The 66,292-nt window shown below is 45.6% G+C and overlaps 3 protein-coding genes and 1 pseudogene across 6 annotated transcripts; 2 read left to right on the top strand and 2 right to left on the bottom strand.

Annotated features, from left to right (window-relative positions):
* Nucleotides 1–7,595: 7,595 nt before the first annotated feature.
* Nucleotides 7,596–7,696, bottom strand: LOC118972892 (U6 spliceosomal RNA; annotated as a pseudogene).
* A 1,844-nt stretch (nucleotides 7,697–9,540) lies between these two features.
* PHF10 (PHD finger protein 10) lies at nucleotides 9,541–26,111 on the top strand. 4 transcript variants are annotated; one of them, XM_037020838.2, is made up of 12 exons: nucleotides 9,542–9,709; nucleotides 11,393–11,499; nucleotides 13,547–13,677; nucleotides 14,315–14,392; nucleotides 15,326–15,459; nucleotides 15,554–15,703; nucleotides 16,259–16,368; nucleotides 17,841–17,994; nucleotides 19,724–19,879; nucleotides 24,272–24,380; nucleotides 24,661–24,849; nucleotides 25,911–26,111. In XM_037020838.2, the coding sequence occupies exons 1-12, from the start codon at nucleotides 9,623–9,625 to the stop codon at nucleotides 25,994–25,996; spliced, it is 1,491 nt and encodes a 496-aa protein (XP_036876733.1). In that variant the 5' UTR covers nucleotides 9,542–9,622; the 3' UTR covers nucleotides 25,997–26,111. The 4 variants fall into 4 exon arrangements, with proteins under 4 accessions (XP_036876735.1, XP_036876733.1, XP_036876732.1 ...); XM_037020837.2 differs by having other exon boundaries at nucleotides 14,309–14,392; XM_037020840.2 differs by lacking the exon at nucleotides 19,724–19,879 and having other exon boundaries at nucleotides 9,541–9,709; nucleotides 14,309–14,392.
* Nucleotides 26,112–26,766: 655 nt separating this feature from the next.
* Nucleotides 26,767–27,689, bottom strand: C13H6orf120 (chromosome 13 C6orf120 homolog). Its single transcript, XM_017643587.3, has one exon. The coding sequence runs from the start codon at nucleotides 27,538–27,540 to the stop codon at nucleotides 27,007–27,009; it is 534 nt and encodes a 177-aa protein (XP_017499076.3). The 5' UTR covers nucleotides 27,541–27,689; the 3' UTR covers nucleotides 26,767–27,006.
* A 67-nt stretch (nucleotides 27,690–27,756) lies between these two features.
* On the top strand, nucleotides 27,757–63,266 carry WDR27 (WD repeat domain 27). The gene is given in 16 exon segments (XM_073219463.1): nucleotides 27,757–28,128; nucleotides 28,206–28,562; nucleotides 29,527–29,958; nucleotides 30,700–30,759; nucleotides 30,762–30,816; nucleotides 31,349–31,452; nucleotides 33,260–33,264; nucleotides 33,266–33,408; nucleotides 33,799–33,881; nucleotides 44,461–44,545; nucleotides 47,932–48,054; nucleotides 49,034–49,171; nucleotides 52,828–52,957; nucleotides 61,672–61,769; nucleotides 62,813–62,880; nucleotides 62,883–63,266. Coding segments are annotated over 14 exon segments (1,452 nt in total). The 5' UTR covers nucleotides 27,757–28,128; nucleotides 28,206–28,562; nucleotides 29,527–29,819; the 3' UTR covers nucleotides 63,104–63,266.
* The last annotated feature ends 3,026 nt before the right edge of the window (nucleotides 63,267–66,292 follow it).

The raw sequence follows: 66,292 nt of genomic DNA, 5'->3' as shown, positions 1-66,292 counted from the left end.
CTATTACTTGGCCTGTTTTTGGGTCCAAGAATCAAAAGCTTAACACAATTGTCTAAAAAAAAGGGAAATGTTATTGCCCAGGCATTTGATCAAGGATCCAGGTTTTTTCTGTCTTCTCGGCAGACATCTATGTATGTTTGCTTAACTTGATAGAATTTAATCACATTCCAGTGACTGGGCTGGTCCTCACTCACTCCTGGGACTGGGGCCAGAGCCCACTTCCCTGAAGTGCATGGCCAGGAGATAGAGACGGAAACTGCAAACCGGAGCTCCTCTGGTGAGCAGAGCGGGCTTTGGGGGGGCCACCGATGATGTCTGTGGTGATCCATCCCATGTTCAGTCACAAGCAGAACAGGAAAAACCATGTCACATTCAATGGACAGTGAAAGTCCCTGTCAGTTGAATGATCTGTAAACTGGAAGATAGAGGACTTGTCACAGGACACACTTTTCTTCCCTTATGTGTTACGATTGGGCAGTCCAGATGGGGCTTCACAGTACCCAGTTGTAACTCCTTGCAATTTTTCCCACACCAGCACAGACACCAGAGTTGTGCAAAGAACAGGGTCATCAGTGGCTAACCGTGGCCACAGAAAATATTAGGGATACAAACTTATAACATAGTTAAGAGCTGTGTCTTCCTGATGGGAGAAATTAGTTGTGAGACATATTGCCTAGTATGTGAGAGACTGCCTTGTAGATTCATTGTTTGTAAAAATGAGAGTTCCGCTTTCCTCCTAAGGTCACTCTGGGAAATAAGTTAGGGGATATATAACTGTCTTGCCAATGGGTTTCAGCCCCCCGGTAAGTTCGCTATGGACTTAGTGTAACCAAGGCAATGACAGTAGAACGTTTCTTTGGGGTGAAGGGATTTGTTACCCGCTTGTTCTCCGGCGGTAGGTGGGGAACTAGCGTCCCTGCCTCCGCCCAGAGCACTGGGCGAGCTCTCTCTACAGAGCAGTAACAGCTTATCGCCTAGGGGTGTGGAAGCGGCAGCCCAGCAACAGGCCAGTTACAGCGTCAGATGGTTTAAGTTCAGTGAGGATCCTGGACATGGGAACCCCAACTTCTCCACAATAACCAAGCACGTGGGCCCTGCCCTGGAGCACACCCAGCCTGGGTGGGATGTCACCTCCTGCTACTCGGCGGGGCCTCCAGGCGTGCCGGCAGCTCTGCTTTCTCTGGCTCTCCTGCCGCGCCCTGTCCACCCCTATTTTCTGCAGATTTTTGCGGTGACTGGGTTGTGCTGCCCCGCTTCGCCCTGCCGACCGGCTCGGACCCCCACGCGCGCTCGGCAGCCCCTCTCCTCCTCCGTCGGGTCCCTGCTTTGCCGCGCGCGCGTCGAGGCCGCCTCGGGGCACGCTGCGCGGAGGTGCGGGGCGCGGGGTGGCGGCGCAGGGGCTGCCCGCCGGCTGGCTTGCGCCGGGCCGGGTGCCGGGGCTGCAGGCCGCGGGGCTCCCGACCCTGGCGGCCCTCCCCGCGCCGCCGCCCTCCTCGCCCTGTAGCGCCCTCCCGCCTGGCTCCGCGGTACCTGCTCTGCAGCCCCGGGAACGCGAAGGCCCGCAGGCCCCATCCCCGCCGACCTGAGGACCCAGGGGTCCGCCACGCCAAACGACAGGGTCACCGCAGACACCAGCCGCCCCCTCCCCGGGCCCGTCCCCGGGCCCTGGCTGCCCGCCTCCCCTCCAGACGCGCCCCAGGGCTCTCCCAGGCTTTCCCTGGCGGAGTCTCACCGCGGCCCCCCCGGAGGCGGCCTCTTTGCTCAGTCCCTTTGCTGCGGAGCCCGCAGGCAGGTCGCCGCCCTCACCGCAGGAAACTGCAGCCCCTGAAAATGGTTGCTCTGTGGGCTGCGCCCCTCACTGTGTCCTCTGCCCGGTCCCCTGGCTCGCACCCTCATTACTTGCAGACCGAGCTGGGTCCACCTCCACAGCCACAGCCCTCCAGGGCGTGCACAGATGTCAGGGCCGGGCCCCAGCGTGGTCCCAACTCAGCGCCATGGCTGCGTGTGCGCGAGCTCCGCACCCCGCCACAGGCCGTGTGGGCCGCAGGTGCTCATGATGCCCGCCGGGTCCCCCAGCTAGCAGGCACCGCACGCAGCACCCAGCTCCTCAGTGCACCGCACAGACAGCGAAGCAAGCACTTGTGCTGCCTCATCTCCCAGTGACAAACCCACATGCTGCGTCGCAAAACGTGCCATCAAAAGAGGGAACTGGCCAAAAAAGGTGAAAGTGCATCCAAGAAATTAGGAGTGATAATTCTGGGAGTGAAATCAGGTGAGATTAGGAAACTGGGATCGCCACAGCAAAGCGAAGACAAGACGAGACCTTCCGCTTGCGGGTCCTGCAGGGGCCACAGTGGGGAAGCACGGGAAGTGGAGAAAACCAGGTCAGGCTGCTTGAACATCTTCCCGTTTGAATTGTCCTATGAACAGAAAGCCCCTTAAGGTTGAGAAACACGTTCCTTTACTTTGGGTAGAAGACTATTTAAAAGAAAAATTGTGGTTGGCCAGCATTCAGGCCAAAATATTGAAGTCAGTTGCCACATTGAAAGAAAACTTATTACAGAGACACTGAAAAACCACCCTTTACTCCCTGTAAAATCTGGTTCCATCGCTTTAGACTTTCACAGGAACTGATGAATACTGAGCTGCGTGCAGCCAGATCTCACAGATTAGTTGCAACAAGTGGTCATGGCTAAGGGCTGACAACGCTCAGAGGGAGTGGCACTGATAAAAAACTTCCCGTTAAAGAAACTCTTGGAGTATTTTACAAACATCAAAAGTGCAAAAGATAAAATGTTGAAATACATTTTATTAGAAAGGATTATATCAATTTATCAAGGCACAGAACAGGTAAGTTAGGGGATAAAGCAAGCACTGTTCAAACTACTCTTGGTGGTTCTCACAAAGAAATAAAACACATTCTCAAAGTTTCATGTTTTAAGTTACAGTATACTAAATGTTAATTTCATAGTTTAAAAATTCTGTATACATTTACAATTGATGGTAAAGGAGTTAACATTTTAACGATGATTCTTTAAAGTCAGAACAATTGTAATTTTTCTCCTTAAGATTGCTTTGCACAATTCCACTTCTGTGGCCTTATCCGAAGTCCTGTCCTATCACGCAGAGCCCACCCTGTCTGTACCCTGGCTTCTCAGTTCTACCGCCAGCCTTCTCTAGCCCACCTCATCACCTCCTCCCGGGGCACGCTGCAGGCCTGTTGTCAGGGGTGCGATCTGACCTCTGAAATCTCCATTCTAGGCAGGCTCTTCTCATCCAATCATTTCCCGTCCTTCAGGTCACCACCCTGGAAACACCCAACTCTTCAATATTACAGCAATCTCCAATTCCCCCATCTTTTCCACTGTTTGGTTACCCTCTTTTTTTCTTCCTTGTTCATCTTAGATTTCGTGATCCATCTTTACAACGAATCCCTCACAAACACACTCCAGTTCCCTTGGCGCCCTTCCTTATCCGGGAAACCCTTTCCTGCCCTGTGCAAACTCATTATCCATTTTGTCCTAGCCCAAATAAGCTAAACAAATAGCAAAACTTGACTGAGAGCATGGCAAAACCTGTCTGATTGGTTTCACTTTAAAGCATCTGGCATCCTAGCAACATTGCTTCCCTACTATCCACACCGCTGCTCTCCGCTGCCCCCTTGCGGCCGACTGCCTTACCTTGTACTTGGTTAAGGAAACAAGGATCAGAGGAAAATCCTTCAAGTTTTCCACTGTGAGTTGCTGACTACCATACTAGGGACCAAGATAATATTTGTAAGGCCTAAGTATTGAAGGATTCATGAACTCATGGAATCTCAAAACGGCCACCCATGAAAACTTAAATGTTCTAACTCTGTAATACCATCTGTTAATTAACAGCTGAACCATTAGTGGGCATCCGGATTCCTGCTAAAAGATAATAGGAATGTTTGCCCTTAATTCCCTCCACACCAGGATGTATGCAGCCCCCTTCCTACTCTTTTCTTTGCAGGCATATCTTTTTTTATTTTGGTATCATTAATCTACAATTACATGAAGGACATTATGCTTACTAGGCTCCCCCCTTCACCAAGTCCCCCCCACATCCCCATTCACAGTCACTGTCCATCAACATAGTAAGATGCTGTAAAATCCCTACTTGTCTTCTCTGTGTTGCTCATCCCTCCTCGTGCCCCCCCAACACTATACATGCTAATCGTAATGCCCCCTTTCTTTTCTTCCTGCCCTTATCCCTCCCTTCCCACCCGTTCTCCCCAGTCCCTTTCCCTTTGGTAACTATTAGTCCATTCTTGGGTTCTGTGCTTCTGCTGCTGTTTTGTTCCTTCAGTTTTCTTTTGTTCTTACACTCCACATATGAGTGAAATCATTTGGTACTTGTCTTTCTCAGCCTGGCTTATTTCACTGAGCATAATACCCTCTAGCTCCATCCATGTTGTTGCGAATGGTAGGATTTGTTTTTTTCTTATGGCTGAGTAATATTCCATTGTGTATATGTACCACATCTTCTTTATCCATTCATCTACTGATGGACATTTAGGTTGCTTCCATATCTTGGCTATTGTAAATAGTGCAGTTGCAGGCATATCTTACGTAAATGAAATGCAGCCCTTTGAAGTTCGGTCTTTCAGGCCTGTCTCCTTGAGGATAGGAAAACCATCATATGGTCTGAGACCTTTGGAACACTTCTTTAACAGCAGAACTGTGTTTCTGGGGCTTACGTCCTTAGGAGCAAATAAAGCTGTCTTTATTTCAGTGTGATTTTAATGAACTTTGTCACTGAATTCGTGTACCTCCCCAAATCTGTAAACCTGCTTGCACCTGCAGCCACATTGTTTTCCATCCTGTTTCAGCAGGTGGACTGTCTTCTGCTGAAGCCATGTTCTCAAGGGCTGCCTCCCAGCAGCCAGGTCATCTCCTGCCTCAGCATTTGTAAGCATGTAACCCTGTGCTTGCAGCGCCTACCTGACAACAGCCACAACCTGCCTCTCTGGCTACCTCTTTCTCACTCTTTACAATCAATCTTCTCTCCACACTTGGGCTCCAATTCCTGGCCTCTCATTCCTTCCTTAATTGACTTCAATCTGGTTTCTGAAATTGCCACTCCATTGAAGCAGTTTGAAACAATTAAGACTGCTTATGATCCCTAGATTGCTGCATAAAATGGGCATTTCCTTCCTCATCTGACTCAGTTTCTGTGAGTTGACCAGCCCTTTTTTTGAAGCACTCAGACAGTTGCTTTTCTTCCTTCTTCTGTGGGTAAAATTGAAACATTTCCAGAATATCTTGCCTGGCTTTAGTACATCTGCATATCAATAGGCATTCAGAGGTGGGAAGAAGTGTGGCTTTAGTGCATTTGTATCTTTCCTCAGGGGTGGAGAAGTTCATCTCCATGTCAGTGTGTGATTAGCTGGGCCAGGAGGGCTTATCTGTACCTGAGAGGTGAGGGGGAGGACGGTGCTGTGGATGCTGGAGCAGGAGAGAGAGTTGGGTCCGACTGCAGTTTGTGAGCAATAAACGGGTTTTAAACTTCATTTCTCCCTTTGACTGATTTTGGTTTTTAGAGGTATTTTGCCCCAGGATTTCCTTTCCCTGGACTTAACACCTTTTCTACCTATTTCCACTGTATCTCTGGGCTTCTTGGTCTTGGGTCTTTTTCTCCCTGATTTCTACATACTCTAAGTGATCTCGTACAGCTTTATAGCTTTTTCTCTTCACCACTGTATTGCCAGTGTCTAATTCTGGCGTGTGGATAAAATGAAGGTTCCTGTGGCCAGGATTCTCACCTGGCCCTGGTTGGCTAGCTCACTACACACATGTGGGCAATACATTGCTGTTGACTCTGTATAAAAAGCCCTGCCCAGTACTCTGTGCGACACAGTGGCACAGCTGCAAGGTTGCAGGAGAGCAGAGCAGAGGCTGGAGTGGTGGCAGCGCCGAGGACAGAGGCCCAGAGGCAGAGACCAGCTTGCTGCATGCAGACTCAACTGAGTGGATGGGATTTTAGTGACTGACCTGCCACCATGGAAATAAAGTTGGGTATAACCCTTTCACCCCAAGAACGTTTTACTGTAATTTCTTTGGTCACATTGAATCTATAGTGAACTTGCCCTGGGCTGAAACTCATTGGCAAGACATGGCCCTAGCTTAATAAGTGGTAAACAATATTTGATGAGTGAATGAATGTATGAGTCCTTATACTTTTCAATGAAAAATGTATTAAAATCACCTTGAAAATCAAGACAAGAGTTTTGTTTGAGCCAAATTTAGGACCTATAAGCCCAGGAGGATAGAACTCCTGTGGGTGGGTGTGAGACATGCTCTGAAGGGTCCAAGTCATACAAGGCTTTTATCCTTGAGACAGCCAAGGAAAGACAGCACTTCAATGGAGCACATTTCACTTACGTAAGATATGCCTGCAGAGAAAAGGGTGTGTCTGTGTGTATGTGTTTGGGGGTGTGGGGAGGGGGTTGCTACATACATCCTTGTGCTGAAGGAAATTAAAGGGAAGGGCAAACATTCTTGCTTGTCTTTTAGCGGGAACATGGGTGCTGGTTGTTTAGCTTTTAACTTAACAATATGGTGTCATAGAATTAATTTAAATTTTCATGGTGGCTGTTTTGAGACTCCCAGAGTCAATGAAAACCTCCATAGTCAGTCTTCAGAAGCCTTGTCTGTGGTCCTAGTACAGTGGTTACCTTCTCCTTGGTTCACAAGTTCTATCACCTGACAGTTCTCAGTTCATGGTCTCCATGAAATATTTGTGAAATAATTGAATAGATATTGTTAGGAGGAAATGGAGGGTCAGACAGAGTAAATAATTTACCCATGATCACACAGCTGAGAGGCACAGCTGGTAGTCAAACCAAAGTCTTAACTCCAAATCTTTGTTCTCACCATTACATCATCCTGCTTGTGTACTTGATCCCTAATTCCTAGAATCTGCCTTTATTTACCCTATGCTCAAGCCAGACTGGAATGATTTATGTACTTGAATATGGCTATTTTCCCACCTCAGCCTTGTGGGCTTAAAACCCAATTTCCACATGCAGTTATATTTGTTTACCTGTACTTGTACTACCAGTTTCTTAAGATAGCTTTCAAGTTGTGTCACCCTTAAATAGTCTTAATTTTGCTAACTGAAGTATATTTTCTCCCACCTAAACCTAAACTGCTTCTAAGTACAATTGTATAGTTGTATCATGTTGTTTCAGCATCGAAACTGCCTACTGGCGGGAAATGTGACACACACTGCGCCACCTCCGTGTTCTGCCTCGCCTTGTGCTGAAAGGGGGAACATGTATTTGTTGACTTGGAATAGTTTTAGATTTGTATTTGATCTAGAGACAGAATATCCAAGTGAGAAGAATAAAACCAAATAACTGACTCTTTTTTTTCAAGAGGAGAAAAACCAAAGTTCAATCATGTTAGTCCGGGAAAGCCATGGACCTGGCTCCCAGACAGTCAGGGAGAGTGAGGCATGTGTCATCCAGGAAGGGGGTAGGGGCTTGAGAGTTCAAAGGAAAAGGGAAGTAATTTCCAAGAATATGAAAATAGTAAATGTTTGATAAACAAAATCCTTGATGGGCCACAGAGAAAAATATGGAACGCTTCCCAAGTTTTCATGTCATCCTTGCACAGGGGCTATGCTTAATCTCTGTACAGTTCTAATTTTGGTTATTATGTGCTGACCAAGTGAGGCCCATTTATACTGGGACTTTTTTCTATAAATATATTGGAAACATTTTTGGAGATTTGCTACAACTTGAAAAAATATTTTTTCTCTAGCTCATTTTATTGTAAGAATACCATATATAATAAATATACAAAATATGTGTTAATAGGCTGTTGTTGCTAAGGTATTAGTTAAGTTTTCGGAGACTCAAAAGTTATACATGGATGTTCGATTCCATTGGGGTTGGTGCCCCAGCCGCATGCTGTTCGAGGGTCAACTGTATGTTTTTTGTGTGAAACTGTATCTGACTGAGGGCCCTGATCAGTTAAGAGAATTTGGAGAAAGAGAATTCGTGGCAGATTGGGACTGGTCGTTTTCTTCAGTGGGTTCATTGGTAAGGATACTGATTGCTAATTGTGAGAGAAATCAGTGTAAATTAGGAGCAGTTTGTGAGTCTCAAGTTGCTGGTGATGAGTCTATGATCTGATTAAGGGCCTAAGTGAGGAATAGGAGGATTGGTTCAAAGAAGGCCGTTTGAATTAATGTGATAGGCTAGAATACACACTTTATCTTTCCAAACTTCTCTCCACTGAAAGTCAGCAAATATACGGAATGAAAGGGAATCCATATTGTACTGTAAACCCAGAACAGTCTGTCTGGCCTCTGGCCCTCAAACAAGTCGTCTGTACTCTCACATAATAACGTGTCTGCAGAGAGGTCAGCGTTAGCAGATTTCTGGCATCCTTGCCATCTTATCATAGCTGTCTGCCATGTGTGAAGGTTCAGGGCCTAACTTTAAACATTTTTTTTTTGGGGGGGGGGTAAATCCTAGAAAGGACCAGGTGAAGCCAGGAACTAGGATTAATAAATTCGGTTCAAATAAAACGGCTCCCATTTTCTTGGTGCCTTTGATGGGCTTACCACTGTACCACCGTGTCCTTTCCAGGAATCCCTCAGATTCGGGATTCCTCCTGCTCTGCATATAATAAGAGGTTCAATGGTTTGCCGAGGCTGTGCAGCCGGTATGAGCGCGCCCAGGATAAAGCAGCAGGGGCGGCGAGGTCCCCGGAGCCCAGGGGCGGCCAGGCAGGGAAGTCGCCCTGCCGCCTCCTCCCCGCAGCCTGCCAGGCCGCCCGTGGCCCACGGAGGACGCCGCGGGGACGCGCGCTCGGGAGGACTTTGGGCTGCGCTCACTCTTCCCACTCGGAGGCGCGGAGGTTGGCGCAAACTTTTCCGAGAAAAGCAGCGGGGACGCCCCGGGCCGGAGCGCATCCCAGGCAGGTGGCTCCCGGCCCCCGCGCCGCTCGCGGAGAACAAAGGCGGGCAGGGGGCGGTGGCCGAGGGCGGAGCGAGGCCGTGGGCCAGCCTCCAGTCCACGCGCGGGACCCGGGAGGCGGAGGAGGACGGGAGGGGGGACCCCGGAGGGGACGGGAGGGGGGACCCCGGAGGAGGGAGGGCGGGCGGGGAGGGCCGGGGGCCCGCGGAGGCGCGGCCGCGGTGGGAGGGGAGGCTGACGTGTGCGGGGGCCGGGCCGGGGGTGGCGGGGAAGGGGCGGCAGCCTGCGCACCGGCGGCCGGGGCGGGGACGGGGGCCGAGGGCTGCGGGAGGGGCGGCGGCGGCGGCGGCGGCCCGGGTGGCGGCTGCGGCGGCGGAGCGAGGGGCGCCGAGGGCGGAAGCGGGCCGCGGGGCGGCGGGCGGAAGCGGGCGGCGGCCGAGGGTCGTCGGCGAGGGCGGCGCGCTGGCGGCGGCCATGGCGGTGGCGGCGGCGCTGGCGGGCCGCGGGCCGCGCGGAGGCAGGGGCCGGCCCCCGGGCGGCGGGCGGGCGGAGGGGGCGGGGCCCGGGCGGCGGGCGGCCCGCGCGGCGGCGGCGGCGGCGGCGGCGGCGGCGGCAACGGCCGGGACGAAGCGGCGGCGGCGGCGGCGGCGGCGGCGCGGGGCGCTCGGGCTGATGGCGGCGGTGGCCGGCCCCGGGACGGCGCAGTCCCCGCGGCCGTGCGACAGCGACCCGGCCACCCCCGGAGCGCCGTCCCCGAAGGTGAGCAGGCGCCTGGCGGCGGCCTCGGCGGGCCGGGCCTGCGGGCGGGAGGGCGGCGGGCGGGCCCCGGGACGCCAGCGGTCGCCGCTGTGGCTGCGGAAGTTGGCGGTGCCCGGGTCCCGCGGAAACTTGAACTCGGGGCACCCTGCACCGGCTCGCGCGGGGGGCGGCCGCTCGCGGCGCTCGGGGAGGTCGCGGGCCGAGCGGTGGGGAAGGCGGGCGGCGGGCAGGTGTCCGCGGATTCGGAGCGCGGCCCCCCCTCCCCCGTTGGCCCCAGCTCTTTTGAGGGCTTTGTTTTTATTTAGACTTTGTGTCTTTTTGAGTGACTCGATTTTTCAGCCGAGGGAAATGTACTTAACTGACGTAAGAATACTTAAAATACCCGGAAGCAAATAGAAAAAGTGGTATCTGAATGCTTAAAAGCTGTTATGCCTGAATTATCGAATATGAAGTGTTTCAGTTGTGATACTTAACTCTTAAATGCAAATTTTGGAGGACGAGATTTAGACTATTCTCAATCTACCTGGTCGCCGAACAGGAATATACAGAGCCCTTTAATAGAATGCTTATTTATAAGACCTGAAAAGAATATTCTGTGTATTTTACTACTTGGGGAGGAGTGAGTAAATGTCAACAGTTGGAGTCTTGAGACTGTGATCATCCTCCGAATCACCTTGACTGACTGGGCGCTGTGCTCCCCAGTATTAACTAATGACATCCTTGCCTTAGCCAAGCATGTCACAGTCTCAGTTTTGCAGGTAAGGAGCCGCTCAGACGGGATGGCTGCTCAGCTAGGGACCGGCCAGTGCACAGTAAAGCCCCGGCGGTCCAGCTTCCGCTTGTCTGGCCGGTAGACCTCACAGCTCAGTGTGCTGCAGCACTGGTTTCCTTTTGATACTATAGCAAGAGCACCATGGTAGTTTAAAGAATTGTGATCTTAGCCTACATTACGTTGATTTTTAAAAATCTCTTTTAAGCCTTATGTTCATTAAGACTTACCTAACGTGAATAAATTAATTTCCCAACATTTGATACTTCCTTCATTTCCTTAATGGAATGGCCCAACTTGACAGCCTTGATATTATTGTCACTTAATGGATAATGTCACTTAAAATATTTTAGGTCTCTCCTTTTTTGGGGGGGTGGGAAGTGTGTGTTGCTGTGTAGATTGCTGCCTCTTATAAGGTATATTATTACTACGTTTTTTCATTTAAGAAAAACAGTTAGGATTGGCAGCCTGTTTTTGTTCTTGTGTGCCCTTTTTTTCTCGGGGATATACGTACCTAAAATAGTTGGTAAATTGAGTGAAATAGTATGGCATCCATAGTGTTTCTTCCAAACTGGGGTAGGAGGAGGGTTTGCTTTGATTTTAAGTGTTCCTGCAATTTTATCATTTAAAGCAGAAAGCATTTAACCTTGGTAGGAAAGCAAACGTAGATTTTGATTTACAGGTGAATTGAAGATTTTCTTACTTTGATTGTATTGAAGGTCAGTTTGCAGTTTTTTCCAGGTCTTGACCATGCCAAATTCTTGGCCCCTTTTAGTTATATAGAAAGTTTAACATTTGTATAACCAGTTGTCTTTCAAAAGCCTTTGAATGGAGCCTTTTTGGAAGGACATAATCATTCTTCTCTTACTTACTAATCTTCCTCTTACTGTTTTCTGAATCTTTTAAATGTATAGGATGATCATGAGGAGAATTCAAACGATGGGACCCAGCCATGCAAGAGGAGACGCATGGGCTCAGGAGACAGTTCCCGCAGCTGCGAGGCTTCGAGTCAGGACCTCGGGTACCGCCTGCCCCTTCCTTCTGCTTTGCGCGTGCGAGTCCGGCCTCCCTGCCCCCCGGCCCTCGCAAAGGCAGTTACCAAGAATTGTAGAACGATTTTCTCATGTTTTATGATGTGATGTCAAAGTTGCTTTTGCTATGTCGTGCAAGTTAAACATTTTTTGTGTGTGTGGTAAATATACATGAAATTCGTTCTGACGTGCACAGTTGAGCAGCATTTAGCACATTCACTGTGCTGTGCAGCCGTTGCCACCATCCAAAACTTTTTCACTACGGCAATTAGAAACTTAATAAACATCAAGCAATAAACGTTTCCATTTCCCCAGCCCCTGGCAGCCGCCATTCTGCTTTCTGTCGTCATGAATTGGCTTGTTCTAGGCACTTCACAGAGGAGCAATGGGAGGATGTTTGTCCTTTGTATCTGGCTTTTTTCAATTATCATAATTTCTTCAAAGTTTGTCCACATTGTAGCTGTGTTAGAATTTCCTTCCTCTTAAGGTTGAATTATACTTAGTTGTATGGATACCCCAGGTTTTGTTTATCCGTTCATCTGTTGACATGGCCTCTCCGGTTGTTTCCATGTTTGGGCTACTGTGAATAATGGTGCTGTGGACATTGTTGTGTAAATGTCTGTTCAGAGTCCCTGTTCCCAGTTCCTTTAGATGCACCCCTAGGAGCAGAATAGGGTGAGGCTGTGTTTAGCCTGTTGAGGAACTGCCGCACTGTCTTCCGCAGTGGACACACCATTTTATAGTCTCACCAGCAAGGTACAAAGCTTCCAGTTTATTCACGTCCTTCCTGGTCTGTTTTCAGTTGTTTTGGATAATAGCCATTCTAAAAGGTGTAAAGTGGCATCGCATTGTGATTTTAATTTGAATATTCATAGTGACTAATGATCACTATCTTTTCATGTGCTTATAGGCCATTTGTATATCTTATTTGGAGAAAAGTCTAAGTTATTTGCCCATTTTAAAATTGGGTAATTTGTTTTTTCTTGAGATGTAGGGGTTCTTTATATATTCTGGATATTATTCCCTATCAGATATGTGATTTGCAGTCTGTGGGTAGTCTTTTCACTCGATAGTGTCCTTTGATGCACAGATTTTAAAATATTGCTGAAGTCCAAGTTACCTAATTTTTCTTTTCTAGCTCCTACTTAGGTGTCATTCTGGAGTCCATTGCCAAATCAGATGATTTACTCATGTGTTTCTTTCTAAAAGTTTTCTAGTTTAAGTTATTATATTTAGCTTGTTGATCCATTAAAAAAGTTTTTGCATGTGATTAAGAGTGAGATAAGAGTGCAATTTGCATTTGGATATCCAGTTTCCCAGCACTATTTTTGAGAAAACTATCTTTTTGTCTGTTACTTTTAATTGGTTAAATGTATAAAGTAGTGTCACATTCCTGCCTCTGTTATCCATTGATGAATCTGAGAGGTTGAATTGGCCTAGGTCCAGAAATCTAGTCTTTGCTCTTCAGGATTGAGATTGATCTGCGTTACTCTTTGCTTTAGGGTTTGTGGAGTCTGAGAATAAATAATTACGGTTTATAGTTCAGTTTGCTGAGAAGTCGGTTTTTAGAGTTCTGCTTTCTCAGCTGTTTGGGACTCGTTGCACAGCAGATGGGGACTGGAGCTGAAGGCTTTATACCTTGGGTGGATGAAATCATGGCTGTGGGTATTCAGCCCAAGAAAGAATTCAAAACTGCTGTCACCACCTGTTGAGGCCTTACAGAGCTCTAAAGCTAGAAAACGCCTTTGTAACAGTTGAGTCTTGGCTCCTTGTGGTTTATAGAAGTGTTATTTCCATTGTACCTTTTTATTTGGTATTCCAGATGGTTCTCTTCCCTCTGCTGGTCTCCTTCTGTTTGCTACACAGGAAATTGTGGGGACTTCTTTTTATTGCCAAGTTGTGGAAGACTGATTGAGAATTTAAATAGTTTTTCAAAATCTTTATCCTAAAAAAAATATTAAAAATAAATATACTTAAAAAATGGTTAAAATTTAATAAAAGTCACATTTAAGGCATAATATATATTTCTGTGCTTAGCTTTAGCTACTATCCAGCAGAAAATTTGATAGAATACAAATGGCCACCTGATGAAACAGGAGAATACTATATGCTTCAAGAACAAGTCAGTGAATATTTGGGTGTGACCTCCTTTAAACGGAAATATCCAGGTATTAAGTCTTAGTTGGTATATAAAGATGAAATCTAACTTTTAGCTAATAGTTATTCTTTTTGATGGGTTGTCAACTTCTGAATATTTGATTATGGATTATTTTCAATTTATATTCTTCTGCTGGCTGATTTTCATTTACTGCGATCATCCAGCATCTCTCTGTACTATCAGTTTGTTCTTATGCCTTATAATCTGATTTAAAAGCAAAATGAAGATGATAAATTTCCTGAGGAAAATGTTAGAAAAAATCATTTTATAGCCATATGGACCAAACATTTTGATTCTTTATCATTGCTCCTTGACCTTAGTTAGCAATGGAGGCAGCTATGTAAGCTGTACCTGAATTCGAGAAAGGCTGTACTTCATCAGCTATTTTGATACTGTTATTTGTATTGACCTTCTTGCTTTGGATTCTATTTTCAATTTTATTTTAACTTATTTCTTGAATTTGTAAGATTTTTTTGTGTAGTCTTTAATATTTGGAGTATATAACATGAAGTGCTTTTTTAAATCCTTGAATATTTTTACTTCAAAAATTTTTAAGTTTTTTAAACTTAAAAAGTTTTACTAATGCGTAGTTACAAATGCAAAAGACTATTTCTAATAGTCTTTTGTTCTTTTTTTTGGAGATTTAGAGCGACGAGATTTGTCTCATAAGGAGAAACTCTACCTGAGAGAGCTAAATGTCATTACAGAAACTCAGTGCACTCTAGGTAATAAAAGCTTTTCATGTAAATTTTGAAAATTGACCACTTATGAGGTGATTTTAGATAGGTTTTTATCTCCTTTCCTAAAACTTTGCAGAGTTAATAAAATAGATTGAATTATATAAGTGCTAAATTGTTTACGTAATTTTTGAAGTAAAACTTTGTTAAAATACAAAGGAGAATAGTGTATTTTATAACAATATAATTTTCTAATAATTTTCACAGAAGTGTTAAAGTGTATTTTTTGTGCAAAATTTGTACAGTACTTTTGAAAAGTATTGGTCCTGATCTCTGGAAAGGCAAATTTTGCACAATTTTTAGTTCTATATAGTTATCTCCATACTTTATTGTGATTTTCCTTTCATTAACATTATAATGCAACATGGCTACTTTTTAATATGAAACGAGTTCATCTCGGCATTTGGTAAAATCCGATGCTGCGAGTTTTGAAAATTGCCTGTGTGACTCACGTGTGTGTGTGTGAGCTGATGCTTTCAGTGAAGTTTGAATTGACTCTATAATAAATTTAGTGTTTTGAATTTGAAGTCCAAGAATTGCAATATATTGAAAAATTCTTGTTTTTCTCATTTAATAGCTTATGTTAATTGCCAGTTGCTAGTGTGTATCATTAGTTAACAGTTGTTTCTAATGAAGGGATATGTTTGTGGTACATGAAAGCTTTAAAAAAAGATTTAGTAGAAAAATTAATTTTTTGCCTTTGCAACTTTGGTAATCAGTTTCTTTTCGTTGTTTTACTTCACATTATGAATATTATTTTTTATTATGTTCAAATGTATTAAAACATTTTGCTTTGACCTTTCGGAAGATCTTTTAAATGTAGACAGTTTGAAGGAAAAGCAAATTTTGAAAAGTGGTTTTGTTCGCTTAGTTTTAAAAGAGCTTCTTTACCTTTATTGTGTATGTGTGTGTCTAAAATAGGTTTAACAGCATTGCGCAGTGATGAAGTGATTGATTTAATGATAAAAGAATATCCAGCCAAACATGCTGAGTATTCTGTTATTCTACAAGAGAAAGAACGCCAGCGAATTACAGATCATTATAAAGAGTATTCTGTAAGTACTGAGGTGATTAGCATCTTTTATTTGGTATGGAGAGGACATTTTGTAAAGTTTTGTGTGACTTCCAACTGTAATATTTTTATTTCAGCAAATGCACCAACAGAGTACTCAGAAAGTTGAAGCCAGCAGAGTGCCTGAGTACATCAAGAAAGCTGCCAAAAAAGCAGCTGAATTTAACAGCAACTTAAACCGGGAACGTATGGAAGAAAGGAGAGCTTACTTTGACCTACAGACACATGTAAGATTGCTTTGGTTCATTAGTCCTGAACCTCCCTTTCTGCTTGTTTGTGTGGAGTGCACAGTACCTCCTTTATTACTGTTACTTTTTGTACCAGCGATTTGTTCTTTTTTCCCCAGAAGTTACAATACAGTTTTTAATGGCGTGCCTGATAATACTCAGTTCACTTGTGTGCATGTGAGAGAGAAATGTCTTTTGCTTTGTGGTTGACATTGTACCGAGTTAAGACTAACAGCTCCGTGTCTTACTTGTTGTGTGTCCTGAGGGTTGTAAGAGAGTCTGTGTGAATTCATTTAATTCTCACCACATGAGGGCGAAGCCAGTGCTGCCCCACCGACAGGTGAGGAAGTTGAGCTGCAGGCTTTTGAGTCACCCCGGTCATCCCGGCTCTCCCCAAAAATGACGTGGGGCGGAGCCGGGTGAGGCTCACCGGGAATTAGAGACCCCACTGACTTTCTCCTCAGGTCGTCGTTCCTAGTACTTCTTCCTTCTAGCTCTTAGGGGGAGGAGTACAGTGGAGAACAGGAATCAGTTTGTCTTTCTCTGTGTCGCCAGGTCGTCCAGGTGCCTCAAGGGAAGCACACGGTGCTGGCGACCGAGCGCACCAAGGCCAGCCCCTATCCTGTGGCCCTCATCCCTGGACAGTTCCAGGAGTATTACAAAAGGTACAGGGGTCATCCCTTTAGGACTGGCTGCTGGGGGGAGGCTGCAGAGCCTTCTGCACTTGTTCCCTGATCATCCGAGCTCTGCGAGTGTCACTGCACATGCCGTGAGGTTCGAGTGAATGTTTTCCGTCTGTGGCTCTGTGGTAAGAGCACCCCTCAGTGTTTGAACGTCTGCTGACAGAGCCCCGCGGCCCGGCTCCCTGCCCGCCGTTTGTGTTTGTGTGGACAGGTGCTCTGGCATCTCACTCCACGAGGGGTGGCCCAGGGCTCTGCATCACTGGTGTCCCTGGAAGCTCGAACTCTCAGGCCCTCCCGGCCCTGCTGGCTTGGGTCAGCACATCCCCAGATGCCCACATGATGCACGTGCAAATGAACATTTGAGAAGCACCAGCATGGTGTGCGGAGCAATGCAGGAAGCAATGAGTGTCTGCCAGGGCGGCCTGGCCACCTGGTTGCACCAGCCACCTCACTCACTGGCCTGACTCCTGCTTCCCACCATGTTCTTTCTTACCCAAACTGGGCGTAACTGAAACAGGGCCAACAGAATAGTTTTGTTTCCGAATCTCAGCTTTTACTTTAGCTTTGAACCTTGTTCTTAGGATACAGCATATTCTTTAGAGAGTAATATTTGAAATAAGACTATAGGATCATACTATTTGAGAGTCAAATTTAAATCATGGGTCAGCACATTATGAAAAAGGATAATGTCAGTATACCAGCCTTTTTGCTGTTCGGTTTGGCGTCTTCATGGAAGGAGATGCTGATCCAGTGCTCACTCCTGAGCAAAGGCTACACAGTGCTGACGGGCCGTGAGGTGGCAGAGGGCACGCCTGTGTGTGCGCATGTCAGCTGGGCTCTGAGCTGTTTGACCTGGAGAAACAATCTCTGGTTTCAGATAAAGTAGATGAATAAGTTCGTTAGAATACATGCTTCATGAGTTGGTTTAAAATAATACTACTGAAAATTTTGTTTCTTAAATAATATCATATGCCATGCCCTGGGGTGATTCACATGCATTAATTTATTTAATCCTCATTTCTATTTTGTGAGATAGATGCTGTTCTCATGTGCACTTCTCACATGCACTTCACATGTGAGGCAGTGACAGCATGTGTGCAGTGATGAACTTAGGAAGGGCAGGCAGAGGCGGCCAGGCAGCCTGAATCATGTGCAGGATTCTGTGATGCTTTCACCCTTGTCTGCTGATGTTTTTTCTTTTTTGGGTTGAGGGTAAAGGAGAGACATTATTCTTTTGATAGTAAGAATCAAATGTGTATTCTACACTCGGTCTGGTGAAAGATGACTAGGCTTTCTATTATTTGTCCCTACTTGATTACCAAAATGAAAAATTATTTATAACCTCTGAAATCACTTTCCAGAAATATTTGGGGTTAATTCAGAAGATGAAGGTTATCTTTATAGCTGAAAGTCCATTCATACTTAATAAAACTGAAGGTATCTCTGAACATTAGGTACTCACCAGATGAACTGCGGTACTTGCCATTAAACACAGCACTTTATGAGCCGCCCCTGGACCCTGAACTCCCCGCCCTGGACAGTGATGGTGATTCAGATGATGCCGAGGATGGTGCCGGTGACGAGAAACGGAAGAATAAAGGTGCCTCGGTGAGAGTGTGGGTCCTTAGTGTCTCCATTCCCTTTGTGTCTTTGCCTGATTGCTTGCCTGGTATGTTTTAAATTGAATTTGTATCACCATCCTCATTTTGTAAAAGGACAGTTGCATATCATTTCCAGAATGCTTTCATCAAGAAAAATTATTTCTTGTGTATGTGATATAGGTGCACTGTGCCATGCATGGCCTTCAGTAAATGTCATATTTAAAGTTGCCCCTCCTTAGTCATCAGGAGCAGGAGGGTTGACCAGACATTAGTACCAAGCAGTCTTATATTTAACTATCTTGGTTTGGGGGAGCACATTAACTTGTGTTCCTCTTGCTTAAGTAATAACCTTAGGCTTCCTGTAGGAAAATGTTAAGGCTACTATGTTGTACTATTAGTTTTTTTTGTAGCAAAATGCAACAGTAAGTTAGGAAATTGCAGTGCTTTGTGGAAGTGAGGGAAGGGAGAACAAGAAACAGATGGCCATAGGCTTTGGATTTTACTTAGCACTGCATGTTAAGTGACTTGACTATTTTTACACTTTGCACTATAACTGACCTGAACCTGAGGATAAGCCACTGTTAAAAGGGCGGTACACTTCCTTGTCACCAACAGCTTCAGAAACTACTTGATGATACATGTTGCATAAAATAAGGTGGTGCTCAAGTACCACTGTCCTCCTGTCCTGCCGGTAGAAGGGGCTGTGGGGCGCTGCTCACGTGACTTTCTCCTGCGCTCCTAATCAGATGCTGATAAAATTAGAGAAAAGATGTCCATTAGAGTGTTAGTAATATTTGTTATGGTGGAAATTAGAAATTAATGTCCACCATGGGTGATATGTTACATTTACATGATAGAAATGCAGAATATATAATGATGTGATGAAATGTACATAACAGTTACAAAATATTAAAACTCACATGCGTATACATACACACAGTGTCATCCAGTTTTGTGTTTTAAAAAATGAGGGCAAAAGCTTCATTGGGAGTGAGTCCAGCGTCCTGTGTGTGCAAGCACAAGCGGGAGACGGGAAGGGGGTCCAGTTGTGCCGGCATTAGACGTTTCAGAATGTTGATCAGGGTGGTTATGGATAACCTGGTATTTCCATTTATGATTTTGTAATATATGAACATAACATTTTTATTCTATTTAGAAAATCTTAAAGAATTAAGAATTAAGTGATCTAATACTGAACTCCTAAACTTTGTGCATCTAGAGTGTCACCTACTTGAGGAATACTCAGTGATATTGGTCCCAACATAGTTTAATGTTGTGAAAACACAAGGGTGTGCTTGAAGCATTTAATGACCTTTATTACTCAATGAAAATATGCATACTTATTTAAAACGTTTTATTTTCTGAACAGTATTTTTGTATGAAACAAGTTCCCTTGTTGCATGCAGAATGATGTTGAAGCTGTATGGTGTGATGGTAGCTGAAGTATTAATTCTGTTCTGTTTGACTTAAGTCAGAAAACCAAGTTGATTAAGGTACTTGCTGATGAAAACAGAATTAGTTTTGTGTTATAATGTACTTTTACGACAGATAAGAGACTTTTACCATGACTTAATTTAGTCCATTGGGACACACTTTCTTATATTTAGCAATATCTATTTGATTTTGAAATTGATGGAACTTAAAGCTATTTTTGAATATTCTCTGTAGTTTTCAAAATTCAGACTTCAAATCTGCCTGTATTCCAAGGAATCACTGTTTGTGCCTTTGACCTTCAGGATAGCTCGTCTGGTAACGTGTCTGAGGGGGAAGGCCCTCCCGACAGCCAGGAGGAGCCTGTCCAGGGAAGACAGAGATGCAGGGACAAAGCTGCTACTCCCAGAAAAGATGCTTCCAAACGCTCTGTACTGTCCAAGTCAGCTCCTGGGTACAAGGTAGAAGAAAAAAGCCCCTGACCAGCCTCCTTCCTGACGTTTTAGCTTTGAATTCAGAGTTGTGGAGCTCCTGCTGTGCCCGCGAGCTGTTCTGGGGGGTGCCCTCTGTCAGCTTCTGCTTCCTGCTTCATTTTCCTGGTGGCTTTCTTCTCCCTCTGGCTGTGGTGTAGCTCTGTTTTCTGCATATGTACAGTTTACAAGACAATCTTTTTTTGTCTTTTAAATGATAACCAGGCAAGTATGGGCTTTAAAAAATTATTTCATAGACAGAACTTTATAGTTTGCTTTCTTGGAGTAAAGATCATAATTGTCTGATGTTTTAAATGTGCTAGTATTTAGTAGAGCTGCACATGTGAGCTGTGAAGTGTAGGCGGGCACCCTAATAGACCAAACCACTGTGGTGCCTTTCTTCAGGAGAGAGGGGAGTTCAATCTGAGCGCTGTTTGATCCATGTGCCAAATTCAGCTAACTCTGATAGAAAATTGTGAAACCTGTTACTTACATTGTTGTGATTTTTAGCCTAAGCTTGGCAAATAATCTATATAATTCTGTGACAAGGATTTAGACGTTTAGTGAGGTGCGTTGGCTTGGATACACTGCTAGCTTTTTGACCTGGTTGTTCTCAGTAAGGCAGCTGTGACCAGCAATGCTGTTGTGTTTATTGCTTCCTCCTCCTCCTGGCCCCTTCCCCTTGAGGGCTGGGTGAGAGTCGAGTAGCCTTATTTGCATATGGGGATTTAGGAATATCATAAAAGGAGTGGAATTAACTGCATAGTTTTATGTTGCTGATGGTTATAGTAAAACAGTTCTTTGATCTAGAATGTATCAGAATATGCCTTTTACTGTTGTTATGAAGGTGGTTTGAAGGGATATGATAGAGTCAGGTGGTCAGAAAGTTTTGCTGAGGGATTTATTGAATACCTTGTTGCTTATCAGGATTGGATTGTGGCAGATAATCCAGCAGAACAGGTTCCAGTGAGCTGCCAGTCTGCGCCCCTGCAGCGTAACCAGCACCCTTCTAGCAGTAGCTTACCTTTGTTTTAGTGAGGTAAAAAAGGTGACTTAGTAAATTAGTGTACTCCATAGGTAATTAGAAAATGCTTTCAACTTGAATATACATGCGTTTTCAGCTTGTGGCAAGTAAACCTGACACTTTGTTCAGCAAGGGTTGGCTTCCGAGGATGGCATCAAGGCCGCAGCTATGTGATTTTTTTTTTTACTTGTGTTTGCATAAATCAGTTGTCTAATTTTTCAACTGAGGATTTAAATTAAGGCTTAAATGTCAAAAGCAAATGAACTCCAAAGATGGAATTTTGGCCAGTTAGCCTGGTGTGTGCTACATATGTTCTGGTCTGATGAGAGCCTCGTATGGGGATGGTGGCTTGAAGCACATGTCGGTCGGTGTTGAGGAGACCTTTCAGACGTCAGCCCGGGTTCATCGGGTTCATAGGAGAGCATGCTGAAATAGAGATTTTTTAATCAAGGCTGAAAATAAAGAACTATTCAGTGCTATCATTGATTTAATGTGGAATAAATCAAGGGAGTCTAATATGCAAAATACACATTTTATAATCTGTGAACATTTTTGGTACCTAAAAATGTTTCAGGTTTTCAGAGTTTGAAACAACCAGTATCTAGACTTGGTACATTAATGTGAATATATTTATTCAAAGTTAACCTCTATGAAAAGTATTAATAAGCCAAGATGTGCCTAAATATTAGGGTACTTCAAGCAGAAGGTCATATATAAAAACATGTTTTAAAATATGAGAGCTAAGAAAAGTGGTAATGTATCTGATGTCTAGTTACTAAGATTCATTAGTGCTCGCCCTTAATTTGTAGAACAGTGTTGTTTGGTTACATTAACCTGAAATTAAGGCATAATTGTTAGGATTCAGGCCTATGTTACAAGTATATATTAAAATCTATACTATATTAGTGCTACCACAAATGTCTCACTTATCTTTGGTCATTTTTCAAGCAGGAAAATAGATGTATTGTGAGCCTTTTATTTGAGATGCTAGAAGTATTAGGATGAGTATTTTTAATTTTCTTGTCCGTAGTGAAACTTTGATGTTGTTGCGGTCATTACAAGTAGAGCTGTCTGCATCAGAAACAGGGTTCTGTCCCATGGATCTCCAGGGGAGTCCCGCACACATGCTCCCTTGCTCCTGCTGCAGCTTCGCAGGGCACTGAGATACTAGCTTCCCGACCAGCGGTGGGCACCTGCGTGTGAAGCCCCAGATGCGAGCAGTGTGGCTTAGGGAGCCCAGAGTGCTTGCATGAACAGGGATTTTTTTATATTGAGCTGCGGCAGCATCATAGAAATGCCACAGAGCTTGCTGTCTCTCTCTCTTTCCCCTCCTCCTCGCTGTTCATCCCCCCTCCCCACCCTTCTCTCCCTCTTTTCATCAAGAAGAAGACTATTGGGTAAGAAAATTTTTAAGTGGCTTAACAAAACATTATGATTTTGCACTTAACAATAAACCTAGAATTTTCTTGGTGTACTTTTTATCATAGGTTTTTAAGGTATTTTAATTATTGTAGAACTTGAATTACTCTAGAATGTGAATGACTAGCTTTGTGTTTCATTCCTTTTGATTTCTGTAAAGGATCTCCCATGAGGAGTTCTCTTTTTACAGCTTAATATTTTGCAGTTGCTTTGACATTAGTGAAAGATGTTAGTGTTCTTACTACGCCAGTATCTAATGTAGACCATGAGTATCACGCATCCTTTATCTTAGGACAGTACCAAGACCAAAAGACACTTGTTTTGGTGGCTGGAGAGGTGGCTGTCTGCTGTATATTATGGCAATTATGGATTTGATTGTAAAGTGAACCAGAATTTGGGTCATAGAAGTGCACTTTCTAGCCATTTTTTATTTAGGTTTAGGAAAACACAATGAGAACCTTATGCTTAGAATGTAGCAGTAACAACTGAGGGTAACTTCACTGCAAGACATAAAGTTGTGAGCATGGACACTATCCTTCTGTTGCGGGAACAGGGTACACAGATACAGAGGAAATGCAGACTGGGCAACAGTAACATTTTATATGTATGTTTTAACTTCCATGATATTTATTATTTTGTAGACACATTTGTGATTGTTTAGTTATTGTTTTTATTATATTTATGTATAAGGTTGACTTTTTTAAAATAAATAAGTCAAAAATTATTTTTGAATGCCTCTGTCATCTTTTGCAAAGAAAGATAATTCAAAAAATAAAAATTTAAAGAATTAACTAAGTATTTAGACCTAACAGGTTTTCAAGGTGGCAGTGAGACATTTCAAAGCTGGAATATTTTATACATAGTTGTAGTTTTCTGTAGGCTCCTCTTTGTTACAGTAACTTAAGACAGGGAAATAAAAGATTCATTTGGCTATGTTGGAATAAAACAGAAATATTGTAATTCTATATAATATTTCTTCCAGTTCATATGTGTGTGTACATAAGTATATGCCCCAGCCCCCATTTCACACTTGCCCCATGCTTGCTCTTTTTCTGTCACCTTTACTTGTGTGTTCACATCGCACGAACCTTGTTTTATTGTGGTCCAGGCTGGTGTTCAGATGTTGTCCCTCCCCTGGTAATTTTAGATGCAGCGAACCTTTTCTTCTGTCCTCCTTTTCCATGTGTTGCCCAGTGCTTCTTAAAGCTCACATACCTTCCTTGGGTTGAGCATACTTTTAATCTGAACAATGAGTGGTACTCAAAAATGTAGGGGTGTTTCTTATTTAACAATTTTTTTGCTTATCTGAAAACCTCTTTCATGTTTTGTATCTCTTACTGAATGCTTCTTTCCGAAGTGTAGGCTCTTTTTATCAATTTGTTAGACAGGCAAACAGAATGATCACAACTTTACAGAACATATTTGCATGTGATGATGGTACATGAGACACCTTTCAGTTAAAAATGTGAAAACAATAATTTTGTAACTTAGACTTTCTAGAGCTCTGGAAAATACCAATTTTTAAACAAAGTCACTATATAGGCTGCTAAAACTGAGTCTTCTCTTTTATAATAAGCCTAACTTAAATGCAACGGCTATTTGGTACCTGGATTTTCTCTTCCAGTTAGTAATGCAATGTGACATTGTATTTAGCCTTCCCTTCTGTTCATCATACAGACCTTACTGTGCATGTAGGGAGTGTGGAATACTACATTTAGTCCTAACATGAAATCAAACCATCGACAAAATTTTACAGTGATACCTAAGGCTTTAGTCGGTAGGCTCTTGTACGTGGAAAGCAGACTCATGTCAAGTTACGTCTTTCAAAAAGGTCCTTAGCAAGTTACTAAAGTAAAGATAAGCAGTCCAGTAACAGATTCCTTTTGAACCCATAGTAAGTTCTTCTGGCATGAATTTATAGCCCTCTTCTACCCTTCCAGCCTAAGGTCATTCCAAATGCTCTATGTGGGATCTGTCTGAAGGGTAAGGAGCGCAACAAGGAAGGGAAGGCCGAGCCACTTATACACTGCTCCCAGTGTGACAACAGCGGTAAGTATGCACACACCTTCTGGGTGTTTCGGCCATATTCTGTTGCTTCCAAGATAGGAGGTTTGGTGTCAGTGAGGCTTGAACCAAAGAATCATCAAGTACATAGGGTACCCTGTAAGGCATAGACAAGGCCTGTGTATTTTCTTCTACATTGTATTTTCATTTTTCTTTGGAGATTAAACATTGTAGCTATTTTTTGAGGAATCCCAAAGCAAACTAATTTGATTATGCCTCAAGTTAAACATTTTTGTGTGAAATTCTAATACTGGTTTTGGTTTAGGCCATCCTTCTTGCCTGGATATGACCTTGGAGCTTGTTTCTATGATTAAGACCTACCCATGGCAATGTATGGAATGTAAAACTTGCATTATATGTGGACAACCCCACCATGAAGAAGAAATGATGTTCTGTGATGTGTGTGACAGAGGTTATCATACTTTTTGTGTGGGCCTTGGTGCTATTCCATCAGGTAAAGATTTACAAAAGAGAATGTTATCAGAGTGAAGGGACTCTGCCAACTTTCTAAGCTTGCATAAAAACCGTGACATGAAGGGCCTGCAGACCCTTCTGTTCACAGAAAGTGACCAAAACTGATCCACCCAGATCACATCCACCTGCTTTCATCCCTAGACAACCCAACTAAGGACAAACGAGATGTCAGACTGCGTAGTCTTTGAAGCTGGGCTCCATGTAGAGAAGGAGCCAGTGTCTTTCTATTGAAATAGCTGAAAGCAACAGCATCAATTTTTCAAAGCCTTAATTTTATCATGTCATCTAGTCAGAGATTTAACAAAATGACTGCTATGCCTTTATGCATATGAAACTGGATTTCTACTAAGCGAGGCAGCATTTTGTAATTCCAGATAACGATGAACACAGAATCCAAGAATACATCAGTGACTGGACTAAACATTACACAGCTAACTGTGTAACTAGAGAACTTAATTGCATAGTTAACACTAATACTTCATAACATTTTATGTCCAGACTTGAGTTTCCTGGGAATCATTAAGAAGCAAGCAACTTAAAGTCCTGTATTAATTCAGATCAGCTAATGCAGTACAGTTTATCACTGTGCTGTTAAATACTTGGTAGACTTTGAAGTGCTGTGTCCAGCACACCCTGACTTGAGAGGCTGCTATTGTTAGCCACACAGCTGCCAGTGAGCAGCACAAAAAAGGATGAAAACAAGCCAATGCAGCAACAGGTTTTATATTGAGGTTTGTGTGATACTGTTTGAATTTTAAAAGAAAGGATTATGATAATTTCTTAAGGTCTATTTCATTACCTAGCAGTGCACCCCTCACCCTACTCCACCCCAGCTTCACTGAACTCACATGCACTGATTACCCTATCTTAGAGGAACTTTCTGTTTTTCTCCTTAAATTAAGGAGCTCATTAGTGCCCCTTCCACCAGGAATACAGAGGCATATTATTACTGAGAGCTAAGGAAGGAGAGCTAAATGGGTTTAAAATTAAGTCCTAAAAAACTACATTTCATTCTCTATTAATTAACAATTTTTCTCCTAGGTCGCTGGATATGTGACTGTTGTCAGCGAGCACCCCCAACACCCAGGAAAGTGGGCAGAAGGGGGAAAAACAGCAAGGAGGGATAAAATAGTTTTTTGACCCCAACGATGTAATATGCATTTGAGTGAAATATTTGGTGCCAATTTATTTACAACATTATTTTTATGCCAATAAAATATTTTTATTTTGAAATTAACTGTGCTTAAAATCTGCAAGTTTAGTTATTTGTTATAAGCTACTCTTACCTTTGAAACCAGTTTCAGGTACTGAAACAGTTCATCTTCCAAAAAGTTTAATAGCTTGACCCTTCTGTTTAACTATTCCTCCATTAGCCTGAAAGTTACTATGATTTTCATGAAATTTTCCTTATCTCTTGTTTCTGGCCAACCATGGGTAGCATAACATTCTTGTTACTTAATAGCAAGAATTTTTATTCGGTAGCCCAAGATGACAAAATTACGAAGGACCTGATGAGATTCGGTTCAGCTGGGTTTAGAACTACAGTATCTGCCTTGCCAGGAGGTCCTGCAGGGTAGAAGTACCATCCCTACTTGGGGTGTAGTCATGGGGCTTTAGTCCATGCTCAGGCAGCCATGAAGAAACCATTACATTTCAGACTTGCTTATAGCTAACTCTTGAAAACCTTACACACTGTAATGTAGTACAGTTTATCACTGTGCTGTTAAATACTTGGTAGGCTTTGAAGTGCTGTGTCTAGAGATTTAGAATCTCGAGTAAAATCCCAGTTACCAACCTTTGTTAATTTGATTGGTGTAGCTGCATGAAAAGTGGTTCTGTTTTGCTTTTATATAAACCTAAGCATAGGGATCTTAGTCACCTGACAAACTAACCAAAGTGGAGTTTAAACATTTTATTGTGCAAAATTTACAGGAATTTTGATCTTTCAAAGAAAATAGGTCGTGCTTGCTGCTACTCCTGCTTTCGGGGTAATTGAGGTAAAAAAGTGAATGGCTTTGTTTTCCACCCCCCAGCTAAAAAGGCCGCCAGCATTTCAACCAGGTCAGAGTAGGTAGGTTCGGAGGACGGCCCGCAACCTCCAGGATGGAGCGCCTCCCACCGCAGGGCTGCCAACCGGTCAGAAGAGAATTTCAAGGACCAGTTTCAGAACGCTGATCAGTATGGTCCAGAGGACAGACTCCTCTTCGTGGGTGACGTCCTCGGGGGCGTGGGCGCGCCTGCTGCCGCCGTCCCCGCCATCCGCATCCGCGAATGGCTGCGGCTCCGCCGAGTGGACCAGGTACACGCGCATCTCGAACTCGCTCTCGCGGTGCGAAGGATGCCCGTAGACGCCAATGCCCACGGGCCGCTGGAAGTGTGCGGGCACGAGCACCACGTCCAGCCCGCAGGTGGCGGCCTGCAGCGCGTAGTCGTCGAAGCTGGGGTGCAGGGTGCTGTCAGACACGTACAGGTCGGCGTCCCCGCGCATGCTGCGCACGCGCAGCGCGACCCTGCCCTCGTGGTTCAGCCGCAGGTAGCTGTAGTTGCCGGCGCCCACCTGGCCCTGGACGACGTGCAGCAGGGCCCACTCGTCCGGGACGCCGTCATCCTCCGGCGCCGCGGCCGCCGCGAGCACGAGCAGTAGCAGGGCGCGCCCCCACGGGGCCGCCATGACGGGGCCGCGCAGCCGCAGCGGGGGCACCGTCAGCCCCGGGGGCAGAGGCACCGCCTAGGGCGGGAGGGGCCGGCGAGCTTCCGCCCGGACTCACCACCGCTCGTTTCAGATCGCCGCGCAGGAGCATCGGGGCCGCGCCGGAGGAGCCGGAAGTGAGGCGACTGAGCGGAAGTAAGGCGACCGTGGGAGCCAGAGGTGAGGCGATGACCCGGAAGTTGTGATGCGGTCCCAGAGCCGGACGTGAGGCAGCTTCCCGGAAGTGGGGCGACAGTCCGGAGGGGCCGTCGGCGAGGCGACGGTCTGGAGTAGCCGGAAGTGAGATGGTCGCCCCAAATCCAAGCTGAGCGGAAGTGACGTACCTCAGCGCTCTGGCCAAACAGCGGAGGGTGTCAGGGGAGAGCTGCAGAAGCACGCGCCAGGCGTCTGGGGGAAGACTGGGTTCCCTGTCTGTCCCGGCCTAGCAGCCTGTAACCCGCCCGCCTGCGCCATTCCCACTGGGCACCTTGCTGTTTCCCCACTCATGGTTTCCACTTCCTGGTGAAGAAATGATTTTGGAATAATTCAAACTTGAAAGAAACATTACAAGTAAATAAAGCTCTGGTAGTTGTGGGGTACACTGTGCCAGGCCTTTAGAAGCTGATGGTCTGTGGTTTGTTCAACAGCTGTTCGCTGCTAAATCTGCTCATAGGTGACGGGAGCCGGCGGCCCGGCGCTGGGGGTGCTGACGGCCGGTCAAAGGCTTCAGCACTCAGCCCGCTGGCCAGCGTCGCGGCCGTGAACGTGTTCAGCGAGGTCTTCGCTTCTGTTTGCTTTGTTCTCTGTGATTTGAAGAAACCAGGCGACCTCAGCTGCTAAGAAGCTGGGTCTTCTGGAGGCCTCGGTGTCCCCGTGGGGCAGGCGCCAGCAGGGGCGCTGTGCCCCGGCCTGTGGAGGAGCCGGTCCGCCCCGATGTCCTGGAGGCCCGCGTGGAGAGCCACCCCTAACTACAAGCATTCGTGTGAGCTTCATGAACTTTGAAGGTTTGGAGATATTCTTTCAAAACTTAGTTTTTTTGGTGAGCAATTTAGATTTACTTCACAAAGCATGTATACTATTCTCTTTTATAAAAGTTGCTGTTGATATATTTTAGGGAGGATGTTGTGTTAGGAAGTAACCCAGTTCCTTCTGTGGGTGTCCTGCCCTGCTCACACCCCACCCTTCCCTCCGACACGCCTCATCCCCAGATGCGGGAGTGCCCCCTGACCAAGCAGTTCTCTGCAGCACCGGCTAGGTGTGCTACCATTTAACTCAGTTCTGAAATTCTGACGCCGTCCCCCTGGAGACCCCACAGGCTAAGGGCTTAGTCCTATGAGACCACCCTTCGCCACCAGGCACCAGTTGTAAGAAGTGGGCCCTAGCTACCCATGACTTCTGTCAGACTTGATAGAAATTGGAGGTTCCTGTGACCCCTCCTCAGGTTTGATTAATTTGCTAGAGTGACTCACACATGTTTTACCAGTTCATTAAGAGATGTGATAAAGGGCAGATGAACCCAGGTGAAGAGATACAGGGGTGAGGCCAGGGAACGTCCGTCTCCCTGGAGTTGGGGACTGTCACCCTCCTGGTGGACTGTTCACCAACCTGGCAGGCCACCAACCCCATACCACAGGACTTCACGGAGACTTCATTGCAAAGCTCTGCTTGATTAACTCCTTGGCCACTGGGGATTGAACTCACCCTTCAGCCCCTCCCCTTCCTGGAGGTCAGGGGTGGACTGAAAGTTCCCATTTCAACCGAGACCGTCACTAGGTCGGCTCATCAGCAAAAGAAAAGATGCCTGTGTGGCTCTTACCACAGGAGATTGCGGGAGTTTGGAGCCGGGATCAGGATCTCAGACCACAGAGATACTTGTTATAAATCATAGTGTTAGACACATTTTGGAAACTAAGATCATATTTTTCTTTTAATAAAGTTGAGTGCTGTTACCTGTGTGTTGTTCCCCAGCGAGATGTCAGTGTGTTCGTGGCTGTGTGCAGAGAGCTGGGCGTGGACGCTAGGAGAAACTGGTCCTGTAGCGGCTGGAAGCCCTCTAAAACTTGACCTCTGTACTCCAGCAACGTGCCAACGTGAAAAAGCACTCCGAGACGTTGGGTATGTGAGGGGAGCAGGCGAGCTAAGAATGGGCCTCGGAGACCATAGAAGGGTCCGGGGCGTCTCGGGGGCTCTGTAGACTTGCTTTCCTGTCTGCTCCCCCATTTTCTCATTTGGCTGTTTGCTTGGTGCCCTTTGTGAGAGTTATGTGTCTGCACGTGTTTGCTTTCCAGCTTTGTATCTTCAGTTTGGTTGAAGGTCATCATTATCGTTGTGTGACACGTGTTGACCTAAGGAAGAAGAGAGAGATTTTCTTTACCAGGAGGGGTGAGTCCAGTCCATGTGGCTGCTGGGTGATGTCCCTCAGGCCTCCCACGGCCACACTCCCAGCACCCACAGCAGCAGCCAGGGCCCTGTGCTGGGCAGGTGGGGGAGGGCAGGCCCATCCCCTGTCTTCCCTTTGCCCGGGGCTGTCTGCTCATCCACATCTCCATCATGCCCTTTGCTCTGACATTTGGTATCTGCCAAACTGTCACAGAAGCAGCAGGTGGGATTTCACAGTCCAGTCTGCTTAGCCACCCTCTCAAGGCTGACACGGTCCCCTGAGTTTCCTATCACAGCAAAGGCATCTTTCATGTTTGTATCATTACACATTTCTTTGCTTGTGCTTCCTTTCCTGGTTTGTGTATACCTCTTTTTAAAGTAGGTCTAAAGTTACCATTATCCAGCGTATCTATTTTTTCCTGATGCTGTGCATCTTGGCTTTCCTCATGTCTCCCGGAAGTGCCCGTCTTGTGGTCACCTGTGCTAGGAGCAGTGTTACACCATAGGCTGACCACCTCCCTCCCCGTTTCATGCTTCTATGCTTGAATCTCCATCTTTTTCCCTTAACAGACTTCATGATATGGGGTCTCATTTGCATTTCTAACCTTGTTCTTTACCACACATAAGCCTGAGTGTTTTTCTTGACTCATGATCTGAGTTATTGGAGCAACATAATTTCCTACAACATCTTACTGTGTCAGCTGCTTTCTTGATGGATCATTTTAATTTCACATCTCAGATTGTCAGTAATTCTCCTCCTAGAAGAGAGTCGGCTCCCCTCGGCAGGTGACCTGGGGAAAGGGGAGAAGGTTGACGTGACACTTCAATCTTGAGACTGGCATGCTGTGATCTCTCCCTCCTAAGTTCCCCGTGTGGATTGTGAGTATGATGGTTGTTTATAATGCCATACAAAGAAAACCTTTAAAATTAGGTTCTTTTTCTTAGAATGATTCAAATAAAACCAAGTTATTTTTGTCTAATAATAACTGTGTTTTTAGGATTGTATATTTTAAGCCTTAAAGTTGGTAAGCTTGGTCAATCATTTTTAAGTCTATTTAATAAAAGAAATGAGATTATTTCTGCTGGAGGACTCAGCACTCCCCTCTTTGTGACTGCAGAAGTGAACCCCCACATACCAGAGTGGAGGTGGCCTTGGGTGTGGCTGTTTGACTTGGTCATCTTCACTGGAAGTGGATCCAGGAAATGGGGAGCGCCTCTGACCCAGCCCGGCCGGTGTCGTCACGCCCACCTGTTATGGGAGCCGACGGGCAGGTGCAGGTCACAGGCATAGGCCTCAGTGATCCCCTCGGTTTTGCGTCTGGGAAAATTAACACTTGGCCCAGGGGTGTGCTGTGGAACATATTAAGGAATATGATCAGGACCATTTTTTCTCCTTTTCTTTTAAAATTAGTCTTTCTTCTGCAAATACCAAATGCTTGTGGATTGGAAGCTCAGCTGGCTTATTCATATTTAACTTGGTGAACTTTGAATTGGAAGCGGTTCTACATTACAAGGGTAAGATCAAGTTCAGATAACCTTTGATGTGTGTTTCATGTAACTTTAACATTTTTCTCTGTCTGATTTATGGGGCAGTGGGAGTCTTAGTGTAGAAACCAACTCAGCGGAATCTGAGGATGCAATGTGTCAGCTGCCAGGTGTAGGTGGCTCTCACCAGGGTTGCGCTGCTGAACCAGTGTTTGGCTCTGCCCTGACCTCGGTGCATCCCAGCTGTTCCCTTTCCCTGCCTGTAGCTCCAGGAGGAGGGGGTTCACGGCCTGGGGCAAGTTCGCTGTGTATTAGTTGAAAGATAAGGACGAGGAGTTAGGGGTTTAGAGGTGGTTTATTCTCCTGGCAATAGGTCTCAGTCTCTCGTTTCTCCGGCTTCCCTCTGCCAGCCCCCATGCTCTCCTCTGTCTCCCGCCAGGCCTCCCTCCAAGCTCTCCAAGCTCCCTGCTTCCGTGCTCTGGCCTAATGCACCGGGAGCACTGGGGCTCCCTGGCCTTCTCCCTGTTCTCCCAGCAGCCTCCTACTTCTCAGCCCCAGCACCGGGAGGAGCTCTGTGGGCAGGTCCCTGGCAACTGGCCAATGCCTGACCAATTATGTACCAGGAAGCGAGGGGAGGAAGAGTGGGTGTTTCCTTTCCATCCCTCCACAGGGCCGGTACTCCTGTGACTGACCAGCTGCTCTCTCTCCGGTAAACATCCCATAGGTGTGCACACAGGCTTTCATATAGATACACAGTGGGTGCTGTTAAGGCCAGGCAGGAATCCTGGTCAGAAATCTCCATTTTCCCCGCACTGCCCTCTCTGTCTCTGTGGGGGCTCCGAGGGACGTGCCTTCCTTCAGTGCCCCTGGTCTTCCCAGTGCCCCTGGTAGGGACTCCCAAGTCAGCTCTGTCAGTTTTTCCCTCTCAAGGCAGGACACCCGTGCCCAGACAGCCTCACAGTCACTTTGGGCTCAGTGTCTGTGTTACTCTCGTCCAGTCGTGGCTCTGTCCTCCCATTCCTCACCACTGCCCTTGGGACTCACTCCTGCCAGCAGGTGGGGCAGCCACTGACACTCCCTGCTTCCCTGACTCACCAGTCCCAGGCCCGCGTCTGGGGGGTGGTGCCCTCCTGCAGAGGCCCCGCTGCTCCCTGTGTACCTGGCAGCCAGCGGGCAGCCAGTGTCTTAGATGCAGCCGTCCTCTGTCCTCGAGGGCTCCTGGCGCCCTGCTTTGGGGAGGGGCTGGGCCCGTGCAGCACCGCAGGCTGAGGCGCTCCTGGAGCTCCCAGACCTGCCTCTGTCACGCTCACCTGCTGCTCCCTCAGCGGCCTGCTGCTGCCGTCCCCTCAGTCAGCCGCGTGTCGGAGACCTGTCCTGTGCTCTGGGAGGCTCTGCCTGCTCTCCCAGCACTGACTGGAGTCCATGGGACTTGAGCTGGGCTGCAGCCTGGTGCTGCACGTGTCCACAGGCAGTCAGCTCTCTGCACTTACTCTAAACATCGCTTGTTCTTTCTCTTTGCTGGAAATTCAGATTTTTGGAGCCTCAGTATTCAAGTTGCTGGATCGTGTGCTATGATGAGCAATGCCAGTGATCATAAGCTCAGTCACACAACACCAGCTGCACTTAGTGCCTGCAGAGCGCTGTCCGCCCCGTAGGACAGCTGCTCTGTGCTCACCGTCTTCCACACTATGATAAACTGGCTTACTGGTGAGCTTTTGTAAGTGAAAGTTCTACGAATCACACAGCACTATGCTACTACTGTTACCGCTGCTAGGTAACTGTAGCAGATTTGATTCTTAGAAGCTGTGTTTACAGCTCCAGCTTGTTGTTCCCGTAGGCGGGGTGCCTGCTTACGTCCTTGTTTGGAAGTAAGGTCGCTGTGTTGGAAATCAACCTGCTGGCTCTTCTGAGGTCTCAGACGCACCTGCACCCGAGGGGAGGACCCCTCTGCTGTCTGGTATGGGCTCCTCGGGACAGACGCCTGAGGCATGTTGGTTTGTAGGGTTTCAGATTCCTTTTATCTTGAGAGGTAAAGGAAGTTTAGTGAATGCCAGACTGCTGGTCCAGTTAGAAGGAAATTACTGCTCACACCATCCCTTTATCTTGCTGAAAATGAAATGGTTCACAGTTTAATGCAAAACACCTTTTTTTTTTCAAGATAGAATATAAATTATAAAAGCACTTTTATTAAAAATACCAAAACTTCCTGTCTTAGAAGGAAAAGAATAAGCCCGATTGTTTTCCTGACTTCCACGTACCACTCATGCATTTCTGCATGGGTGACTCACTCGTAACTGTCGTACTTAAGATGTATGTGTCCTTGAACAACCGCCCTGTGCAGTCTGCACACCGTATGGATTTCTGACTTCATTTTAGCTCTTACGTCTTACCAACTTCTCCGCTGTATTTCATAATTGTTGAGGAAGAAAGTACTAAGCCAGCTAGTCAAAAACAATCTGGTGAGTATGGTGTGCTCTGAAATATAAAAAATGCAAAAGCTGTCCACTCTCATTCCCTGACAGCCCCATCGTCCCCCTGTCCTGGATGCACGAGGGCCGAGGCGAACTGTGGCCCTTCCTTCCCTGCCCCTTCCCCCCTGCCTCTCACGCCTTGTACGTGCCATTTGGCGTTTTCCTGAGTTGGGTATGATTCATAGGAGTTCAAAACCATTTAAAAATCCTGATGGTTCTGTTGGCGGAGCATCGTGTGTTTTCCTCCGTCCTTGTCCCTGCCTCAACAAAGAACTGAAGGGCAGAGTGAGTTTTATTTAAAGTTACTGAAAGAGAGAAAAAGTACCGCCACTTCACAGGAGAGGTGCCCTGAATGATTGGGGAAAGAAAGTTTAAAATTAAAAGGTTACACACTTAAAAAGTGTGGGTGACCTCAGAGCGAGGAGCACCCCAAAAGGTTGGAGGTTCCCCCTTTTAAAGATTCTTCAGGAATGTGACTAAGGGCTGGGGGTTCAGACTGCTTGTTAAGTGGTCTTTGAATACTTAGAATTAACTTAGCACAAGCAACTTCCTGCTCTGATTTCTCTGGAGTCTTAGTCCCAAGCATATCAAACAATGCTGCCTGCCCAGTCCCCAAGTAGGCTGAGTTATTGTCTTGTTTGCTAGAGAGTAAGTTAAGAATCTTACATTTTTAACTTCCTGGGTATTAAAATACAGTCTTTAAGATGGACTCCTTCCTACCTTTTATTATGTTGTTTACGGCTGGGCCTGCAAGCTAAATTAGTTGCCTAGGTTACAAACTACTTGATTAGGGCTGGAAGGAGAAAAAATAACATATACATAAAGTTAAAAAATAAGCTGGGCCTGTATGATTAACACAATAAAGACATGGGGTTTGCTGAGGTACCCTCCTTTATCTGGGGAATATTCAAACATTCCAGGCCAAGTTGCTCCTGGCTTTTTGAGCTGTAATTGATTAAGTCTGGGTCTTTTCAGTGGTTTTCCTGGCCTTGTTCTCTTTCCACCCCACTGGTATCTATTTTCCTGCCTAACAGTTCTAGTGGCAGGAGCAGTGATGGTTCATGTGGACACTCAATAATTATTTATCATGAGAACAATCTTTCTTTGCTGAAAAAGTTTAAAACAAATCCCAAACATCCTTCTGTCTCACCCCTGCATACTACAAGAAATATATACTTTTTTCTAGAAATCTGCCCATGTGCAGTTACATTAAAATGGACATTAATTCTTTGGTAGCTTGTATTATCCAGGCATATACATTATGCCTGACGGTCTCAAAAATATTTTCTCATTGCTTTACTGTAAGCAGCATGCAAACACATCCATATGTTGCTTTTTACAAAGAAATAATTTTAAAATTGGTTTCTGTTCTAAGATGGTGGACCTCGTTACATTCCATTGACTTCCACTGTAGGATCTTTGTTAGGGACCCACTCACAGGTGCCTCAGGTTGACTAATTAACAAACAATAAAGGTGTTTAGTCGCTTTGATCTTCTGCCTTATTTACCTAACCTCCTAGTCCTAAGGAGGCCCCCCCCCCCTACTGTGGGAGGCCCTGTGCATCTGGATGGGCTTGCTGCAGGCCCCTGGGACCTCTGGACTCTTGCTGCGTGGGCCATTCTGCCTGGTGGCCAGCCTCTCACCACACCTGCCTAGCCCTCCGTCCCTTCTCGCTAAACCTTCTGAAGTTATGTCCTCATGTCTGCCTGTTTTCCAGGCCTGGCCACTCTTCGCAGGGTTGCTCCCGCCCCTGCACGTAGCCAGAGCCCATCTGGGGAAAGCGGTGCCAACCCTTGCTCAGCATCCCTCTTGCTGCACCCACTGGATTGTCTCTGTTGGCCAGGCCCCCCGGGAGCAGCTCTCTCCCTGGTTCTGAGCTGTTTGGTGTCTCCTTCTTTCTGTCTCTGTCTCCCCGTCTCCCAGCCTCCCAGGTGCAGCCTGATCCATCCAGGTCAGATGACCTGGCTCGGCTCGGGCAGCCGCATGGCACTCCTGCATGGCTGGTGTCAAATGCCCACAGCCCTTGAGGACAGGCCTCTCTCCTGAGCAGCGCTCGGAGCCATGGTTTGTCCTTGGTCGTGCGCTTGCCGGGACAGGGGGTGAGCTGCCCCTGCCCCATCTCTCTCCCGTCCTCCAGCCTCTTGCCTTTACCCCGCCTTGCCCACCCTGCTGGGCAGCCTAGGGCTCTTCCTTCCTGCTCTGCCCATGCCCTTGCCCTGACCCGGCCGGTCACCAGGCCTGCAGACTTGCTTCATTCATGCCTGTCTCACACGCTGAACATCCTCACTAGGTGTATGTCTTCATCCTGTGCTTTATCCATATGGTTAAAAGTCTGTTTTTCATATTCTTTTTAAAAACGTATTCTGTTCATTTATTTCTTGTTTCTTATGTGTACTTGTTTCCTTATTTTAGTGTGTTAAAATACAACACAAAATTTGCCATTTTAACTGTTTGCTGTTCATTGGCTTCAAGTACCTTTGAGACAGGGACCATGGGTGTAGTCAGAGTAGGGTGGGGGCCTCTAGAAAAAGACCCCTACCAAAACTCCCTATTAAACAATTAAGCAAGGTCAGTCACATTAATTCTCTTAAGTAAAATATCAACCTAGGAATATAAGCGTTCTTCAGTGAAGATCAGTTAAAACTAAAAAGGAATAACTTGGCCTGGAATATTTGAACATCCCCCAGATAAGAAAGTACTTCAGCACAGCCCATGTCTTCATTGTGTCAATTAAATGAGGCTGTTGTAAAATTTACTTTAGCCTGCTAAAAGGCCCAGCTTATCTTCTTTAACTTTGTGCAGATGCTGCTTTTCCTCCTCCTGCCCCTAATCAAGTCATAATATATAACCTGGGCAATTAATATGGCCGGCAGGCCCAGCGGTAAACAACATAGTGAAGGGTAGGAAGGATTCCACCTTAAAGATGAGATTGCAATTTAACACCCAAGAAGTTACAAAGTGAGGTTCTTATTATTTAACAAACAGACAATAACTCAGCCCACCTTGAGAGCAGGACAGGCAGCCTTGATTGATAGGCTCCCAAACCAAGAAACTGCTATTCTGGGAAAGAACTAAGTAGTAAATTTCTTATGTTAACTCTGCAAAATAGTCTGGAAACCTGATAAGAAACTTAGTGTCTCTTTAAAGATAAACATTTAGAGACCATCTGGTGGGTCTGCATCCCTAGCTCTTTGTCTCTCAATCACCTATCACCCTGGGCTCTCCTGTGTCCACCTGGCTAGGGCCAGGAGCTAGCTCTGTCCTCTCACTGTCTCTCTCAATAAAAGTCTCCCTGGCTCTCCTACCTTGACTGTTTGCTAAGTTCATTCTTCGACTCCGCAAACAAGAACCCCCGCATCTCCTTCATATTCTTGGGCAATGTAAAAACTCTTTTGAATAGTGGCCTTAATTAATACCCCAAACAATTTTATGTTATATAAATATATATATATTCCTATTAAAGTATTTTTGAAAAACTGGTGAAAAATATAAATTAAAATTGCTAATAGTTGAAATAATACCAAGTTGTTTAGATAATAGTCCAAAACTATGAATATATTTTTACTCAAAATTCCTTGCAGGATGAGCTCTGTATGCCTCACAACTAATGATACTTAGATTTTACAACAAAGCCCTTAGTAAGAACAGCTGTATAAACACAAGGTTAACACAGAGATTAAATTTCTCTTTATCCAGAGAGTGTTGAAGTTTCCAAGTGTTGGCATTTTATCACCCTTTTATGCGTTGTTTGGAAAATATTCACATGGAAAATTCATGAAGATGACTGATTCATAGTAATGCCATAATAAAAAAATCAGCACACCTGTACTTAGAAAAGCAAATAGAAATAATGAAAAAAGCATATATGAGAAAGTTATATTTTATTGCTTAAAGCATTTATTAAAATAATATGCAGTTATGTATTATGAACTTCATTCTAGAAATTCAAAGGTGTTCTCATAATCAAGGACACTGGGTCTGTAGCTTTTTCATCTTACTTTGAGAATATTTTCCTGTTGGCTCAGTTTTTGTTGGAGGACGCTTTCCTCCCTCCCTGGCGCTGAGGCGGGAAAGGTGTCCTGGCTCCGTTCGGTGCTGGCCTGGGCCCGACCCTAGGCAGCCTCCCGGCCAGGCGGAGCTCTGCCTCCTGTGAGCCACTGAGTCGGGAACCCTCTGTGGCTCTTGATCACATGAATTCATATGGATGTTCTGCTCGTTTGGCTCACTTGCTGTTTGATGGAAATATGGTTCAAGTTACCAGGTTTGGAGTAGTGCCAGAAACAAGCGAATTTCTTTGTTAAGAGAAGAGAGCTATTTTTAGAATTACTCAATATTCTATTTTTCTAAAGCCATTTTATTTACAGAATATCCATAGTGAATACCAAGCATTAAATGCATGTAAAAATAACTAATTCTGGCAGAATTTTCTTTTGTCTGAAAGCATTTTTGAGATTTGTAAGTATTTGTGGTAAGTTCATGCACTGTCAGGGCTGTCAGTGAGCAGTGCTGCAGAAAACTTACATTACAAATAGGTTGAGAAGTAACTTGCAATTAAAATGTGCTGATGTAATTATTTTTAGTGACTTACTTTTCTTATTAGTCATCATATAATAAGGAGAATCATAGAAGAGAAATCTGAATTTATTTAAGATGATTGCTGTTCTTGTTTGTAGAAAGGTTGTTATTGATAAAATGAGAGTTCCCGTGGCCAGGGTTCTCACCTGGCCCTGGTTGACTAGCTCACTGCACACCTGTGGGCAATACATGGCTGTTGACTCTATATAAAGAGCTCTGCCCCGTGCTCTGGGCGTGACATGGTGGCAGGGCTGTAAGGCTGCTGGAGAGCAGAGTAGAGGCTGGAGTGGTGGCAGGGCTGAGGACAGAGGCCCAGAGGATGGCTGTGCAGGATGGCTGTGCAGGCAGAGACCCCCAGAGGACGGCTGTGCAGAGAGGGGGGCCCAGAGGTAGAGACCGGCTTGCTGCATGCAGACTCGCTCTGAGTGAATGGATTCTAGTGACTGACCTGTCACCTGGAAATAAAGTTGGGTATAACCCTTTCACCCCAGGAACATTTTGCTGTCAATTTCTTTGGTCACATTGAATCCGTAAAGAACTTGCCCGGGTCTGAAACCCATTGGCAAGACAGTTGAGTTGTATTTGACACCCACGTGTAGAGGGGATTGCCCCCTGCTGGCTGGTTTTTAGGGTCCCATGGAAAGACTTCCACATAGACCGAGCTTTGCATGTGGCCCAGGCCACTGCAGTGTAGTGTCCTCCAGATGTCCCTCTGTCATTTTAATCCTTAAATATTTGAAGTGTATGAAACATTGCAATTCCGGATTATGTAAGGAATGGGAAAAACATTTTTCTGTTGTTTTCTTATGCTTTAATGCCCTCATTTAGCCTTTGCTTGTACTGGTCAGTTGGCAGCAGGTGTGAAACCTTACATTTACAAGTCAAATTCATTCTATTTATGTGAGTCTGTTTAAGGAGCTATGTTTTGTCATGTCCATAATGAATGTGCAGTGGTCAGTAATTTGCTGCTGCTTTATGCTCATTTTGCACAGCTGTATGGAGTGTCCCAAAGGACCAGCACTGGTTTTCCACAGCTGGTCAGGTCGTCTGGGAACGCTTCTGTACCATGGAGAGTAAATTAGTTCACCAGCCACTTACGTCGGAGCAGAAACAGAAATGCGCCACCTCATAGAGGCTGTGTCGTAAAAGGATGGAAACGTGTCCCCGAGGGCCGTGTAGGGGTGGGCACACATAAAGGGCAGTTAGAATGTGGCAGTCAGCCCACAGAATGTCCTGATCACAGCATTCACTGAGTGCTTACTGTGCACCAGGCCTCAGATTATCTTTGTCCTGGACTGGCCACAGTGATGACCATAGGGGATGGGTGAGGGGAGGCGAGGGTGGCCTTTCTCTGCTGCTCTGTATAAGATCACTGCCTCTGCCACCTCTCCCTTGTGGCCTTTTCCTGCTTCTCTCTCTTTGGCACCACCACTGGCGAGCATGGCTGTGTTTTACTCATTATCTGTTCTACAAAACCCTGGGCCTGGGACAGTGCCAGGCACCTCAGACCCTCTCACAAAGCACTTACCGTTGGGTGGATGGATGGGTGGGTAGATGGATGGATGCAGGGTGTGGATAGAGGGATGGAGGATGGAGAGTGGATTGATGGGTGGCTCGGTGGGTGGGTGGACACGGATCAATATATGAATGGATTGTGGATGCATGGATGGATGAACTCTGGATTCATGCCTCAGTGAAATCACACAGCAGCCCATGCCCCAAGCCTGTGGATGGCTCAGCCGCTGTGTTAGGTGTGGACTCCTAGAGTCCACTGTGAAGGCATGTCTTGAGTATGGGGCTATGTGTGGAAGCCCAAAGGGTCGGGGTCCAGACCATGGATGGCCCTGGGAACCAACCCAGATGTGTGAACTATAGGAAAAGTACAGGGTGGTGGTGGGATTTTAAATGGGGTCACCTGGTCAGGACATGTAGCATGGGCACCTGGGGCAGCATGAGGGCAGATGGAAGAGAAGCTGGCCTTGACGTGCCCTTCTCCCTTTCTGGCCTGTCTCCTCTGCTCATTTCTGGCTGGTCCTCCTCAGCAGGGTTGGAGCCCTTCCTCCTGTTCTTAGGGGCTTGGGCCCCTCCTCCAGGCCCCAGCCCCGCATCAGCACCTGGGGGCTTGAGGATCCTGCAGCCAGCTTGGAGGCTCTGGGTGCTGCCTGCTGAGTGCTGGGAAGACAGGTGGGGAGTGGCTGTCCTCGGGCCATGCAGGGGCTCAGCTCCAGGCCAGGACTCAGCATGGTCTTCTCAGTGTCTCTGGTGTAAGACCATTGTTTAATTACCACCAGTATTTAACAATCTTGTTTATTAAGGGGAGAATTCACTGTGACTTCCCAGTACCTTTCATTTAATATTTCTGAGTAGAGTTGTAAAATAGTGTCCATAAATTAACTTTGACTTCTGTTACGATTATATAAATGTGCTCCAAAAAGAAACAATCTCATAAGAATCATATTTTGTACTCAAGGAGCATTCTTACTTAGTGACTTTTATGATTTATAAATCACACAAATCTCACAAAATATGATCAATCAGTAATTTACAATGCGATCTTTACAAAATGACTATCTTGATTTTTTTCTAGTCATCTACAATTTGTAAGTAAATAGCATAATATTTTCCAGAATTTCTACCCAAATACACTTTATTTTTCAGTAGTGAAATAACCAATGTAAATTTATAATTGGAAAAATGCTGTTAAAGTACTTAAATATTCAGTTTATTACTAATGGGACACTGAAAACATCTGTGTCTTTATATCTTCACTGCAAAATACAGGTGTTTTAAGAAGCTTAGAACTTTTAATCTTGGAGAGTGACAGTTATTTTTCCACAGTGTAACTATGTTTTCACCAAAGACAAATACCAAAATGTTGGTAAAAGATCTTCAAAATGCAAGAACAGTTACAAATGGTATGTAACTTGGTTTGTGCACTTGAAATCAATTTGAAATAATTTTGAAGAGACCTTTAAATACTTTGATTTTTTTCCCATTACAAGACCTTATAAGTGTGTATGTGTATACGTAGATGCACAAGTATGTGTATATATGTATATCTTTGAGTCCAATTTAATTCTTTCATATTAATCATTTTTCAAACTTGCTTCTACCCACCTTTACAACTTAGGAATATTTAATTTTTGTTAAAATTTCATTTAGAAAGTATTGTAGCTAATGATTACTATTGATAAGGTTCTTACTCTTAAGCACCTAAGCTTCATAAAATCTGAGCAGGTACAGTGCTCGGTGTGAATGCCGAGTGCCCAGGGCCAGCTCACAGGTCTGGAAATGCGTCCTTTTATCTGGCAGCCCTGTGACCTGGGGCTGGCCTTATGGCGCTGGCCCTACACCATCCGCATGACTGTGGACGAGGCCTCAAATTCCTTGGGCCCCACTGACCTGTACAAGAAGGTGTTTGGGGGAACCTCCAGGGCCCTCCCAGGCCACACTTTAAGGTTACATCATCCAAACGGAGACTAGGGCCCCAGAACACATCTGGTCTGTACTTGCACAGCCCTCGGGTCGAAACGCGCTTGCCCGTGCTGGCTTTGCCTGGTGCTATGATGCTCTCCAGCCTGTCGCTCCCCTGCTGGGAGGTCAGGGACACTGAGGCTGTACCCAAGCCAAGTGCCCTTGGTGGTCGTCTGTGCTCTGAGGAGCCTGGCTCTCAGGGCTGAGCAAGCTGTCTGATGTTGGCTCAGGGGTTGCAGGTGGCAGTTCTGGTGAGGACCCAAACAGTGTCCTGGCTGCAGGCAAGAGTTCTCAGAGAAAGGCTTGCACGAGCACCTACCAGGTTTGACACTGAGAGGATGGCGCTGCCTGCTGTGAGGCAGGCTTGCAAAGCGGGCAGTCCTATTCTGCACTGAGCATGGGCGGTGGGCACAGGTGCACCAAGTTCATTGTTCAGTGGCTCAGACTAAGGAGCTTGCAGCATAGCCACTTTCCTTGCCGACTGCCAGCCCTGCTGTGTTTCTCCGCTTCTCTAGCGGAGTATAGGGTAACAGGTGTCCTCATGCCAGTTTACGCTGGATTCTGGGACTGAGGAGGCAAGGACATGGAGTGCACCTGACTGGCCCCCTTACCTGTGGCCTTGCTGTCACCTGGAGGCTGCATGACCCATCACTGAAATTGAACAAGTGGGGTTTGCCAAAAAGTGCGGCTGCACTGAGGGGGGCCATGCTGCTTCGCTGCGGTGGCACCTTCCTGAGTCTTCCTTGGTTTCTTTTAGAAACTGGCAATGTGGTTATCTTTATAGCAGATATACCCTATTTGTAGATTACTGTAAAGTAAAATGTCTTAGTACAGTCCAGAGTCATCACAGTATTCATGTCAGTTGATATTAAACATGGGAAGTTCTTGGCATTTTCTATTTAAAATGCATAGATTTTTGGCTCTATGGAGTAAAAGTGTATTTTAAGGAGTAATTCAATGATTTTGAATGTGAGAGTTTATATTTATATGTATTTGAATTTGATGGAATAAAATTACACATGTGAATGGGGAAATCCACCGTATTTCTGACCTCACTGTCCACTGTTTTTTGATCTTTATTTTCTCTGACCTTCCTGAAGTAGGGAACCCCTTTTGGAGCATTCTCTGCTGACCAAACGCAGCAGGCAGCTTCTGTGGCCTGTGGCTGGGCCGCCGTGTGCTGCGTCCAGTATTCAGGTATGCAGGTCTCAGGGCTGGTACTTTGCTGCCTCTGTGAGTCTCTTATTCTGCCCCCTTATTCTGTTGAAACAGATTTTTACAGTCTTGGTAACTTAAAGTCATCTGGCATTGAGTCCATATGAAAGCTTGGGCTCAGTCCCTCAAGCCTGGGGCCCCTGGCACAGCCTCCCATAGCTCTAGGCCTGGATTTGGAGAGACGAGCTCACACACAGGTGGGTGCTTTGTGGGCATGAGGGTCTCCCCTATGAACTTCCCAGGGTTATCACAGGTGAAGAGCAGGTGCACGGTGGTCCTCAACTTTTCCCAGAGATGTGGTCATCTCATTCGTCGGTGGGTTGAAAAAAGCTGCTCAGTGGCTGATTTGCATGCCATGTGTCAGCACTGTCCTCTGCAGACAGCCTTTCCAGGGGGCCCAGCGCTTCCCAGCCGTGTGGTCACCACTGTCCTCATGAGCATGAAAGGCCTTTACTAGGCTTCTTGGACCTCAGCATTTCTCTAAGGGAAGTCAGGAGGAAGTCAGGAGGCGCTGTCACCAGCTGGCCCTGCACTTCGAGCTCTGTGTTCAGATGTGCACGTTGTGTCTGCCGGCAGGTTTGCTTCCAGGGAGAATGTGTCTCTGCCCTCAGTCTAGGGCAGATGAAGGCCTCTGCATACCAGAGCACCCACCTCACCCCCAGCAGTCCTGGGCAAGACAGCTGCCCAGGGGGCATTAGTGCATTCCTAATTATAATCATTTGCAACTGTGCAAATTCTGTTTCTCGTGTAATTCTGGTCAAAGAATTGTTGAATGATTTTGAGAGATTGGATATGTAGTATTATCAATAAATACCCTTGTGCCTGCTTATTGAGCAGGGTTATACAAGCAGGGTCCTTAAGTTTAAATATTATGGGGGGCGTCTGTAATTTAAGCCCACTCTGTTTCAGGGAGTGTTTAGCCAGAGCTGCTGAGCCAATCGTGGCCCTCAGGAAGCATGTGGATGGAGGCCAGAAGCTCCAGGCTTGAGCGCACACGCCCAGGGGCTCAGGAGCTTTGGGTCCTGCACTGGCTCTTGCCTGGCCCTCGGCCTCTCCTCCTGCTCCTCGGGGTCCTCCCCAGTACAGGCTCTGGACAGGTAGGGGGCCTCCACCGGGCCTGGGCCCATGGACCTCGGTGCTGGCCAGTGGGCAACTGAGTAAACCCTGTTACCTGCTTGTTTAAGGTTTTCTCACTCCATGAAAAAGCAAACATCAAGTTAACTTAAAATTCTACCTTTTACCTGTTGCAAGTCTGATTCCTGTGAGTTGTTATTGACAAGGGGGCATGTTTTACTTAAGCAGGAGATGGCCGGCAGCTGGCCTGTGGTTTAGCTAACCACTTGGCCCTGGTCTTCAATGCTGATCTTACTGGGACACCTGTTTTCCCAGGTAAAATGGGCGTAATTTAGTTAGTGTCCATGTACAGCTGGGCTCATTTTGCTCTTGTTTATTAGCTGCTAAATGTCCTTCAAAACAAGAATGGAACAGAACCAAGCCTGAACTGCGGCTGGAATGACGAGGCTCCCTGGGGTCTCACCAAACTGGGCAGGCATGCCCCTGCGGCTTGACAGCAGGTGCCCAGGGCAGGTGCCAGAGCTCCTGTGGTTCTCTGGGCTGTGGTGTGAGTCTTAGGACATGTGGTCAGATATCATCTGACAGTTAGTAGGGTTTGTGACATATATTTTTATAAAGGTATTGAGGCAAATGATGTTCTAGGCAGGCAGATTGTAGACGGCCTTGGGAGGGCTATGTCTCTGCCCCGCCCTCTGACGCACAGGTGTAGTCCTGACACCTGCGTGTCTTCACTGGGTTCCGGATGCTGCTTCCTCCCTACTTACATTTGCCCGATGTTTTACACACCAAAACAACCCAAAAAACCAAACACCTCTCACAAGTCCATGTGTTCTTGTGGACCAGAGAGTGGGGGTGGTGGAGTGGGGTGGAGAAGGCTTGTCTCTCTGGGGCGCAGGCTGCTCCCAAGGCCTGCCATGGCCCCTGCAGGGATGTGGGTGCACTCTCCCTCACCCAACCGGGCTGCAGTATATCCTGTGATGCTCCCGTAGAGGTGCTTGGTGGGTGCTCTAGTGGGCGTCGTCTTGGAGCCCAGCCGATGCCCGTGGTAATGGTGTGGTTCATGGGCGTCTCCCTGTTGGAAAAGGGCTTCTTGCTGAAGGATACACACACAGCGCACATTCAAACTCGCCTTTTACAGAAGTGCTGCTTCTGTGGACAAGGGTGTCATGCCCACCTCGCCTGTTTTCATCTTTTGTGGTTACTTGGCTAATAGTCTCACCACTCAACTTTGAGAACATGATTGGTTTCTCAGCACTTACCCAGAAAGCAGAATAATGGGTGATTTTATGTTCATTGCAATCTAAGACAAATAAGGATATTTTGATTGTGGTTAAAATGCGATGCTAAATTAAACCTCCCTCCTGGAGGACTCGGGCCCCTGAGCGCGCACAGCCTGCGAGTATCCCAGTCTGCGTGGCTGCTCACAGACCTATTCATGTAGTGAGTGCTTATGTATTTGCTTTAGGATTTAGGACGTGACCATCAAACATGGCTGTCTGGTACAAAGACTGGGGGCAACCCCTGCTCTTGGCCTGTACTTGGAACTGGGCAGATGCCCAGGGACACACATGGACATATGTGGGTACGTTGCAGGAGGGTCACCTCTTGTGATGATGTGCCCAAGGCGTCTAACAGTTAAATTCTGATGTCAGCCCTTCAGAAAATTAATTTAGTTAAGACTTCATTATTATTATGTAATTATATAAAAGCAGATTCTTATGAAGGATGAAATTCGGCTCACAATGTCTTGCTTCCTGGCCTGTTCTTCACCTGAGGTTGGCTGGGTCTTTGCCTTCCGTGTTGTGTTCCTTGGGGAGCACAGGGCGCTCCCATTGCGTGAGGCCTCCACACGGTCAGCTGGGAAGGGGCAGGCCAGGGTTTCGGGTGCTGTTGTGTCTGAGTTCATCACAGCCCTGCACACCATGGGGACACAGACATCACAAGTGTGGTTCTGGTGCAGTGATGAGATTGAGGAGACAAGGAAAAGGGCCTTCCTGTGAGGCCCCTAGGCCCATCGATCCACTGGTCCTGGGGCCCTGGCTTGGGGACCCAGTGTGCGCACCGCAGTGAGGGGTGTGTCTAGAGTGGCCTGGTGGGAAGGCTGGGGCTCTGGTTCTCTGTGGAGTGGCACAGGGCTGTGCTGGCACTCAGCTGAAGCTCTGGGTAGGGCATTGTACTGCGTCGCCAGGCACCAGCAGTCTGCCCCTATACAGTGGCTAGGCTGGGAGAGATGCTGGGAGAGCTTAGTCGTCTGCTGTCTGGGCATCTGGAGCACTGTCAGCAACGGGAGGGATGGGGCAAGGGTGTCCCCGGTCCACATGGGTGGCCACCTGGGAGGGAAGAATGTATCTAGTATCAGTACTGGTCTGAGCCACCTCACCTGAGGTCCCTGGAGGAGGAGCTGCTCAGCAGCCACACTGGCTCATGGACAGCCCCAGGGTGGGATGGTGCGGGGCTGGCCGCAAGCCCGATCTCCTTGCTGGGGCCTGGGCCCAGCGGCGCCATGCAGCACACCTGGGAGTGGCCTGTGGGGCTTCCATGCAGGGTCATGCGTCCCACATGCCTGCTTCCATGCCTGGGAGACTCCTGAAATTCACAGCAGAGGGCAGCAGAGCCATTTCAGATAATTTCTGCCCGGGCACCTTGGCTGTAGGCTTGCCGGGGTCCTGGTGCAGAGCAGGGATGCTGTTCAGTCTCCTAGGTTTTTCCATTTTCTTCTTGCTGGTTTTCTGACAGCTGTGACATGGTGACATGGCACCTCATGTCTAACCTTTATACTCAGTGTGAGTCATGAGCTGAGACCTGCTGAGCGGCAGGAGCCAGTAGGAGGGAGGTCCCTGTGTGCAGAACTGCTCTCCCACTTCCAACGCTTTCAGTCCAAAAGCCTGGATCCCAAACCTAAAGGGGCGGCTCGGCTCAGCAAGGTTGGGGGTCGTGGCATTCTAGACATGGGGCCTGAGCTTAGAACTGTCATCAGCCCTCCCCGGGTCCCTGTCCTGTCTCTCTGTCCCCGGGCACCCAGCAAAATGCCCTGTCCTGTGTCTGTTCCTGGTGGTCCAGCACATCCGGCTCTCTGACCTGCCGTGTCCCCGTCACATGGGCACCCAGCTGCCCTCTTTCTGTTGCTGACCATTCATACAGACTCATGGGTTTCTTTTCCAAAACCTGCCATCTGCCCACGCCTTTCCTCGGCTCTTCATGCTTCAGAGCTGCGGTTGAGGGTCAGCTGAGGTGGACAAGGGCTGAGCCCTGCACAGTGTGCTATTGCCCCGGCCGGCCGGTGGTCTGGGTGACTGTGGCAGTGCCAGACTCTCTGCCCAGTGCCCAGCACAACCAGTGTCGCGCACAGAAGCCTGCCTTCCCTTTCTGAGCATCCATGTCTTTTCTGTAAAAGGAGAATATGCAGTAAATGATCACAAATAATCAGAGCACATGTGACTGTTCAGTACATCCATTGACTTTCTCCTTCAGTGTTAAAAAACAGTAACAGTGCTTTAAAATGCATTATCTTGAAACCCACAGATGTCTGTGCATTTTGTAAGTTTCTTCATCTTTTGCTCCTTTAAAACACCTCCTTCAGAAACCATGTTAAGCCTTTGGTTCTGTGGTGTCACTGTAGCTGGGAAACACCTCCCCTGGGTGCTCGGTGCAGTTCTGGAGCTGGTGAAAATGCTGGGCCCCTCCTGTCTGTCCTCTGTTGGGTCACGATGGGGCGGTGAGTACCGTGTGCTGGAGCCAGGACGGCCAGTGGCTGCTGTCTGCCTCCCAGGACAGGATGCTGAGGGTGTGGTCGGCTGGCAGGCCGGAACCTGCCTTGTGTCTAGTAATGGGCAATTCCTATCCATTTTCGGCAGGGGTCTGTAGCGCCCAGCCCTTGACCTTGAGTCTGTCAGAGTCACACTGTCCAGACAGAACTGTCTCCAAGGGTGGTGTTTCCCTCTCCAGGAGCTCAGGAATGGGCACAGCAGGGGTTTGCTTCAATGCATAAACATTGCTTGGTGATGACGTATCTTCTTAAATGCATGAGCATATAATACATGTATGCACATGCACACGTGCACACGATTAGATATTTCTTACATTTGTATGGTCCAAAAATGGCAGAAGGATGAAATGTAAAATACTGGAATAATGCGTGTGAATTCAATGTGATTTTTATAGCAGAGGTGATAACAGTGGCCAAGGGGACATTACGTGAGAAAATGATTTGCTCTCATGAACTCATGGCAATATTTGGAAATGACGAGAAAAGCGAGCCAGGTGACAATGTTCTTATGGCTAAAAGGGCAGAAGAGGCAGCGACAGGGTGCAGTGTCCACCAGACTGAGCTGGCAGGTCTGCATGTTGTCAGCATTTACTCCCTGAGCCTGTGGCCACAGGAAGAGTGTGGCCAGGAAAGGAGGCCCAGCTGCCTCGGGCTCTGCTGGATGCGGCGTCTGGCAGTGGCTTACAGAAGAGCGCTCATGTTTGGGTGGTCGGCTCTGTCGGCTGCTCGCTGTGCTGCTGCCGGCTCTGAAGGATCAGTGAGAGACACACCAGAGTCAGAACTACACTTTGAAACATGTCTAGTTTCAATTTTCTTTTAAGGTTTTAAGTGGCTAGAACACTCATTACAGTGAAATTTTAATCATGTAACATCTTTTAAAAGTCAGGAAGAAGAAACAAAAGTCGTAAATTGGTTCTAACAAAGTGTGTCTATACATTTAGAATAAACAGATGTTTGGTGTTAAGACGAAGCAACATAGAGCAGTAGTGCTTTTTAAAAACACTGTATTGGTAATAATTACTGATTTGTATTACCGGGCAAAGGTGTGTTTTCTAAGCCTATACAATATGCAGCACAGTTTTATTACATAGATGCTTTTATTTTGTTATCTTCTGGCCCTGAGTTCCACCTGCTGAAGTATCACATTGGCACTTGTGAAGATGACATAAAGAGGTAGGTGGCCCCCCTGATGTGCCTTCCCTCCACATTTCAGCAATAAGCTATATGCAAATAAAGTGTTTACAGATGTCAGCCAGCATTTAGTGATGCCTTACAGGAGAGCCGCCTAGGCCTCCTCTGCATTGTGGGGTCTCTGTGCTGCCATCTGAGGACGGCTGTTCCACGCTAAGAAGCTGTGGAGCTGAGGAAGCACAGCCAGGGCCTTGGCTCTGCAGCAGATCGAACTGATGTCATGTGAGGCTATTACTATTTATAATGAAACTCTGAAATATCTCATATATACACGTGTGTGTGTGTGTGTGTATGGGATGCTAAACATCTGCTGAGCTAACCTAGCTTTGGCAAATAGTAATGTGCTGCTTTCTTTGTTTTCAAAACTTTCTAATGAAAGAAACATTACAGATAAAATGAGTGACCTGCCCTCTCAGACCTGTTCTCTCTCCTTTTTCTTCATCTTGAATTTGATGTGTTTGCTTCCATTCATGGCTTCTTTACCCATTCTTTTGTTGAGGGACATCTGGGTTGTTACTGACTTTCTGTTGTTCAGACTTAATGATTCCACTCTGAGTGTGTGCTGGTCTATTCTGCTGTTTCTCACTTAATGATTTCAAGGTGGCTTCTGTGGCTCCAGCCTGCAAATCCCTAGTTCTTACAGCAGGATGAACTGGGGAGACCTTGTTGAAGCCTGCAGGCCAGAGTCCCCTGGAGCACGCCTGGCATTTGGGACTGTGACCAGTCTTCGGAGTGTCTGGTCAGGGATTGTCAAAGCCTGAAATCTGGGTAAATTGCTGCTGCCTGTAGACATTGGATGTGGGTGGGCATCTTGGGTCAGTCTGTCTGTGCACCTCTTTAGGAGTATGTGGGTTTGAAGGCTGTGTCGGGAGTCTGAGCCCATGTTGGGACCTGAGCTTGCCTGGAGGCTTGTGGGCAAATGTGCATTAATCACCTTTTCAGGTAGCTTGATACATTATAATCGTGAAGGGAGACCGTACAGCAGCAGTCCCCTGATCTGGGCCAGCACACTGGCTTACATCTGGGTCAGCCACTTGGCCAGGAGACAGGGGCTGAGCCCCCGGCTGGGTGTGGATGGGCTGTGATTTGTCCCTGAGGTCACTCCCTGCTCCTACTTGGAGCCTTGGTGCTGTCGCCCTCTTGCAGCATCCCAGCCTGTATCCTTCCCCATGGGCACGCCCATGCCTGAAATGGACTCACCCCTGCCCGGGAAGAAGCCCTCGTGGCCTCTAAGCCATGCTGTCGAGGGCCTTGTCCCAGTGGTGATGGTGGTGGAAGCACAAAGGACCCGCTCTTGGCCCCTTCCCAGGCGGGCCGCGGCACAGTGGAGAGCCCCGCGCAGGGGCAGGAGGGGAAGGTGGACGCGCCGCTGGCCTTTGTTACTTGCCAAGTCAAGACGGTCAGGACAAGCCAGGGCTCGTGGCCCCTGGACTTCCCTGAGGTGCAGACATTCTCTGGAGCCTGGGTGTGTTGTGGGGTCCCGATCTCTGTCTCGGGAGGTGGATCAATGATGTCACTCCCCTGGACTGCTCTCTGCTGGTGTTGAGTGGGGGCAGGGATTGCTTTAGGAACTGAGTGGTTTCTGGTTGTTGCTAACCAGGCACTTTTAGTGTCTTTGCTTTTTGGTAATATGGTTCCCTGAAGAAGCTTACTGGGCTTCCAGAAGATTGCAGGGAAGGGCGTGTCTGATGCATGGTGAAGCTGGGCCCTGGAGACCGTGGCCCCATGGGTGGTGGGCCTCCAGGGGGGCTGCTCCACCTCTGCTCCGTCTGGGGGCTCATGGACCCTGCTTGAGAATGGCTTCAGGGCCCTCCTCCAGCAGTGGCTGCCTTGCTTAGCTCACGTGCATTGCATCAGCTGGAGGTGGAGGCCCAGCCTCAAACCCTCAAGGCTCCACATTATGGGGCTCTGGACTGTGGGGCCCCAGCGTCTCACTGAGGCTGCTTGTCTGTGCTGCTGTTCCATCCTCGCCCTCCAAGGCCCCACGGATTCAGACACTGAGGCTGACGAACCTGCCCCATCACCTGCGGGCCAGCTCTGCCCTCCCTGGGCTAAGGGCATACCCAGGATTGCCAGTGGGCTCCTCTCCTTTGTGACAGAATTGTTAGGGGATGTTAAGACTACATGTTCATTAAGTTACACTGACTGCTCATGTTACCCTTCAGAAAATATTAAGGACATATGGCCGGTTGGATGTCTCCTAAAGTATACATCATTATTTCAGAATTAGAAAGCAAAAATTTGCTTTTTTGTTAGACAGAAATGGCTACATGTAATGATATTTTTTCATGAAGTTTTCCTAAGGGAAAAACTGGAGTTTCCTAAAGTAAAATTAAAGTAGTCAACTTATTCTCAGTGTTATAAAATATGATTATTAATTGATATGAAACCTGTTTTCATTTTCAGTTTTTTTAAATGTAGAGAATGCTTAGTTGTAGTGGAAGAGATTGAGCATCTTTATTTTTCTTCCATATATAAAAGCAGAAGAGCAGGTGCAAACCTGTTTTCTGACTTGACCGATTGCAGTAGAGATTACCAGCTATCAGCAGTAAACAACTTCCACTCCTGTATCCTTTCTCTGGGTCTCCCAGTGCATTCACGGCCCGAACATCATCCTTCTGGCAAAAGCCTCTGCTGAGGAACCAACTTCCAGGCACTGTGCTGTGGGGCCTGGGGCTCATGGTCCTCAGGGTCGGTTAGTCACCTGTGTAACAGTTTTATCTCATGTGGTAAGAGGTGCAGCCAAGAAGAGCTGGTAGTGTGAGCAGAGCCAGGCAGTGTCACCGGTGCCCAGCTGTGGTGCTCTGAGTAACACACAGCAGGCAGGCATGTCTTACAGTTGCTGCACGCAAGCAGCTGGCATCTTCTGAGTAGCTGACCAGTTGACCTGGCTGTGGGCTGGCGAAGCACAGAGCAACTGCTTGCTGTTGAGTATGAAGGTGAGTCCAAAATTTTCAATTTTGAGTCTTTATGGCAAACATCATCCCTTTTGGTTGGAAAGCATTGATTTTAATTAATTTAGAAGCAAATCTTTGATCTTCTGGAGTTCATGATATAAAAATTTAATTTATTCAGAAGTCTAAAGTCTCTTAAGACTTTTATAGTTGAAGCTTCAGAACGGCTGATAAAAGGTGGCAGAGGTTCTAATGTATTTTATATAATAATACATTATAACCTTTTGCTAAAAACGTAATACCCCACCTAACAGAAATGTGTCCTGATGGAATTGTCTCTGCATGCGTTGGTGTTAGTATTGGGTTTATTTTACGGAATCTACTCTTTCTAGAAACTTTTCCACCAATCACACTTTTTATAATAGTATTTATAGGCTAAACATTGAAGGTGGGCAGCTCTGGTGGTCACTCATACACCAGATTTATAACATGGATTTTGCTTGCCTAATAGGATGCCTCATATGTCATGTCCCCTCACTCACTCCAGGTGACCCCGTCCACTGTCTTCCCCCTTGTCCAGCAGCCCTTGCTAGACAGGGGCAGGCTGGTTTGGGCTTCTGTGGAGCTTCAGGAAATTGTAGCTAATCATCTACTTGAGCACCAACTTGTGTTCTAAAATTTATTAATGCCGTAAATAGATTGTCCCTCCCCGTGGGTGGCTGTGAGAGGACCTCCCTAACCGAGCTGTGCAGACCTTGTGCTTGCCACTGGCCAGAACAGGGCTGTGGGAGTCTTGGATCTCAATGTGGGCCGCAGCGCAGCCATGACAGCAGAAGCCTGTGCACGCCCTGTGCACCAGATTTGTTAAAATAAAGTGAGTGCCTTTTGATGGTACATGCCCTTTTTAATACTTTATGTTGAAGGTGTTTAACAACTACAAATGCATGATGCAATTTATAACAGTTTGCTGCTGAATTCCATGTTAACTTTTACTGACCATTAAGTACTCCAAGCCTTGATCTTCAACCTTAAGATATTTCAATAGCATGGTGGATGTCAGATTTTGCACATTCATCTTTGGTTATTTTATGGGCCCAGTTGTTGATTCTCTAATAACGTGCTCTCCCTGAGAACCTGATGGAGGGTCCGAGTGCTTCAAGCCGGTTGGGTTCAGTGACAGGTGAGCCCCTAGGGGTGTGAAGCAGTGCTTATGAGTCAACAGGGTATGGCTAGTTGGTTATGACAGAGAAATAGTTAAAAATACCCACAGCTGAGGGTAAAGACCTGGGATTAGAGGAAATGGCCAGTTTGATGAATTCATTGTCTCATTCAGTTTCATTCAAATGATGATACCTTGTCACCCAAAAGAACGTCAAAGAAACTTGTGAACAAAACTTGTGTTTTTAGGACTACAACCACAATTTTGACTCTGGTGTGTTTGGAATGGCTTTCCAGATTAAGGGTTCGACTTGTAAAGCCTTTTAACTCTGCATTAGGATTCAAGAGTGTCATTTTTTAAAAGTGGAGTCTTACTGTAGTGGTTAAAAAGCCTTTTATCTACAGTTTTAATACATTATACCAGGTTTGCATTAAATTCCCATATGGTCTGACAGCCTGTGAAGTTTTTAGCAGTTGGAATGGGAAAGCCAGCCCAGAATCTGAATCACGGTTTTGAGTTCTGTCATGGCCCATGTTGCTCCACATCCTTCTGTGTTAGTGGGACCAGGAGGTTAGATCCAGAATGAGATTTTCCCAGGGGGCAGTGGGCGGGTACCTGCAGCTCTGTGCCCAGCAATGTGAGCTATTGGCCTACTGGCCTGGACGGCTCTGGGGTCATCCCAGGTCTGAGTCCAATAACAGGGTGGAGGCTGTGGGGTTGGTGAGCAGACCCCACGGATGGTGTCTTCACTTACTTTCTGTGGGGCATCCTTGGTCTTGGGTGGGAGGCCCTTGAAAGGTACATTATACCCTAGAGGTTAATTAAGACACACCAAGTCACTATAGGAGAGGTTTTTTCTGGCTTGTGCAATGCTGTGGAAAGTGTTGCTTAGAGAGGTTGTTGAAGAAAAGGTTGTTTTCCTACACATCTTCCTTTATTTGCACAGAATCCTATTGCATAAAAACAGAACAAAAATATTTAAACACTGTGCAGTAGGTCCCCCACATGAATGAAGGAGTCCCTTTGAAGGATTTTGTGACCTCTTTATGAGGCTAGTCAGATAGCTAACTTCAAAAGTGAAGTGCGTGTTAGTCAGATCAGCTCTGTGGGTGAGAGAGCCTGTGTTTTCATGTCGTGTCTCCTGCGAGGGCTGGAAAAGCAGCTGGCTTGGCAGTTGCCAGAGGAAGGGTCACGCTGCTCTGTATTCGAGAGCCGTGCCCTTTGCTGCTGATGTCACAGTGAGGTTCGTCAAGTGGGGGTTTAAGTTTGAGTATTGGACTTTATATATTTCTGTACTTTTAAATAAAGTTTATAAGTGAATCATGTATTTAAAATGATTTAGCCTAATGCTCGTCTTATTATTTAAGTATGATAGTTCAAGAGCAGTTCAGCAAGCTATTGACAGGCAATATTTTGACATACAATATTAAAGGGTAAGTCTGACTTGCTGGTTTGTTTAGTGCAAATCTCAGGCAGAGGCATGTGACTTTCAGACACTTGAGTGCAGACTGGTGTTTCAGTCACCTAGAACAACGGTCTTATGCCTAGAATCTTCACAGTAATCTTCTGATTTGAATCTGTCATCAACAGAAAGAAAAGGATGCGATTCTTTATATGGGAAACAAGATGTAAATGCAGAGGGCACTGGGTTTTTTGAAAACACTAGTCAGCATGAGATTATAGGGGTTCAATTTTGATGAATAGCATTTAAAAATGTTTAGTCATATTTAAAATGCAATATAAAGAGTTCCTCTAAAGATAAAGAATTAAATAAAGATAAAGAATTGACTTAATATTGCCATTTTTGAGTTAAAATGTTTCAGTCATGAAGGTTAAGTATGAATTTGTGTGATGATCCTGTAATGTTGTAAATGTTACATTTAAAACATATTTTTTATGCTTTTTGACACTTGCTACTTCTTGTCTCTATTCCAAAGTTTTATGAATTATTAGAAAAAGATACTTGTTCATTTAATTTTTTAATTTGTTGTACATACTTCTTCTCAAAGATGGTCATTTCAAAGCCACTTATCTTCATCATCATGGTTATTTTTTGCATGTGGAGCCCTCTCCTAGGAGATGCTGATGCCCTGGAGGCAGGCATGCAGTCGGCGTTCAGCAGCTGGCTTAGTTGGAGCCCAGAGGGGTAATGCCAGCACTTACGGGGTCCGTTTAAATCATGATCATAGAGCTGCCCGCCTTTGTAGTTTGCAAGGGCACGTCACTCTTTTCCCACTGAGCACCAGGATCTCGCGGGGAAGTCAGAACCAGGGATGCTGCCCGTTCGTCCAGAGGGACCCAGGCCACCCTCGGCCTGCCTTCCACCTGCGTCTGCGTGAGGCCTGGGACGAGTCCCAAGAGGTGTCGGTGAGAAGCCCTCCTCTAGTGTCCCATGAAATGTGCATCTTATTTTTGGCATTTGGGCATTTTTAATAAATAGTATGCTACTCCAAAGTCTTTTCCTTAACATTATTCATTCAGACTAACTTTTTCAATCTGTAGTATGGTATTTAACTTAAAAAATAGAATCCTTACTGTAAAGCTGACAACCTTGGTTGTGGGATGGTCAGTGACCCAGAAGAAAACTTGAAACCGGCATTGAGTGCAGGGTCTGCATTTTCTGTAAATCAGAGGAGACCCTTCATAGAGAATATTTGTAGGAACAGCCATACAATTCCTAATTGCATCAATCTATTTTCCTATATTCTTAAATCAGAAGAGGTTTTAAAATTATTATTACTAAAAAGCTTCTAATGCCTCAGACTTGAAGTGCTATTTGGGTATTTCCAGTCAACAACTAGAAATAACAACAGTACACTGTAGAGCCATTGGGGGCCTGTGCTGATGTCCTGAGAAGCTGAGACACCTCACTGGGCTGTGCTAGGGGATCAGTCTTCCATTTCCACTCTGCTGTGTCTGGGATTGGGGAGCTTCCGCAGGCAGACCGAGACCACCCTGATTTATGCTCTAGCGCCAGAGTGTCCCCATTAGGTGGGGACATGGAACAGGAACTCTAGTGGTGCCAGTAGTGCTGGCTGCCTCTGAGGCGGGCCTCCGCTGCTGTGTGCTGTGCGTCCTGCCTCCGGGCGTCTCAGCTGGGTGCAGGCCCGCACCTTGGCTCTGAGTGGAGGTGGAGGTTTACACAGGCCTCGTGCCCTGGAGCCAGCCCTCACTTTGGGTGGGAAGGAGCAGTGACAGGGTGGGACATGCCAGCCTCTCATGGGGTCTGTGTCCTGGCATTCAGACCCCTGTGCTGTGCGTGCACACCGGTGCCTTGCCCTCCACAGCCAGCTAGCTCTACAGTGTGATTAGGGTCCCTCTCTCCTGGGGGTCCCCGCAGCACTGTCACCTGGGACAGGTTCCCTTGGTGCCGGCTTGTGTGCTGGCCAGGTGCTGTGAGCTCCAGCGACTCGCCTCCCAGCCGCCGGGCAGGCCTGCGGCAGCCCTGTTTCAGCCTCTGCTCCGACTAAGTTTGAGCTCCTGTGTCTCACGTTCAGCTGGGGACGTAGTTGACCCCGACCTGGTGTCTTTTCCTCCAGGAGAGGTTGTGTTTCACACTGAGTGTCAGTGATGGGCACAGCCGGTTTGCAGTGTCTTGGGCTCAGGATCATTCCCCCAAACATGGGCCCAGTCCCCGATAGTGTTCTCTTCAGCTGTTTAGTGCCCCAGATGCCAGCTGTTTCTGAGCAGAGCTCATGGTGACCCTGCTGGTGAAGGATGGACCCTTGGGAAGGTGGCAGCTGTGTCCACAGAGCTGTGGGGTGTCTGAGAGCCTCTCTCCATGTTGGGGACAGTATGCTCTTTTGAGGATGTGCACCATAAAATGTTATTTCTTTTAAAGGCTTCCTGTTTTTGTGGTTCTGATAAAAATAGTAGGTAATAGTATTATTTTACATGAGACTTTGAGGAGATTAAGTCCAGTGTTCAGGTTTCAGTTTTGCTGAATTGGAGCTCTACACCCCTGTCCTGCGTGGCAGCACCAGCCAGGTAGGGCCTTCCCTCAGGGGCTGGGCCACTACTCCCTTTCAGACACCAGCCCCGGCTTCTGCAGCCCCCTGTGCAGCGCACCGGCCAGCAACGGGGTCTGCAGTGCTGTCCCCAGTGCCCTGGGAGCAGTTGGCTCCATGGAGCAGTTCTCTAGGCTAAGCTTCCTCCACTCGGGCATCTGCTGGGCTTTGTCTCCTGCCTGGATCCTGGCTCTGCAGTCGGTGTCTCTGCAGATGACTCGGGGCCGAGACACAGGGAGAAGGTGACAGTGCTGGGCAGGGTGGGCCCCCGACTTGCCCTGCCTGCAGGGTGCAGTGCCAGGCTGGACAGGGTGCCTCCCACCGAGGTCCTACCCTGGGTGTTCCCTTTGGGGTCCTAGGAATTTCCTGCTCAGAGCTCCAGGAAGACTATTCACGGGGCGGGGCAGGCCTGTGACGAACCCGTCAGGTAGAAGTGGCCGTCCCTCCTCCTCGGTGACAGTGGCCATCTGGGTGCCAATTTAAAGAGGGCTCCTCCCTTAGAGTCTCCTTTGTTAGAGATGCAGGGCATTTACTTCGGGGGAGCGCTGACACCTCCTCCGCTGAGAGCATTCAGGGGCAGTATCTTCTCACTCGATATGGGTTGAAGTGATGGTGGTACTTTGGGAGTCGTGGTGTGCTCTTGGATGAGAGGTGCTATGTGGGGAAAAATATTTCTGAAGTTTTTAATGGGAAAATAGCTGGTTTTACTTCCTGAAAATGAACATCTGAATGGTGCATGAAGGAATGAAAGGCAGGGGTGTAAGGTTTCAGAGGCTCATGCTGGATTTAATAGCTTGTTTTTTTAAACTTCCCTTAAATTTTTGTTCACTTACACAATGTGCATCAAAGTGTTCCAGCTAACCGCAGCCACGTGGGGGCCGCTCCTCATGAGCTGTCGTCCTGCGAGTCCAAATTGAGGAGAGGCATACATCGTGATTGGCCTAAATATCCCATTTCCAGTAAATATAATATAGATCATCTCTGGTTTCCTTCATGCTGAGTAACAAGCACGGCCACATGGGTCCTGACCAGCCGTGCGTTTCTGCAAGCACCCTGTGCACAACCAGAAGAGGGGTCTCTCCCGAGAGCCACTCCTGTAGCTGCTTAGTCTGTCTGACAAGCAGGATTTGACTTGTTTTATCATATTAATGAGAGTATTATGTACATCAGAAAAACAAGGGCCTTATTTTCCTATTTGTAAATTATGAGTTAGATCACTAAAAAGGCCTATTTTCAGAATGAAAATGCATAAATCTCTTACAATTTATTGATGTCTTTAAAAATTATAGCAGGTGTTTTTTTCTTTATATTTCTAAAACTTGACTGCCAGTTATTTTTTCTGGGTCTGAATATGATATTTGTATTTTTTTTAATTACCTTCACTTTTATCAGTAGCATAATGTACAAAAAAAATTTTGTTATCATTAATCTACAGACATTTGTATTTTTATGATATAAATATATAATACCAAAGAGCTCATTTGAATTGAAAAGTTAAAAATTATGTAAGGGGTTAAATAGTTCTTTAATGAAAAACTTTATTACACAGGAAACTTAGGTTTTCAGAAATGCCAGTCACTTACATTGGCATGATTTCTTTAAAATATATCACTTTATTAGCATTAAATCTTGCTGGGCTTTTTAAAAAGTAATGAAATAAATAATTACTGATGTAGATAAAACTTACCATCCATCTCTCTGTCTCATTCTTCTTTCCTCTACTGAATTTGGTGTGGCTTTTTCCCAAGTATATAGTAAAAAATGTTCACTGTCTTGTTTGGCATGTTGTACTCTTGTACATAATGGCTTCAATCTGCACATCTCTGTGCTACCTTATTTTTACTCCATGTTACATGTATGAGTTTTCTCTATTTTAATGCATTTCTAATATATACATTATTTCTAATATATGCACTTAAGTCTGTAAATTTCCCTCTGAACATACTTTATTGTTTGCCAGTTTTAATATATTATATTTATTATTTAGCACTAAATATTTTATATTTTTCATTAGGATTGTTTTCAGTGTAGGCTTTATTAAATGTGTGCTTTAGGTTTACACAGGCATGAGCTCATCTTTGGTGATCTTTTTTGTTACTGATTTCTAATCTTATGGCATTGTGTTCAGGGCACATGCTCTATAACACTGATTTTCTTGGTTTCTATTGGAGACTTTGTATTTATTCAAAACATGACTCTCTGGTTCATTTTCACATATACTAAACATGTGTATGAAAGAACATTTTCTTCCTAACTATTGGTTGCGTGTCTGCATAGATGTCCATTGACTTAAAATTGTTCATCATATTCAAATTATTCAGTTCTTCCTAATTTTTTGTATGATTGAATTTGTTCATTAGTGAAAGAAATGTATTAACATCTCTTTCTATGATTGTGATCTGGTCAATTTCTTCTTATAATCTATTAATTTTTGCTTTACATATTTGCAGGCCATGTTAGGTGTATTTAAGTTCAGGCTTGCTATATTTTCATGTGCAGTTGCTCCTTTTGTAGTTTTATAGTTTTTAGAAACTATTTCTCATTAGGTGTTCTTTGCTTTGCATCTGTTTTTTCTAGCACCCACATGTCAGCCTTCTTCTTTTTACTTGGTGTATATGCTGTTTTTCTTCCCACCCTTCATGTCCATGCTTTAAAAATGGGCTTTGTTTTTCTTGAAAAACTTAGACCCTCCCTTCTTTCTTTTACTCAAGTTCAGTTTTTGCAATTATTATGGTCACTCTTATGTTTGATCTTACTTTGTGCTTCCCTTTCTACCTTAAAAATTCTGTACTTTATATTTATCTTGAGTTTTCTTTGCTTCTTCATTTGTTCTTCCAGTCTCTATTGGATTGATAAAGATTTTTTAATTCTTTTTTTCCCCTGTGAAAGTGTTGACCACTGTCTATCGTTTTTGCTCTATTCAGGTTTGTATCATTTAGCTTCAGAAGCTAGCAGTGTAGGTAGGTGCTGAAACTGTGTACTCGTCTGTCTGTCTGTTACATTGTGCCTGTGTCCTACTTTTTATGTTCCTGCCTGCAAAGTGCCCAGCCTTCAATAGATGACTCCAGGTGTCTGTTGACTTGCGTGTTGGGTTATGGATGTTCAGGCTATCTTGACCTAGTCCTAACGCGCGGCACTGAGCTGTGTTGAGCTTACGAGGTGAATGGAGCCCTCTGTGTGTTGTGGATCTCACCTGAAAATGGACATAAAACCCTTCATAAGTTTGTTAGAGGATAAGATGTAGCATGTTCAGAATAATATCTGGCACAGTGTTTAGATTCAGTATATGTGTTTGTTATTACCAAATTTATGTAAGTCTTTGATGTTTGTAAGTGAAGAGCCTCTTCTAGGTATGTGTACATTTTAAGCATAAATGCTTATGGATTACTTCATTAAGTTCATGTTAATATTTTGGGTATTGCTGACATGGAAGGAAGATGGAAATCATTAAGGGCTGCAGCATATTTAAGTAATGTGGGGCCCAGATGGCGCTGTAGCTGGAGCACAGTTCAATCCCATCCCTGGGACATGTGGAATCACCACAGCGTTTCTCAGCAGTGTAGGGCAGGTGGGTGTGCCTGACGATGAGTCAGAGGCAGGTCTCCCAAGGGATCTACAGCCAGGTGACACAAGCCGGTCTCCACCCTGTGCTGCACAGCCACCTGCTCACAGTGTCTTAGGGCTTCGTACTTGGCAGATTAATGACTCAGACCTTGAATGCCTCATGAAGGGCATCTTTCAGATAATTTTTTGAATATGGATTATGACCTTAAAGATAAATTTTGGTGTATTATGGGGAAGACAGTGTAGCACAGAGAAGACAAGTAGTGACTCTGTGGCATCTTACTACGCTGATGGACAGTGACTGCAGTGGGGTATAGGGGGGTCTTGATAATATGGGTGAATGTAGTAACCCATTGTTTTTCTTGTGAAACCTTCAGAAGAGTGTATATCAATGACACCTTAATAAAAAAATTTTTAAAAATAGGAAATAAAAGTCACATACAAAAAAGTGCTAAGGGTTAGGAAGAAAAATAAAAAAACATCCAGAAGGAAAGAACAGTATATGAGGAAAAACTATCATAACTTCTAATCGTTATCAATAATAAAGGTAAAATTTCTCACTTAAAAAAACTTTTGGCATAGTAATATCTCAGTCTTTTGATCTTTTACCATTGGCAGTTCTGTGATTTTCAGTGGCATTACATTTAGAAAAAACATGTCAATAAGTCTTAAGGTCAGAAGGTACCATTAGTAATTATTCATAGGAGGTTTTTGAAGTCCAACTCTGAAATTATTATAAAAAAAAGTTTGTGTTCATTTCTTACTTTAGATTCAAAGTTGTTAGATGTCATTAGCATTATGTTCATTAATTCAGCCTTTAAAGCCTGTTTTTATCCTCCTTACAATTTACAATTACAGGGGTCGCCATCCATGGTCCAGCAGCCAGAGGCTTATAATCTTTTAGCAACCACAGCCGTTGGTGATGGGATATGATTGTGGGACCTGAGAGCCCTGAGGTGAGGCCCTCCCGCTTTGCAGGTGGGAGTTGGGGTGAAGCCAGAGGCTTGGGTCCGTGTTTCTACAAATGCTTAGGAAACAGTTAGCTTTCGATGTCTGCAAACCCAGTTGAACTCTTTCAAAATGTGATACGGTTGTGGGGAAACTTCAGACCAGCCAAAACCTGACAGAACTCTGAGTACAGAGAAGGTGACATGCACTTGGGTGGTGAGATAGTAGGTGCTGGGCCTTCCCTGCCCCGTGGGACACACGGCCGTGAGTGCAGGCGGTGCACAGCGAAATAACTGATGCTGTTAAACCAAGGGGCACACATATATTTATAAGATAGGTGTACTCCACAAATGCATAATGTAACAATGAAATGTATGAACATGTATGTGTGCGTGCACATATGTATTCACAAGGACACAGTGAGCAGTGTGCCTTTGCTCCTCCATTTAATCGCTGGACGAGCCTGAGACCCCTCTGGTGGTCTGTGTGCCACAGGGCATCTCAGGTGGGCTCTGCTAGACACAAGTGCCAGGAGCCAGGCCTGCTAGTGAGAAGGCTTTCTTAGGATGTCCCTATAGGCTAAAAGGTGTCAGAGATTTTCTCAATAAAACTAGCATCATTTCCCTGACATTTTTTACAGGAAACAGATTTTCATAAGTACTTGATTGTGGAATTAACCAGCTTTGGTACAATGTTTCACCTCCCCAGTCTGAAATCATTGCTCTAAATAATTTTTGATTTTAAAGGTGTGTTAATTTTATATATTTAAAAGACCTCCAGAATATGTTTATCATTTAATATTCTTCATGTATAAAAAATTCATTTAATGTTAATTTAGTCATCTTTTGAATTTGATTTTTGAGATGTTTTAATTATTTTTAAAGATCTCAAGAGTAACATACTTGGCATTAATGATCCTCACATATAAAAATGTTCTTTCACTGTTACTTTGGTCATTTTTGTGAAGAAAAGCAGAAAGTCAGTATCTTTCTTCTAACTTGTGTTAAAAAGTAGAGAATCGCTTTCCTCCCGGCATTTTCTGTGCTTGCAGGTGTGTGTGCCATGTTGAAGGCCCCGCGAGCCGCTGCCGCCCATGCGGAACTGCTTTCAGCCCATGTGGATGCTGCTTGGCTGTGGCGCCGACGACAGACATGTATGTGCCGCGTGGCGCTGGATGTCCTCGTTAGGCCCCCCGGCTTGTGATCACGGGGCCTGTGATGCTGCCAGTGACTGTTGCTTAGCTTGCCTGCTGGCTTGGGTTTGGAGATTCTCACAGAAATGGTATTCATCAGAAGTAATGTGTGGGGTTGAAAGGCACTCATGGTGTTTTAGGGAAGCGTGATACTTCAACACCAGTCATTCCTTCGTTCATTTCTTTATTCATGTATGGATCATCACATAAATTCCCCACTCTGTGGAAGACATGTTACGTGCTGGATGTTGTTTGAAGTACCAGGTAATATCATTAATAAACAGAATACCGGGTCATATCTGCCCTGCTGGGATGGCCGTGTCTCAGGAGCAATGGACTTATTTTAGTGGGCTGCTCCCCTCCCCTCGCACTCATAGTGCATTGTAGACACATGTCTTATGATGGATTTGGGATATATATTAATAAGTATCCATTTGTCCTGAGCATATTTGGAAAGGTCTTGTATTGGTTCTTAGGGCTGCTTTAACAAATCCCCTCAAACTCACAGCTTAAGATAACAGACCTCTGAGCCTCATGGTTTGGAGGCCAGAAATCCTGAGATAAAGGGTGAGCGGGGCCGTTCCTTCTTGAGGCTGTGAGGGGATCCACTCCAGGCCCTCTCCCCTCCTGGGGGTGGGCTTGGGGCCTTCCCGTCATCTCCGCCCCATCTTTACATGGTTGTCTCCCCAGTGGCCCCTGTGTCTCAAATCTCCCTCTTCTTTCTCTTAAGAGGATACCAGTCACTAGACACCCTAAATCCAAGCTGATTTTATGATCCTGTCTTAACTACGTTTGCAGAGATCCTATTTCCAAATAAGACTAGGTTCATAGGTCCTGGGGGTCATGACTTAGATGTAGCATCTTGGGGAACACTACCTCCCTATAAGGGTTATCTAAACAAATGAAAATTAGGAAATTTCCTGAAATTCAAGGAAATCATAAACTCTATTTGGAAGAGATCACTTTACAATTTAACTGAGGGACTTATTTTCTAAACTTGTTTTCTTACTTGGTTTAATTGGTGACAATGGAATTTAAGAATATTGAAAGATACTTTATGAAACTTTTAAATAGAGAAAGTTATTCTAAAAATTTTATAGTGTGTAACTAATTGTGCTCCATAGACACCTTTGCCATCTGCTATGATAGGTATTGAGTTCATCTCTAAATGAGGTGATTTGATCATGTGAAAAATGGATAGAAATGGATATTTTAGGATTTTTCAAAGGAAACATTTTGTTCTAAAATTTGACTACCCTGCAGCTGATACAATTTACAAATTTATAAAGCAACTTAAAGATTAAAATAAATAACCTTTATTTGGCAAGATGAACTATTTGCTACCATTTCAGTTACACTTGTTTACAATTTTGAACAAAAACCCTGCTGGCACCACCACCACCAACAACAAAATAATGGAATTTTTAGTTTTTCCTCTAAACTGTTTCTCTGTATTCAGTCATGTACCCAAAGCTTTCACAGCAATTCAAATCCATCTGTCCCTTTAGAATATCTAATTACGGGTAATAGCTTCCTGGATTTCAGGTAGAAAATCAAATCCTTATTTGCCTCAAAGTCTTGACCACTACTTGTATATTACCTAAGAAATGCATGAAATGACGTTAAGTTATGAATCTTTCCTTTTAGGAGCCAAATATAAGTCAACTGTGTATATTGAATTTTCTTGAGATTTTTAATCACTGTTTTATTTAACATCTATGTGAGTGCAGCTGAAAAATATAATAATTGAAACAAAGAGTATAAAATACAGAAACACTGAAAATGGATGGGAAGTGCTGCTGATGTAAGGAGACTCAGTGTAGAGCAGCCTTTATCTCTCAGAGCATCACCAGAGGTGTGCGGACTTGATGATGATGTCAGTCTGCATAGAAGATGTCATAATTCTAAGTCTGTGTGCACCTAATAGCATAGCTTCAAAGTATATAAAACAAACATGCTTCTATGATGAAAAAGAAATGTCTATCATAAGACTTTACCAAACTTCTTTTAATGGCTAGAAAACAAATTATTGCTCATCATGATGCTTTTCTGCTTAGAATATTCTTCTGGTTTCTCTGATATGTAGAAAATAGACTAAGTACCATTTGTGTGGCACACAAGAACCTCCACAGTACATCTCCAACTGCCTGTCTAGCCTTGTCTCTGTTCTCCTGTACCTGCTATTTCCTGTTTCACTGCCATACAAACTCTGGATGTGACAGTCCATTTCATAAGATGAGCCAAAAATCATTCTCACAGATAATGAGGAGAAAAACGTGTTTTCTAGTTGAGCATATTTGTAAATGGGCTGAAGGAAATTAAGAAAAACATTCAAACTTTATTTTAATACAGCAGCTAAAGCAGAAACAGGAGAGTTCAGAAATGAAATTGCTATGTAGCAGGAGTGTGTGAAATAAAAATTTATAAAAGAGCACTAGAAAAATATTTTCAGAATTAAAACCAGATTTGAATGAATATAGGAGAAAGTAGACACTGCAGAAAGCACAACCAGGGGAAAAGGGGATGTGAAGGAGAAAGATGAGGAAATAAACCCATACTCGAATAAAGAAAATGGTAAGACATTCAGATAAAAGGGTGATACAGAATTTTGGCAACATAGATTGAATTTATGGATAGTTGGGGTCCCTGAAGAATTTTTTTAAAAAGCAGTTGAACAGAACTAATACTTAAAATTGTAATTCAAAAAGTTTTTTTTTAGAAATCACTTAAATCTGTATATTGAAAGGGCCTGGAAAAATTGACCCAGACTTACCAGCACCAAAGCACTAGAGTTTAGTAAATCTGTTTGACTATAATCATTAAGTAGAACTAGCGCCAACATAACACCTCAGTGCATCCATATAAAACTTAGTAAGGGGAATGTCGGGTTGGCATCAGATTTCTCTAAATCATCTTATGTTAGAAGACATTGGAGGGACTGTTTAACATAGAAAAAGTCTGTGTCAGGATTTTTATATTCAGATAAACTGTCCTTCAAGTGTAAAGCCAGACTCACTATTATGAACATGAGTGAGTTCATTTGGAAGAAAGAAGCTCCAGAAAAGCCACTGTGAGATTGAAGGACCTTCAGCAAAAGGGTCAGGTGGGCAGTGAATGTGTTCAGCTGTATAACTAACAGATGGAGAGGAGGGCACCAACGTACACTCTAAATGTATTTGTTACAGTTTAAAAAATAGTACAAAGGTGGTGGAGGTGAGAGTATTCTAGAAAGCAGAGTAAGCTCCTTGATTTTCTCATATGTAACATTTGGGGGTAAGATTATCACTTGAAACTGAGAATAGAATTTACTCACATTTATTATATACCCATATTATCAAT

The sequence above is a fragment of the Manis javanica genome, chromosome 13 (genome assembly GCF_040802235.1).
Source record: "Manis javanica isolate MJ-LG chromosome 13, MJ_LKY, whole genome shotgun sequence".
Taxonomy (NCBI): domain Eukaryota; kingdom Metazoa; phylum Chordata; class Mammalia; order Pholidota; family Manidae; genus Manis; species Manis javanica.
Note: the sequence above shows the minus strand (reverse complement) of the source record. Positions and strands in the feature narration are given on the sequence as shown.

Excerpts from the sequence above, each read along its gene's own strand:
- PHF10 (XM_037020837.2), top strand. The coding sequence starts at position 9,623 with ATGGCGGCGGTGGCCGGCCCCGGGACGGCGCAGTCCCCGCGGCCGTGC. Across the intron at positions 9,710-11,392 it reads CCGGAGCGCCGTCCCCGAAG|GATGATCATGAGGAGAATTC; the intron begins GTGAGCAGGCGC and ends TTAAATGTATAG. Across the intron at positions 16,369-17,840 it reads TTCCAGGAGTATTACAAAAG|GTACTCACCAGATGAACTGC; the intron begins GTACAGGGGTCA and ends TCTGAACATTAG.
- C13H6orf120 (XM_017643587.3), bottom strand. The coding sequence starts at position 27,540 with ATGGCGGCCCCGTGGGGGCGCGCCCTGCTACTGCTCGTGCTCGCGGCG.